This window comes from Benincasa hispida, chromosome 1 (assembly GCF_027475165.1).
Source record: "Benincasa hispida cultivar pf3 chromosome 1, pf3_genome.v1.1, whole genome shotgun sequence".
NCBI classification, from domain to species: Eukaryota; Viridiplantae; Streptophyta; class Magnoliopsida; order Cucurbitales; family Cucurbitaceae; genus Benincasa; species Benincasa hispida.
Window position 1 is genome coordinate 95,671,684 of NC_143478.1, and position 72,089 is coordinate 95,743,772.

At 33.4% G+C, this 72,089-nt stretch overlaps 1 protein-coding gene and 2 long non-coding RNA genes across 4 annotated transcripts; all 3 read left to right on the forward strand.

Moving 5' to 3' along the window:
* The first annotated feature begins 3,232 nt into the window (after positions 1 to 3,232).
* Positions 3,233 to 6,284, forward strand: LOC120069971 (uncharacterized). 2 transcript variants are annotated; one of them, XR_005479733.2, is made up of 3 exons: positions 3,233 to 3,326; positions 5,407 to 5,633; positions 5,794 to 6,284. It is a non-coding gene; the product is annotated as an uncharacterized LOC120069971 (long non-coding RNA). The 2 variants fall into 2 exon arrangements; XR_005479732.2 differs by lacking the exon at positions 3,233 to 3,326 and having other exon boundaries at positions 3,780 to 5,633.
* A 40,376-nt stretch (positions 6,285 to 46,660) lies between these two features.
* LOC150038874 (uncharacterized) lies at positions 46,661 to 47,362 on the forward strand. Its single transcript, XR_016527400.1, has 2 exons — positions 46,661 to 46,905; positions 47,120 to 47,362. It is a non-coding gene; the product is annotated as an uncharacterized LOC150038874 (long non-coding RNA).
* A 2,057-nt stretch (positions 47,363 to 49,419) lies between these two features.
* Positions 49,420 to 50,754, forward strand: LOC120092923 (ethylene-responsive transcription factor ERF003-like). Its single transcript, XM_090310761.1, has 2 exons — positions 49,420 to 49,571; positions 50,261 to 50,754. Exons 1-2 carry the CDS (start codon positions 49,489 to 49,491, stop codon positions 50,706 to 50,708), a joined length of 531 nt encoding a protein of 176 aa, XP_090166887.1. The 5' UTR covers positions 49,420 to 49,488; the 3' UTR covers positions 50,709 to 50,754.
* Positions 50,755 to 72,089: the final 21,335 nt, after the last annotated feature.

Here is a 72,089-nt window from a genome sequence, read left to right on the forward strand (position 1 = left end):
ATTATATAAACAATCGTGGCATATTTTTAAAGGAAAACAGAGTTAGAGTTGATAGTAAAATTCAGAAATTGAACTCTAATTTAAATAATTGTTAATTATTTGTAGTTATTAAATATTAGTTGGAAATAAATTATTATTAATTTATTTATAAAGAACATGTTTTATATTAAAAAAAAGTATAATTATTGTTTTGTAATATTTTGTAATATATAGGAAAGATTGAAATTTTAGTCTCAATGGTTTGGAGTAAGTTAAAATTTAGGTCTTATGGTTTATGATTAGAATTTATCCTTATGGTTTAATAAAAGGTTCATAATAGACAATTTCTGTGGTAGGGATATTTAAGAGGATAATGTTATATCAAACAATAGGAACTAAATTCTAAATTTTAAAATGACTAATTTTATCCAAATCATAAGGATCAAATTTGGAATTTAACCTAATTTAATTTATAATATATTACATGATACATATTTTAATTAAAAAATGTAATTAGGTTTGTAACATGATATACTATTTTTCTAAATGTTTTTATCTTTATTTAATATAATTTTGTATTTTAAATTTTAAAATTCAAATTTGGATTAAAAAAAATATAAAAATGTTGTTTTTAGATTTTGATTATTTGGATCATAGAATCCTAAAACAGTTTTTAGAAACAGTATCGGGTTGTTGTCAAACATATATTTTTGAAAACATAAAATAGAATCCAAATTGTGTACCAACCAGACACTTACCTATTTGTTATGATTTCTGTATAGGTTGGCCAGTGAAACAGAAGTGTTTTAAATTTCATTTCAAGACTCAAAAGAGGGAAACCTTGATTCAGAAATAACTAGAAACATTGCTTCTATTATTCTTTTCATAAATTCTCCAAGAGTTGTTCCCAGATACTTCACATAAATTGTTGACTGTAGTAAGCTTTTAAAGTAATCATGTTCTAGATTTCGAGTTTAAAGACTACGGGAACATCGTTAATATTTTTCAATCTTGCTTCTAGATCTTTGATCGAGAGGTAATCTAATTCTAACATTTTTTCGAAGTTGAACTGAATGGTATAAGGGGGAGGGGTTATTAATTTCTTAGATTCAAAGGTTCTTGCTACATAATAGCTTGAGTGTTTGGACTGAGGGTTAGGGTTGCCTTATCATTTGGTATCATAGGTTGCATCTTTGTGGCCTACTTTAGAATATATTCTATCTTTCTGTGTTGTTTTTGCATTTTCATTCAAATTTCCAATTCTATCCATTTAGTTCTTTGTTGATTGTCCTTTCATCAATTGTTCTTCATCTTTTTATCTTATTTCAATCTTATTGATCAAATTTAAATCTTCGAAAGAAAAAATAGCAAAAAATGAAAATAAAAATAAAAATAAAAAGCAAAAAATGAAAAAAAAAATAAGAATTTGTTCATGCAATTATTTATGCAAATTGTGTGTTTAATTTTGGATATTTGAACCAATTTGGCATAATTAAGTTATTACATTAACTCTTTCTGTTTTCTGTCATTTCCCAGATCAATTGCATGTTCATTTGAGTGTCTTTACTGCTTTCTTAACTAAAACTTTTAAACTTCCTTTTTATCTCTCATTTTCTTTCTTAATGCAAACAGTCGAATTTGACTATGTGTCCATCAACAAAGTTTTAGATCGGTCTTGTATCTTGAATTGTTAAGAAGAGCATTTTGTCAAATTCATTGCTTAAGACCTTTTTATTTTGCAATTCCATTTCTGTATTCAATTTTATCCGAAAACTGTATTGTGCTTTCCTTTATTTGTTTCTCTTTTCATTGTCTTTCTTATTCTATTTTGTTGATATTTCTATAATTATCTTGTCTTGCTTATATTGAATAGCTTTCTATTTTAAGAATTGCTTGCATAAGCCTACCCAATATCATAATTTAGCTACTTTTCCAAATAGCCTATCTTTTATGTGCGTGAGTGTTCTTGAGTAAAAAATCTATGAGTTAAGTGTTTTGAGATCTTCCTTTTCATTTAACAGCATGTTTCATTAAGGAAGAAATCCCATAAGAGGCACAATAGCAATGAAATTTTTCGGAAGACTTTTCGTAATAGTTTGGCTAAGTTACATCAAGCGGTTGATTACCTATCTAAATTGACTCAAGAGTTGAACCTGCGAAACCAAATTTGAAAAAGGTTAGTCCATCTACTAAAAGTATGCCCATTGTTGTGGTAGAGAGTGATAAAGTTCAAGATGAATACCTTGTCAAAAATTAGTTGATTGTATTATAACATCTAATATTGAAGTTCATGTTGATGTATTTGAGTTAGAGGAAAAGATAGACAAGGTCAAAACAAAAGCATGTATATTGATTAAAAAAGAATCTTGTGACAAAAAGAGTGAGAAAGAAAAGCATGGGGTTAGTTTATGGTCTAGAGAGGAAAATGAGAGAAAAGTAAAAAAAGAGGAGCTCATGTGAGATCAAATATATTTTGTTCTCAAAACAAAATATTTTTGATCTTCTATACAAAAAAACTTGTTTTCTAACGAGTGAGCTCAAACCATGTTTTTCTAGTGTTTCTTCTGAGTTTTTATCGGAGGCCAACACACTTATAAAGATGCTTGATTTGAAGATTGCTTCAAATGTCAACAAAGAAGTATTGATATAGACTTCAAGTCCAAATAATTTATTGAGAGACACACCTCCAAATTTGCTTCAAAATTCAATCATGACAGCAAGCGTAAGGTGTTCAAAATGAGGAATTGGGCGTGAATACACTTTTGGAAGGATCGTTGTTTCCCGAAAAAACCCAAGTGGAGTTCCATCCATGACTTGCATATGAAATCCCAAGACTACAAGATTACTCTACAAGGTGAGGGATATGTGAATTTCTTTTTCAATGCCGCTGAATTTTGCTCATTTGATGTAGGAGATACTTTCATATTCGAGGACGAATCATTTTGAGAAGGGAGAAGATGATATGGATCGGGACCTATGAAAAACATTAATAAACTTTAGTTGATTTTAATTAATTTCCACCATTTTAATTTTAGAGGTATTTGTTGTCTTTAATTAATTTCTAGCTTTTAAGTGTTAAATTTTATGTCTAGTCAATGTTTCTAAAATAAATGCATTAAATATGGTGGATGGAAGATGGTGGTTGGAAGATGGTGGTTGGAAGATGGAGAGCTCTTTTAATGTTTTATTTTAACTTTTTCTACTTTACATTAAGTAGGTTTAGAATCTCTATAAGGGTATATAGAATGCATGTGAGCCATTCAATCTAACCTTGATCAAGTTGATTGTGGAGTGACTCAGTCTAAAACAAGATATTCCAATATTGTTTCTAGATCTTCGATCAAGAGGTAATCTAATTCTAGCATTTTCTCGGGGTTGAGCTAAATTGTATAAGGAGGTATTAATTTCTTAGATTCAAAGGTTCTTGCTACATAATAGCTTGGGTCTTTGGGCTGAAGGTTAGGGTTGCCTTATTAGAGAGTGGGAGAGATGACATACGACTTACCCACATGGTCAGTGGTCACCTGCGTGTAGTGGTTGATGGCAAGCGATAGTCGTTGGCGCATAGTAGCTAAAAAATGTTGGTTGTAGGTTGGAGTTGATGAGTCTTAAACGAAAAAGAAAAAGATGGGACTTGCATTTTAGGCAGTGGTTTTTGTGAAGGAGAAAATGTGTGCGGTGCTTTTAGGCTTAAAAAATGTCGAAAATAACTCCTAATTTTAGGATTTTGATATGGTGATGTACTATAGTCATTTAATAAATTTGATGTTATAGGAAAACATTATAATGTTTTGCTTTTTTTTTTTTTTTTTTTTTTTTTTTTTTTTGAGGGGGAGTGGGAGTGGGAGGTTTCGACATAAAAGACCTTAAAATAGGGGCTATATTAAATTAATATATTGAACATTTCATTTTTACCAAAAAAAAGCCTATTGGATTTTGTTTTTCCACTAATGTCAGTGACTATTTACAATTTAGCCCCTAGTCCCACACACAGATATATATATTGTTGGGTTTTATGTCCTAAAACTCGTGGTTTGTAAATATTAGAACTTATTATGAGAATTCGATAAAGTTGTTGAATATATTGTTTTTTAGAAATCCAATAGACCTAAGTCCCTTAACTATTATATGAGTACTTGAACTTTATGTGGAGACATACAAGTGGATCAAGTTCGAGTAAATAGTCAAAATGATCTATAGTATATGAATAAGGTTAGGTACCTTTGGTAATACTATTGGATGCGACCTACTCTGTAGTTGTTACAAAATGTTGTAAAGTGCTACATACAAAGTGATCCTAATTCGTGCATGTTGAGACATGAGGAGTGGGGGTGTCCTGTGCAAATGAGTTTTGTGCAAGATCGGACCACAAAACCTATCACTCTTACTTTATAATGTTGTTTACTGTTTAAGACTGAATATTTCAAAGCAATGACCTAGGTAACTTAACCTTAATCCTGGGTTAACTATGAACTCTTGTTTGTTCGAGATTATCCTTTGATTTGCAAATGATGAGAGTAGATCAATTGCCTCTGTTCATTAAGCTTACCATTTTGGGGATAAGACCGGATGAATAGCTGTTCATTAAGCTTACCATTTCAAGTGTTAATTCTGGGTCTTGAACAAGAGGCCTCATTCTCTCATTGGCTTGAGAGGGATTCGATTTGTTGATTGGATCACAAATCAATTGTTCATTAGGAGATCAGCGAAACTTAAGGAACAAGAGATAATTTCGGGGGTAAAACAGAGATTTGACCCAGCCGTTATTATGAACAACCTAGTTAACTTACTAATCATGGTTATATCGAGTGGATATAATACATCTACAGTGAGGGGAGTTCAACTATGGGCTTTAGTGGAATCACCCATTAGTTAACAAATGGGGATTAGATCGGTCTAATGAGTTTAGCTGATAAATCTCGGATCGTTGGAGCCTATGATCTGTAGGTCTGCAAGGTCCCCCTACTAGCTCGTAAATGGATAAGCTATAGAATAGCGTGATAAGTTAATTTGAAGTGTTCAAATTAGAATTAAATGAATTTGGAGAAATAATATTTAAATATGATTTAAATATTTGAAGATGGAATTATGTTAAAAAAATAATTTATTATTTGATATTAAATTAATTAGAATTATTTAAATTGTTTAAATAATTATTTATTAATTTTATTAAAAAAAATTAATTTTGTAAAATTAATAGTATTTTTAGTTTTATTAAATAAAATTGATTTTTGAAATCAATTTTGATAAAATAGAAACAGAAAAGAAAAACATAAAGTTGGAAAAATTGATTTTCCATTTACTTTATGAACTAGCTCACCAACAACCTACTTTAACTCTTCATTAACTCCAAGCATGAGGTGTCATGTAGCAAACTTCTTTGCATGAATGTCTGCAATATATAAAAGATTTTGGAGTGTTTTGAAGGGAGAGCAACTGAACAAAATTCTGAGAAAAAGTTGAGAGGAGAAGGATGGTCTTCTACATAGTTGCTGCTGTGAGCTTCTCCAAATTCCCTTAATTCCAGCTTATTTTGAGTCCCACTACTCAATTTTAAGCTCTAAGAGTATAGTAGAGAAGATCTTGGGGTGGTTTACAACAAGATCCTGTGGAGATTTGCAGCTGAATCGAAGCTTAGAGGAAGTTCTTCAAAGGTATGTCATGCAACCCATTTTTTCTGTTGAAGCATGTTTTCTGCCAAATTAATGAATTAGAATTCTTATGGATCCTTGATACTTCCATTGCATGTTGTTTAACTCTTGCATATATATATATATATATATAAAATTGTGATTCTCTCTCCTCCATGCACAGGCTTAAGGCTTCACACCTATTAATATTTCTTTTTAAAGAAGAAAAATCATCGACTCCTCCACTTCCCCTTTCTTCCTCCTCCATCTCTTTTCTCCATCCAGCAATTTCACACCCTTCGCTGTTGCCATTCGCCCGTCGGATTCGACTGACCCATGCCGTCGTTGTTCACCAGTCCGTTGTTTTTCAGTCGGATTCGACCGCCATTCGCCAATCCTTCGTGCGCTATTCATTCTTATTCATCAGTCATTCACCACTACAAGAAATAATGGATACAACAGCTAACGAAAAAGGCTATAAAAGACCTTGTATAGCCTTTTTCGAAGGTCCTGACAGCCCATGTTATTAAAAGTCTAGGACTTTTTATAGCTTTTTTGTAGAGCTATAATAGATGTATAATAGAGTATGGAGATATAGCATGTATACATGGCTATGAAACATTCAATAGCATTAGTCATTAAAGCTATCTTTAATATATAATAGCTTGCTCTTAATGCTATCTTTATTATATAATAGCTTTTTCTGAATGCTCTATTTGACACATAATAATCTTTTTTTAAGGCTACTATATCATCTATATAGCTTTAATCTTATGTTATGACAAACAACATTGAAATTATGTCCATTTACATTTCAAACACTTGTTTTAAGTTAAATAGACATATGAAATAATTCATAATGTATGCATTAAATACAATGACTTCCTTTCATTATTGAAATTTAGTAATCAATTTACGTTAGAAACTAAAAAAATTATCCAATAATACAAAAAATACATCAAATGTAATTTTTAACCATACAACAAAATTCATCAAATTTTAAGGATTATAGCATCACGAAATTGAGCTTCCATCTTTGATCTTCATCTACCTACATAAAAAGTGAACTAACATCAGATTGGTTCCCAAAACCACAATTGAATATCAAAACTATATAAAAAGTATATAATTGTCATTTTGACTCTCAAAACAACCTAAAATTACGTGGTTCATTAATAATCAACAAAGTTACATAACACAATTATTAAACTTTTAATTACTTATAAATTCATGAGCTTGTCATTCATTTTAGCTATTCTCAATGTAACAAATATATATAAGCATTGGTTAGTAAGGGTAAGTTGACATTAAACTTCATAGATCATTGAAATAATAAATGCCACTAATTAGGCAATAATAATAATAATAATACAAGCAATGGTCATTAACTCTAAACATATGAAAATAGTAGTGAAATAGAAACAAAGGCACAATGAATAAATATTTTAAAAAAAATTCAGAACAATATGTAAAATATGGAGATGTTTTACAATTCCAATAATAGATTGAAATCAACAATGATTAAAGTGTAACTTGTTTTACCCACTAAGAAAAAAGCAAAAAATAAGCATGACAAACATGCTAAAACAATACTTTTTTGCTTGCGGTTCATTGAAAAAAAGATTCCAATCTTATCTCTAGTCACGAACCTACAAATAATACTCATGGTAAAAACAGAGCAATAAACAATTGAAGGCGAGAAGAGAAATAGTGTAGAACAAGAGAGAAAAAAAGGTAATTGTTATCAAAAGAATAAGAAAGCGATAATTCAAAATATTCTAAAAGATGTTTTAAACTGAAATTTGAGCATTTGTATGTTATTACCCGCTTTAAAAGTCTCTCCTGTTTGAATTGGACGAACATCGAGTTCTTCATAGTGGGGGAGTTCTAGACCGGATCGAGGACCGAATCAAGACTTGGATCGAGTCCAATCGAGGATTGAGTTCTAGACCGGATCGAGTTCTTCACAATGGGAATCGAGGATCGAGTTATGAATCAGATCAAGTTCTTCGCAGTGAGGACGAGTTCTTCACAATGGGGATCGAGGATCGAGCTTTGGACTGGATTGAGGATCGAGTTCTAGCATAAAATTTTTAGACTAGGATCACAGAATCATCAACCATAAAAAAAAACAAAACCCAATACATAATTGCATTCCATTTAGCTAGTTCGATCTCCTTCAAGTGCAGAAACTATAATCGAACAACAACCAAACACAAATAGTAATTAATTGCCAATGGAAAAAGTGTAAAAAGGAAAATCTAAAATAAAATAAAAAAGAAAATGAAAATGGATCTAAGAATGAGTAAAGAAAGGAAAATCACACTCACCAACGTTGCTGCAACTGATGGAGACGATGAAAAATCAATCGTCGACGATGGTATGTGGGCACACATTTTAGGACATCATTCGGAGTTGAGAGTGATAAAGAGAGGAATGAGAATGATATGGGTTTCAAATGCTGAAAGTTGTGATTTAAGAAAATAAGGGTTGAGATTTGAGAGAAAGAAAATTGAGATTTTGTGTGGAGAGACGAAGAAAGGAAAGAAGAGAAATAAAGAAAAAGAAAATATGGGTTTTGTGTGTTTGAAGAAGGGGTGAAGCGTGCGGCCTCCAAAATTTTATGTGTTCGGGTAGGAAACTACAAAATTTTGAGTGCACCCCCAAAATTTGATTTTTAACATTTTTTTTAAAAAAAATTTCCTATAGCCTATTTTTAAAAAGGCTATGTCCAAGAACTATAATAAGTCATATTTGTTGTAGTGCCCGTCGAAATCGGCTGTTTTTCCTCGTTTATCAACTATTTTCCATCATCAAATCGACTTCTGGTCATCGATCGCGGGTCGCCTAGGTAAGCCGTCGTCTTCTCGTTGATTCTCTCTCCATTCGAGTTTTGCTCCCTTCGGTTGTGCCACACACCAAGATCCATTTGCCTATATAGATCCGTGGTGGCCATGGCTGAAGAAGAATAAAAGATGAAGATGGAGGGTTATGTGTTATAAACCCCCATATGAAGATGGACTTTGTTCATGCCATCTATATAGACCCGCCACACCAAGATCGAGGAGAACTTTTTTTTTTAAAAAAAAAACACTAAATATATATTTTATAAACCTCCAAGGGAATATGCATTTCTTTACTTGATGTATGTGAATTATATATTGTTATATATGCCACTATTTATTTGATATATACTGTTATTATATTGAATATTAAGTCAATATGTGATTTATATACTGTGATAAATGATAAAAAAATTTGATTAAACAATATATAATCTTAATTTTGTATATTATAATATCTATTGATCTTAATTTTGTATATGTTCCAAAGTATATTGACAATATTTCAAGGTATTTGTTAGAATATAAAAATTAATTGACAGTTTTTTATTTAGATTTTATGTGTATTGTGATATATACAAATTTTGATGTATTGGGATTTCTGATTACTTAAATGGATATATATTGTAAATGAAATTTATGATCTATACTGCTATTTATGTCGAACATTAAGCCAATATTATTTATATATCGTGGTATATTTTATGTATTAGATTATAATGGTGATTTATGTCGAACATTGAATCAATCTGTAATTTTATATACTATGATATATTTCATATATTGGTTAGAATATTTTCAAATACCTAACCAAATGTTATGAGATATATCTTAAATAACCACGAATTCGCAAAAAAAAAAAAAAAAAAAGTGAAACCAACGAAAATAAAAAATAAAATTTCATTAAATGCATTTTCTCTCTCCAATTAAATTAAATAAATGAAAAAAACTCAACAAGTAAATGAATTTTCTCTCTCCATTTGAAAATATGAAAAAAATCATATTAAATACATCTCATCTCTCCATAATAAATGCAGTTTCTTTCTCCATCATTAAAAAAGTTCTGAAAATAGGAAAATATATATAAAAATTGGGAATAAAAATAATAAAAATGGTAAATTTGTCAAAAAAAAAAAAAAATACTAAAAAGCTTTTTTTTTTTTTTTTTTTTTTTTTTTTTTTTTTTTTTTTTTAAGAATTCTAATTTAAAGACATTTTTGAAATATATAACAAGAATGTTTTATGTAATTTTTTTTTTCAATAATAGTGACAGGAAGGTAACCCCATTCTTAACCCCATAATATCATGCATGCTTTGCCAGACAGGAAGGTAACATGTACAAATATAAAGTCAAAATTGGAAGCTAAAAGGTATATATAAATGTGTGTTTGGAATTTAGAATTGAATTTGAACCAATGTCCTCATCAATTCCCTATTCATGTTTTTATTTTCATATATATAATTATGTAAGATGATGATTGTCTATATATATCTTTATAAAATAAGAAATACGTGTAAATGTTATAAACATTAAGATTTGATTTTTTAAAATTAAATTTAAACATTACCTACACCACTATGTTTTTATGTTTTTACTATTAACTTTAAATAAGCCAAAATTTGACAAATAAAAAAATAGTTCTAAAAAACTGTCTTTTATATTTAGAATTTAACTACGAATTTGAATGTTTCTTTTTTAATAAAGATGAGAACCTCAATTGAGGGAGAAAAAAACAAATATAAATTTCAAGCTCAATAAAACTATTTTGACTGAAACAGAAAATTCCAAACAGATGAAAAACAACCTTTTTAGTTTCTAATTTTTTAAGCAAGTTGAGAAGGGACATTGAATTCCCTCTCACCCTGTGAAACAAAATTTAGGGAATTTGCAATGGGCGGCAATTTCAAATTGCAATTTTGTGGGCGTGCCATCAGTATATGTCATTTTGCAGATATGGCAAATTTTTCAAATATAAAATTATGTTTAATTCCTGAATTTTCCTTGTATCAATTCTACCATTTTTTTTCCTCTCGTGTTCTTTTTCAGCATCTTTGTCTTCGATTTTTCATTGATTTCCTCTTCGCCTTCAATTTCTTCATCGTCTTCATCTCTACAGCAACGATCGTCGATTTCTCCGACGATCACAAGATTCTCTTCGTTCCGACCAAATTCGAGTGTCGAGCCATAATCGCCTAGTGCTTTCTCGTTGGAGACGATGACGATTTCGGCTTCGGAATGGAGTTCGAGATGCAATCTGAAATCAATCGACGAATTCTCACTTCGATTTACGTGCTATCTCATCAATATTCTTGTTCCTTGTTGATCTGCACCATCTTCTTCTTCATCGAGCACCTGTGAGCGCAAGAGAAGAATTTCTTAGATCTATCTTTTTGCATCTAAACTGATGGCAGAGACAAAAACCCAAAGGAAATTAGCTTCAAAGTGGGATTACGTGTGTGGAATTAAGAATAGCTACGTGGAGGCATTACAATCACAAAAATATTCTCACCCATAAACTCATACCAATAAATATTATATAATAATCAAACAACAATCACATAATAATTGATATCACTAATAATTATCGTCAAATAATAATCAGATAATAATTAAATAGAAATCAGTATTACTTTTGGACTTATGTAGGCCATACTGTTTTGATATTTTTTACAAATTTGAAAATAGAGACATATGGGCCTAAATTTTGTACTTAATGCTGCAGTTGCCCCTAAAATTTATATTCTGAAACCAAACTAAAATTATAGTTATAGTTGGTCGGGTTGATCTACGAGGAGCACTTGTGTTTCTCTTTAATTGTGATTCAAATATCTTGAGGTAGCCAATGGGGAGTTTAGTTGTTATTTCAATGAAAATTAAAATGCATGAATATAAATAGCAAGAATGTAAGCCGAATATCAATGGAGAAAAGACTAGTTTAGGGAATCGGATTCTATCCATTTAATTGGTTGATCATAGAATGCGGAAGATAATTAATTTATAAACCCAGCCTACTTGTTCGGATAGCCTAGACCAGTGCCTTAATTGATTAATTAATTTCTTAATTAAACTAGATGCTCGATTGATTGAATTCGATAGCGTCCATATAAAATTAGTCTTTGCATAATGCATAGGGGATTCACTAACACGATTAGTGCCTTGGATAGCCTAAGTTACTCATCGATTCATTCTTGAATTAAATCAAGCATGCAATGTTGTAAAAGCGTTATTCTAAACAACCTACCAATATAAACACAATCATGCTTTGACCTTCTCCAGTACTTCAAGGTTAACATATAATTATATATCATAAATCATATGTTATTCTCTAGCCTAACAATAAAAATACGAAGATTGGCCAAATCATCCGTGAGTTCAATGCATAGTAGTTAAACCTCATTCAAGAACAACAGAATTTCAGCAAGCAAAATTTGATAAAAAAACAAGATCTCATAACCAATTTAAATGGGTTTCTAACCTAACCCTAAACTTAAAAGACTTACCTTAGCCACACAAAATGTTGAATAATCTTCTCATGGCAAAGATTAAACCCAAAATATGAAATACAAAATGAAAGTGATGAAAAACAGCGGAAATGTTCAAAATGGAGGGTGGGGCTCGAGGTATAATTTAACCTAAAAACTTCCTATTTATAGATTTTATCCCAATGCTATCGTGATATAGACAGCGTCGCGACGTTATGTCTTTAGTGTGCATAGGAATTTCTGTTGGCACTGTGACGCTTCATCCATTTGCTGCTACTATAAGTAGTATCATGTCGCAGTACTGGTTGACGTTGCAGCAGTCTCGCCTGGGTATGCCACTGTCTTTGGCGCCCTGCAGCAGCGCTATATGATGCTCTACCCTTAAGGGAACTTGTGTAATTTTGTCTATCTCTGTCCGATTGATGCTTTTGGACTCCGTTTTGGTCCATTTTAGCCTAATTTTCGATTTTGACGGTCAATTCTACTTCTTAAATGCTCAAGACCTATAAACTCATGAAACAAACAAGTAAAAATCATATAAAATGAGACCAAATTAAGTGGAGCGAGATAGTACCTTTTGGATGCTGTCACAAGTAATAATTTAGTTCTCAAACTTTAAGGGCCTGTTTGTTTCATAAGTATTATCATCATATAGATATTTAATATCTGTGTTTGTTTTACAGAATTTCACTTTTTAAAATCTAGAATATTATTATCTAAGAAACTTTAAAGTCAATTTGGAATGAGCTTTTTAATACCCTCCATACTTGTGGGATTTTTAATACTTAGGAGATGAATAAAGCCTGATTATTTAACAAATTAGTATCAATTAGTTATTACTATTAAATTTAATTAATTATTAAATATAAATAAATTAGACTTAATAAAGTTCAACTAATATATGTTATCTTAACTATTTAATATAAATTTTATTATTAATTATTAGTATTCTAATTAATTAATATTTATTTAATTATTTTTATTAAATAAGTAAAATAATTAAAAAAATTTAATTAAAAATATTCATTTATTAGTATTATAAGTGATTAAATAATTAATCAATATAAAAAATATATTAAATAATCAAATTTAATTATGACTACATTACTTGTTCTCTTACATTTGATTAAAAAATTCTTTAGTTTTAGTTTCTGTATACAATCAAACACATTCATTTAACTTTTAAACATTAATTATTCTGTAAATTCAAACGTAGACATTAATTATCTCATACATTTAAAATTCAGAAATTTAATATCTATACCCATAAAACAATATCGACGGTCCAAAGGACCCCTAATAGGTAATGATTTATAGTCCATCTACTTCAACATTTTTTGAAAAATTTTAGACTCTAACAGAAGACATTGTTAACATTTTTTTTTTTTTTTTTGAAAAAACATTGTTAGGATTCAATATGATTAATTATATATGTAGATTGATAAATTGATTATGGACAAAATATATTTATAATTAAAAAAATAAATATTAGGTCATTATATTATCAGCTGGATACTTTGACAAAAAAAAAAAATTACGACGATAGAAACTAAAATAGTTATAAATTTTAAGATACAAAAAGAACTAAATTATTACATGTACTAAAGGTCGGAAATTAAATTGTTATACACTTTAAAATACATAGATAAAATTGTGCCATCTAGTTTATTTGTTTACTGCATTTTGACTGTTAAGACATCCGACAATATTTTGGGCTCCTTTTAATAAAACACTAATGAGGCCAAAGTTCTTTTGTAGATTTAAGCTGGAGTAATCTTGGCTACTAGCCTGGCTTTATACTTCACTTCTTGATTGTTTATCCTAAAAATTTCTTCTGATAAACCCACTTACAAGGTATGTTACCTTTGTTAAGTGGTTTATCACTGAGCTCCCATGTCTCATTTTTGTAGAGTAAATCTATTTCACGCTTCATAGTTATAAATCATTCATTCCTCTCTTCATTGTTCAAGGCTTCCTCAAAGCTGTTAGGTTCTGTTAGAATTGGTGTCCTAAATCTCTTGTATTATTGTAGTTTGTAAACATTGTATAAACAAAATTTTGTTAATCAAATAATTGTTATTTTATGGACATACACTCAATCAATTAAACTAAGATCATAGGTTATTTTATGTAATTTAAACAAGTATGTAGAGACATACATGCAGATCTTGTTTAAATAATAATCTAAATAGTCTGTAGTAGATGAATAAGACTGAGTACCTTATCCTGGTAATACTACGGATACAACCCACTTTGTAGATGTTACAAGCATTGTAAAGTCCTACAAATGACCTGATCCTAATCATTCATGTAGAGACATGTGAGCCGGGATATCCAATACAACGGGTTTGTATAAGATCGAACCACGAAATGGTAAGTCTCATTATATAACACCGTTAATAATAGAGACTTACATTTCACTAGAATGATCATAGGTGACATGACCTGAATCCTGAGTGAGTTATAAACTCTTGCTCATGAAGGCAGTCCTTTGATTTGTATGGGTGAGAGTGGCCAGATTGCCAACTCAATAAGTGTACCATTTTGGGGATTCGTTTGATTGGGGAGCTTGGAACACAGCTACACAAGACGGAATTCACTCATTCCCTAATGTTGGGATAAGTAGATAAATTTCCCCCTTAAGGGTTGATTTCGAGGCTTGAACAATGTGACCACACCCTCTCTTGACCCGAGAGGGACTTGGTCATAGTTGGACTATGACTTATTGTTCATTAGAGAAATCAGTGTTACTTAAGAAGTTAAATATAACTATAGGGGCAAAACGGTAATTTTGGCCCAACTGTATTTATGAGCAATTTTTGAAGGGTCATCGCACTGTTGACTGGTTATATTCAATGGACACAAAAATATATTTGTAGTGCGAAGAGTGTAGCTGTCAGTCTTTAGTGAAATGATTGATAGTTATTGGATATTAGGTAATTTAATTAAAGAGTTTAATTAATTATCCAAGTTCCATTGGAGCTTCAATCTATAGGTCCACAGGGATTTATTTGAGAATTAATTTTGAATTAATTTGAATTGTTCAAATTAATTGAGAAAAATTAATTATATATGATATAATTAATTATATGTGATATGATTAATATAATGTATTAAATACATTATAATATAAAGTATTTGAGGTTTTTGAACATGATTCAAATACTAATTATATGAATGAGATTCATATAATTATATTTCATATAAATATGATTTATGTTAAATACCATAAATGGTTGAGAGGAATTAAATATTTGAATATAATTTGAATATTAATTATATGGATGAGATTCATATAATTAAATTTTAGTATAAATGTGATTTATATTAAATGCTATGCATAGTTGAGAGAAAATAAAACTATAGGTTATATTGTATTTGATCAATATAAATCTATACGTTACATGTTATATTTGATATAACATATAGTGTATATATATAATAAGGTAGTTATTAAATATATAAATTAATTTTAATTAAATTAAATTAAATTTATATTTTAATTTAATTTAAGGGAGGGAGTGACAACTCCCTTCCCCTAATTCTCTGAGGCAAAACATGCAAGGGAACGACTATACGACTAATTCTATTTTTCTCTTCTTCCTCTAGATCACAGAGAAGAGCATTTTAGAAAAATCTCCTCCTCCCTCTCAATATCTCTTCTTCCTTCTTCCAAGAATTCAAGCAAAATATACAACTCTTGCTTGAATTCTAAATCCCAAGAGAATACAGAGGGTTATCCAGTGGTTGTGCCCAACTGGGATTTCGGTTTGGAAATAAAGATCAAGATCGAAACGTTCGTGATCGTGGATCGAGGGATTTACCTGAAGAAAGTGTTCTTGAAGGGTAAGTGTAATTCTTTTTCCTTAATTCCTATGTAAAAGCATACTGTAAAGTTTGTTTGATAATGCACAATTTGTTTTTGAATATGTAATTTAAGAATTCTGTGAAAAGTTAAATTAGGAACGATCCCCGCTTCCGCACAGGGACCTTCGATGGTTTCCCTTCAATTGGTATCATAGCGAGATTTCGTTCCCAATTATTTTTAATTCCAGATTTTAATCACAGTTTTGTGGGTGCATTCTGTGATATTTTATATGATAAATTGTTGATGAATTCTTTGTAATTTTGGAAGTTCCGTGATTAGGCTTTTTGTGTTTACTGCTTTGGTTTTACAAATTCGATTTGTAAGGATCCGTTGTTTTGGGCGTTAAATGTTATTGAATATGTATTTTTATTGTCTTGAGTCAATCGTGCTGTTTTGGTGACTTTCTGACAAAAACAGGGCTCAAATAAGACGAGATTCAAAGAAGATTGAATCTATACAGTAGGTGACTGTACAGTAGCGTAGTGACGCTACGATGCGGCGGACAGAGTTCTTCTCCATAACATCGGGACACTAGGGCACGACATCACGACGTTCCGAGATGGAGAAGAAGAGCTGGTTCATGTGCGGTTCGGTTCGATTTGTAGTTAGCTCAGGTCTGGTTTGCTTGATTCGAGCAGTTGAAGGGCGGTTCAATTGCTTGAGGTCCGGTACGTGCTGTTTTAAGACCTAGTTCACCTGTTTAGAACCGGTTGGATCTTTTATTTTTAAAATAGGTATTTTTGATCAATTAAATTAATATAAACATTATATTAATTTAGTTAATGCTTTAGATGTCCAACCCCAGTCCATAATTGTTATTTAAATTATGCATATGATGTATGGTTTAATTTTGTTATATATGTCATAATGTATATCATATAGTAAAATTCCACCATAGGTCATACATTATTCATGCATCTTTCTATTATAAATGTTATAATATCTAGTTGCAAGATTTAATTTTATAGCATGCTAATGCATCATTTTATTGGGTTTTTTATGTCCTAAAACTCACAGTTTGTAAAATAATAAACATTTTCTATTATCAATATACTTGTTATTGATCTCATAAATTGTATGAAAGTCTAAATCTAATAAATTAAGACCCATGACTATTGGATGAGTACTTGAACTTTATGTGGAGACATAAGAGTGGATCAGGTTCGAGTAAATAATCAAAATGATCTGTGGTACATGAATGAGGTTGGGTACCTTATTCTGGTAACACCATTGGATGCGGCCTACTCTGCAGTTGTTACAAAGAGTTGTAAAGTGCTACATACGATGTGATCCTAATTCGTACATGTTATGACATGAGAAGTAGAGGCGTCCTATGCAATAAGTTTGCATAAGATCAGGACCAAGAAATAATTCACTCTTACTTTATAACATTGTTTACTGTTTAAGACTGACTATTTCACCTAGATGACCTAGGTAACTCGATTTAAATCCTGAGCTAACGATGAACTTTTGTTTATTCGGGATTGCCCTTAGATTTGCATAGTTGAGAGTAGGCTCAACAGTGTCGACTCAATAAGACTCCCATTTTAGGGGTAAGACTGGATAGATAGCTAGGGACATAGAGTGCAAGACGGAGTTCACGCCTACCCGATTAAGGGATATGTTAAATGTTGTCTCTCAAGTACTGAATCCAGGTCTTGAATAATGGACCCCACACTCTCACTAGGCTGAGAGAGTTTGGTTTAGTGATTGGATCACAAAACAGTTGTTCATTAAAGGATCAGTAGGGACTTGAGAAATAAGACGTAATCTCGAGGGTAAAATAGATATTTGACCCAGTCGTTATTACGAACAACCTGTGAAGGGTCGACTTATTGATTATGGTTAAATCATGTGGACATAATATATCTACAGTGCGGGGAGTGCAACTATGGGCTTTAGTGGAATGACCCATTAGTTAACGAATGGGGATTAATTTGGTCTAATGAGTTTCGCCAATTAATCTCGAATCGTTGGAGCCCATGATCTGTAGGTTTGTGGGTTCCCCTATTAGCTCGTAACAGACTAGCTCTAGAATAGCGTGATAAGTTAATTTGAAACGTTCAAATTAGAATTAAGAAAATTAAAAATTATATGAGATATAATTATATGTTTAATTTTAGAATTAAACAGAATAGGAGAATTTATATATTTAAATATGATTTAAATATATAAAGATTAATATGTATTAAAATTAATTTAATATTTGATATTAAATTAATTAAGTTTTATTTAATAATTAATTTATGAAATTAATTAAATTTTCATTTTTAAAAATCAAAATTGATTTTATAAAATCAAAATTTGATTTTGGATAAAATTGGAAAAGTACAAACCAAAAACACACAAAATGGAAAAAAGGGTTTTTTCCATTATCCATCACCTAAGTAGCTCACACATGAAGCAATATCTTGGCCTTGTCTTCTCCAAGCATGAGCTGCAACTCATGCAACTCTTCTCTTTGCATGTTGATCTGCAATATAATGAAGACATTGGAGTGAAAATCGGGCATACAATCAATAGAGATTTTGAGAGAAATTGGGTTTGAAGAAAGAGTTCTTCAGCTAGTTTTCTGCGGTGAGCATTTCTCCTTCTACCCTTGATTTAAGCTTGTTTTGAGTCCCGTAACTCAATCTAGAGCACCAAGAGAATAGTGGGGAAGATCTTGAGGTGGTCTACTACAAGATTTGGAGAAGATAACAGCTGATGAAGGAGCTTTAAAGAAGTTCTACAAGAGATATGCCTTGAAACTCACTTATTTCTGTAAAAGCATGCTTTATATTTTGCCAAAATTAGTGAATTTGAATGCTTAGATAATCTTTGTGCTTCCGCTGCTGTTGATACAATCTTATACATATAAAATAAGTGTTATACTATATGCTTGCATGCATTAATAACATAGCCATGCATCATTTATATTATAATAGTTATAATATATAGTTTGGATGTATGAATGCATTGTATGTTATTTATTTCATTACCTTATCATATAAATATTATATATGGTTTGTAATGAAATGGGAATTGAATGTTGCATGACATTACTTTGATAATTCTATAATTGTTACAATTTTATAAAGTATGTCATACGATGCAATGAATGATTTTAATTTGTTTCATTTTGTTTATAATCGTTATAATTAAATGGAATTAGAAATTAAAATCAATAATTCAAAATTGCATGCTAATTTAGTTAAAATCATTTTCTTTTTTAAATAGTTTTAAAATTTGATTCACATAGACCTAAGATCACAAATTTCTAATGAGATTAGAAATTAGATTAATTCTTTTAATCAGTTTAATAGGATTAAAGTGGTTCTAATAAAAGATTAAAATTGTAGTAAACGTATCTATAAGAGACCTTTTGTCTAAGGCTAGTTCTGTTTAGGTTGAGGTATTTAAGTTGACGAAAACGTAACACCCCTACCTGGAAACTAACCTGGAAAGGTGAATTAGATAGATTTGTTACAAGCATGCAATTGTTTATTAAGGTTTGTTAAAGAGTTTAACGAACATTAATCAAAATTGTTTAACTATCTAAAGTAAGTGTTACTTTTGGGCAAACTTAAACAATCACCTAATAAAAAATAATTAGCCGTATTTTTCCAAAGTAAAGTAAACCCTAGGTTATAATTAAAATACTTAGTGGGAGGAAAAAGATGTATACATCAATTTTCACTCACGTTTCTCCCTTTATGTTTACATCGTGAGGCTCATGCTTGGCCTCGAGGCGCCCTGGGAGCGTCCCCCTTCGGATGGTGTTTGCAAGGGTCAATATCAAGGTGAATGGAGAGAGTATTTATAGTAAGTGGGAGAGGGATGTGTGTCAACATGTCCTGCGGTCTCCTTCATTAGTTTGCACCGTGAGATCTTCTTGCACGACCTCGAGCGTCCTGGGAGTGTCCGCCTTCAGATGGTTTTGCAGTAGGTCAATATCAAGGCGAACTCCAGAAATGGATAAGATAACTTTAGTTTTTTCTCCAATCAATTTTTCCCTTCGGTTGGCTCATTGGGGTAGAACTCTGGAGTCTAAAATGAAGGGTCACACTTATGAAAAATTTTTAAACTAGTTAATAATTTCTTGACCAAAGAAATGATGATTGATTATTATAGGAATAAGAGTTATTCTGGTGTAATAATTGGTTGAGAGTGTCTCAATTCAGTGAAGGGACAATTGACTACCCTTCGGTTACTTTTGTCCTAAATCACTGAAGCATCATTGAAAAATTAGATGTTAAATGGGGTTCATTTAGTTTTTGCTAAATTTGATTGGATATCTTAGATTTATACTAAAATCTAATGTAGATCAATTTGTTCCTTTTTCAGCAAAAATGTCAAACTGTAATTATCCGTTAGTTACCTCTAATTTGACTGGTTTAAATTATACGATGTGGAAAGATTCAATTAAAATGTTTTTTGTGGTTAACAACCTTAATATTATCATGACTGAGGATTGTCCTCAAGTTCCAACCCTTGATGCAACACGAAATGTTCGTGATGCATAGAAAATGTGGACAAAGACTAATTCTAAGGCTAGGGTTCACATTTTGGCAAGCATACCTGATGAATTAGCCAAAAGATTTGAGAGCATCGTCACTGCACATCAAATCATGCAACCAATGCAAGAATTGTTTGAGCGAAAGTTCTCACAGTTCAAGCAAAATAGGGTTGATGATAATGAAACCAATAATATCAGCTCCTTAGATAAACTTCAGTCCATATTGAATGTCAAGGGACAAACAGAGAAAGTAATTGTTGCTTAATCTAATGAAGTTAATCAACGAGGATCATCCTCTAAGATGAAACTTGGAGTTTATGATATGAGTTGTGGAGCTGATTCCACTACTCTCCAAAAAATGAAGAACTCCAAAGAAAATAAATCTGATTTATTTGTCTTAGAGACGTGCTTAATAGAGAATGATAATTCTGCCTGGATAGTTGATTCAAGAGCTACTAATCATGTATGTTCTTCTTATCAAGGATTTAATTCTAGTTGGTAGCTTGAGAGATGACTCTTAAATTCGGTACTAGTGAGGTCATTTCAACTGTTGTCATAGGTAGGCTTCAGTTATTTTTGGAAAAGAAATGGTATATGTTATTGGATGATGTATATGTAGTACCTCAAATTAAGAGGAACTTAATTTCAATTTCTTGTCTGATTGAACAAAAGTATTCCTTATCCTTCTCTAAAAATAAAGTGTTTATTTTCAAGAATGGAATGGAATTAGGCTTTGATTCAATGAAAAATAACTTATATGTTTTGTACTGGGCCTTAATGCTTAAGTTTATTGTTTTGTACTTGTTGTATTATACACCCCACTCGCTTTAGGACAAGTGGGACATTGTTGGGGTTGATGCCCTAAACTCTCATTAGGTCCTGTAGTTTGTGAACACCTGTATTGAACAAACGCTTGTGATGTAATAATATATGATATTTTCTTCATTGTTGTCTATGAAACATGGGATGTTTTAATTGCTTTACCACAGACCAATAAAATAAGATCCTTGGTTGATGGTGTAACTTAAGCATGTATGTGGAGACATACAAGTGGATCATGCCTTATGTGATAACCAAAATGGTCTGTAGTATATGGATCCAGGAGGGAAACCTTATCCTAGTGACACTATGGATGCGGCCCGCTTTGTAGAAAGTTACAAGTGTTGTGACGTGCTACAAATGGTTTGATCCTAATAATTCATATGAAGACATGCGAGCGGGGGCGTCCTATAAAAATGAGTTTGTATAAGACCGGACCATGAAGTGTTATAGTCTTGTTATATAACGCCGTTCATGACAAAGACTTCACTTCACTAGGATGACCATAGGTAACATGACCTCAATCCCGAGTGAGTTGGGAACTCCTACCATTGAGGGCAGTCCTTTGATTTGCATGGGTGCAAGTGGCCAGGTCACCAACTCAAACCTACCACTTTGAGGATTTGTTTGATTTGAGAGCTGGGAACTCAGCTACACAAGATGGAATTCACTCTTTCCCCAAAGAAGGGGTAAGTAGATAGATTACTCCCTTAAGGACTGATTCTGAGGCTTGAACGATGTGGCGCCACACACCTTCTCATAGCCCGAGAGGTGTCCACTCATAGCAGGACTATGAGATATTGTTCATTAGAGGGATCAGTGATACTTAAAGAATTAGATGTAACTATAAGGGAAAAATGGTAAATTGGCCCAATTGTACTTACGAGCATCTATGAAGGGTTATCGTACTATTGATTGGTTATATCTAAGGGACACAAAAATATATCAGTGATGAGAAGAGTGCAGCTCTCGATCTTTAATGGAGTGCCTAGCAGTTAACGGATGGTGGATCTCGTGGCTAAAGAGTTTAATCAGCTATTCACGTACCGTTAGAGCTTCAAGCTATAGGTCTATAAGGTCCCCTTGGTAGCTCAATAGATTTAAGTTGAGAATTAGTTTTTGGGTCAGTTTGAAGTGTTCAAATTAACAAGAGGGAGTTTGATTATTTATGATATGATTAAACCGGTCAATTATATATGATATAGTTGACATGATGTATAAGATACATTAATTAGAGGAAAAGGATATAAACATGATTTATATTTAGTAGAGGAAAAGACTATAGTTTAAATGTTGCATATGATGTGATATTAAAACTATAGGTTATAAATATAATATGATAAGTTAGTTATTATATTTATTTATAATTAAACAATTATGAGATAATTATTGGTGGTTTTCTCCATAACCGTACGTGAAAGTGGGATGTTGCATTCAGTTTTCATAACTGAAGGATAAAATGAAAATAGTTTTTATTTTGCTAATGTATTGAATAATCACATCTTGGTTGTACACTATCTATCGTTTACCTAACCAGAGCCTACATGACAGCTTAAGTGTTTTTCATAAACGATCATGTACACACGTATCTACCTAAATGATCATATAACTTTTACTAAACGATCATGTGCGAGAGCGAGATTTACCTAAACGATTGTCTAAATGATCATCTTATTTTACTAAACGATCATGCACCCTTTACTAAACGATCAAGCACAGTCTATACGATAGACTCCAAACCTTTCCCACTTGCTTGGTCGTTGATTATGATCGTGTTTCCTCCTTTCCTCTACTAAATCCAACATAGCCCACACCTCCTAGATTATCACTCCGAGAATACCAAGGTCACTGAATAGTGGTGTCCAAGTTGCTGCTTGTTCGTGTAGAAGACCGTTTGGTTGCTAAGCGATAGCGAGTTTTGATAAATGATTGGCTTTGTGTTGCAGCGACAGCGAGAGGTGCTGTTCTAGACGAGAATTAGAGAAAGACAGAAGAAGAGTTCTTCAAAGGTGAGTCTTTCGGTCTTTTGTATTTATTTGTTCAAAGCATGCTGTAATTTGGTAGTAGATGCATAACTTGTATGTATGTTTGTGAATCGGTATTTCTATCACAATGAATTTGGAACGATCTCACTTCTGCTCATAGGTACTCTTTGATAAGAGTTCCTTTAATATGTACTAAGACCGTTAATTATAAAAGCCATGCTAAATACTAAAATGTTTAAAACGGAAATAGCTATTAAAAGACGGAGAGTTTCTCTTAAATAAAATGCCCATCTTTGACATCTAAGGTTAGATTACATCCATGTCAATAGGATTAAGAGATTGGAAAAAGTGGACTTCTAAATGGTTTAGAAGAAAACTCTTTACTTGTATGTGAGTCATGCCTTGAAGGTAAAATAACAAAAGGACATTTTACTGGAAAAATTTATAGAGACCTTAAATCTTATATAATCAGACTTTTGTGGTCCGATGAATGTAAGAGCACGAGGAGGGTATGAATATTTTATCTCTTCATAGATGATTATTCTAGATATGGGTATCTATACCTAATGTAACATAAGTATGAAGCACTTAAAAAGTTTAGGGAGTACAAGAATGGGGTTGAAAACTTGTTAGGTTAAAAAATAAAAACACTACGATCTGATCTTGGTCGAGAGGATATGGACTTATTATTCCAAAACCATATGATAGAATATGGACTTACGTCCCAACTCTCAGCCCCCGGTAAACCTCAATAGAATGGTGTATCAAAAAGGAGAAACATAACTCTATTGGACATGGTTTGGTTGATAATGAGTTATGCTCAACTTCCTGACTCATTTTGGGGATATGCAGTAGAGACTGCAGTTTACATTTTGAACAAAATTCCATCAAAGAGTGTTTTTAAAACACCTTTTGAGTTATAAAGAGGTTGTAAAGGTAGTTTACGTCACTTCAGAATTTTGGGATGTCTAGCCCATATGCTAATGACAAACCTCAAATAGTTAGAACCTTATTCAAAAGTATGCCTATTTGTAGGCTACCCTAAGGATACGAGATGTGGGCACTTCTTCAATCCAAGTGAGAATAAAGTGTTTGTGTTGAAAAACATTACCTTCTTGAAAGAAGACCACATGCGGGATCATATGGCACGAAGGAAAATTTTTTTAAGTGAAATTTCTAATAAATCTACTGTGACTCCAACAAGGGTTGTTGAAGAGCCTGATACATCAACAAAAGTTGTTGATGTTGGTTCGTCTACTCATACACATCCATCTCAAAAGTTGAGATTGTCTCGATGTAGTTGGAAGGTTATGAACCCATCTGTACATTACATGAGTTTAACAAAAACCCAAGACATCATGAAGTTGAGGATCCATTGTCTTATAAATAAGCAATGGAAGATGTTGACAAGGATGAATGGATTAAATCCATGAATCAAGAAATGGAGTCCATGTACTTCAAATCTATCTGGGAGCTTGTAGATCAACCTAATGGGGTAAAATATATATATTGTAAATGGATCTACAAGAGAAAAAGAGGGGTAGATGGAAAGGTACAGACCTTTAAAGCTAGACTTGTGGCAAAAGAGTTATATCAGGTTGAAGGAGTGGACTATGAAGAAACTTTCTCACCTATTGTCATGTTAAAGTCTATCGAAATTCTCTTGTCCATAGCCAAATATTATGACTATGAAATATGGCAAATGGACGTTAAGACTACCTTTTTGAACAGTAATCTTAAAGAGATCATCTACATGAATCAACTAGAAGAATTCATTAAACAAGACCAAGAGCAAAAGTTTTGCAAGCTTAATCAATCCATTTATGGATTAAAATAAGCATCTCGATCTTGGAATATAAGATTTGATGTTATGATCAAATCTTACAGTTTTGATCATAATGTTGATAAGCCTCGTGTTTACAAGAAAATCATCAACAACTCAATAGCTTTCCTCGTGCTGTATGTGGATGATATCCTACTCATTGAGAATGATGTAGGTTATTTGATTGATGTAAAGAAATGACTGGCCGCCCAATTCCAAATGAAAGATTTGGGAGAAGTGCAGTTTGTTCTAGGGATCCAGATCATCAGGGATCGTAAGAATAAAAGGTTAGTCTTGTCTCAGGCGTCGTATATTGATAAGATACTTATTATATATTCGATGTACAATTCAAAGAACGGTTTATTACCTTTCAGGCATAGAAATGTATTATCTAAGTAACAGTGTCTTAAGACTCCTCAAGAGGTTAAGAAAATGAGACGAATTCTCTATGCATTAGTTGTTGGTAGCCTTATGTATACAATGTTATGTACCAGACCAAACATTTGCTATGCAGTAGGGATTGTCAGTCGACATCATCCAATCTAGGATTACATCACTGAACAATGGTCAAACAATCCTTAAGTATCTTCAGAGAACGAGGGATTATATACTTGTGTATGGAGATAAAAATTTGATCCTTATAGGATACACGAATTTTAACTTTCAGACTGATCGAGATTCTTGAAAATTCACATCAAGGTCTGTGTTCACTCTGAATGGAGGAGCTATAGTTTGGTGAAGCATCAAGCAAGGATGCAGCGCAGACTCCACTATGGAAGCCGAATATGTAGCTGCTTATGAAGCTGCTAAAGAAGATGTTTGGCTTAAGAAGTTCCTTACTGATTTGGAAGTTGTTCCAAATATGTCTTTGCCCATCACACTTTATTGTGATAATAGTGGTGTTGTGGCAAATTCTAAGTAAGCTAGGAGTCATCGCAAAGGTAAACACATTGAACGGAAATATCACTTGATTCGGGAGATTGTGCATTGAGGTGACGTGATTGTCATGAAGATTGCTACGGAGCACAACGTTGCTGATCTATTTACAAAGGCTCTCACGACTAAAGTGTTTGAGGGTCATCTAAAATGTCTGGGTCTATGGGATATGCAACATATTGTCTAGGGCAAGTGGGAGATGTTACTGGGGTATAGTGTATGCTCTAGTTTATTATATTTTGTACTTTATTTGTATTGTACATTAGGCTCCCTAAGCTTTAGGACAAGTGAGAGATTGTTGGGGTTTGTGTCCTAAATCTCTTGTATTCTTGTAGTTTGTAAACATTTTATAAACAAATTGTTATTAATAAAATAATTGTTACTTTATGAGCATACACTCAATCTAATAAACTAAGATCCTAAGTTACTTTATGTAATTTAAACAAGTATGTAGAGACATACAAGTGATATTGTTTAAATAATAACCTAAATGGTCTGTAGTAGATGGATAAGGCTGGGTACTTTATCCTTGTGACATATGGATACATCCCACTTTGTAGATGTTATATGTGTTGTAAAGTCCTATAAATGATCTTATCTTAATCATTCATGTGGAGACATGTGAGCTGGGGTATCCTATACAAAGGGTTTGTATAAGATCGGACCACGAAATGGTAAGTCACATTATATAACACCGTTAATAATAGAGACTTACATTTCATCAGAATGACCATAGTTGACATGACCTGAATCCTGAGTGAATTGTGAACTCTTGCTCATGAAGGCGGTTCTTTGATTTGTATGGGTGAGAGTGGCCAGATTGCCAATTCAATAAGCCTACCATTTTGAGGATTCGTCTAGTTGGGAAGCTAGGAACGTAGCTACACAAGACAGAATTCACTCCTTCCCTAATGTCAGGGTAAGTAGATAAATTGCTCCTTTAAAGGCTGATTCCGAGGCTTGAAAAATATGGTGGCCCGAGAGAGATTTGGTCATAGTTGAACTATGAGTTATTGTTCATTAGAGCAATCAGTGGTACTTAAGAAGTTAGATGTAACTATAGGGGAAAAATGGTAATTTTGGCCCAACTGCACTTACGAGCAATTTGTGAAGGGTCATTGCACTGTTGACTGGTTATATCCAATGGACACAAAAATATATCTGTAGTGTGAAGAATGTAGCTGTTGGTATGGAGTGACTGATAGTTAATGGATGTTGGGTAATTTAATTAAAGAGCTAGTGCGAAGAGTGTAGTTATCGGTCTTTAATGGAGTGATCGATAGTTAATGGATATTGGGTAATTTAATTAAAGAGATAGTGCGAAGAGTGTAGCTGTCGGTCTTTAATGGAGTGACCGATAGTTAATGGATGTTGGGTAATTTAATTAAAGAGTTTAATTAATTATCCATGTACCATTGGAGCTTCAATCTACAGGTCCATTATAACGCCTTGAGTCTAGGATTCGAACCAGGATTCAGAATCCAGATTCGGCCCCTGGTGGCCCCGACATTCTCCTGCGACCTGGCTACGTCATCCTCCCTTTCCTTGAATGCTTTTTAGAAGTGAAAGTTGTCCCCACAAACCATTACGAGTCATTTCAGCATGCTTTGTCCTTACTCACATGCATCTTAGGAAAATTCTCAGGAGGTCACCAACATAGGATTGCTCCAAGCTAAGTACGCAACTTTGGAGTTCCTATGATTGAACTACCGAAAAGGAAGGTGCACCTTGTTGTTATAGGTAGTAACTTTCAATTTTTTTAAGCCTTTCTTAACCATACTTTCATGTCCTTAAGATCCCCTCTCATTCGGATGTGATACTGGTTCATTCACGTACCCCTTCTAAACTCGGGTCGTTACATGCCCACCAACTTTCGCTTGGTTTGTTTCCGTACCACATCTTACTGGGAGAGGTTCCGCTCTGATACCATCTGTAATGTCCCAGGTCGCAGGGGAATGCTGGGGTCATCAGATTCCGAATCTTGGTTCGAATCCTAGGCCTAGGGCATTACATCCATAAGGTTCTCTCTATAACTCAACAGGGATTTAATTGAAAATTAATTTTGGATTAATTTGCATTGTTCAAATTAATTAAGAGAAATTAATTATATGTGATATCATTAAATTAAATTAAATTAATTATAGGTGATATAATTAATATAATGTATTTAATACATTATAATATAAATTATTTTGAGTGGTTTTTGAATATGATTCAAATACTAATTATATGAATGATATTCATATAATTAAATTTAATATAAATATGATTTATGTTAAATGCCATAAATGGTTGAGAGAAATTAAATATTTGAATATAATTCAAATATTAATTATATGGATGAGTTTCATATAATTAAATTTTAGTATAAATGTGATTTATATTAAATGTCATGCATAGTTAAGAGAAAATAAAACTATAGGTTGTATTGTATTTGATACAATATAAAAGTATAGATTATATGTTATATTTGATATAACATAGACTGTATATATATAATAAGGTAGTTATTATACACACACACACACACACACACACACACACACACACATATATATATAAAATTTAATTAAATTATATTTTATTTATATTTTAATTTAATTAAAGGGAGTGAGTGACAACCCCCTCCCCCTAATTCTCTCAGCCAAAACATGTAGGGGAATGGTTGTACGACTAATTCCATTTTCCTTTTTTTTTTTCCTCTGGATCACAGAGAAAAGCACTTTGGAAAATCTCCTCCTCCCTTTCAATCTCTCTTCTTCCCTCTTCCAGGAATTCAAGCAAAGCACACAACTCTTGCTTGAATTCTTAATCCCAAGAAAATACAGAGGATTCTTAAGTGGTTATGTCCAATTGGGATTTCGGTTTGGAGATCAAGATCAAGATCAAATCGTTCATGATCGTGGATCGAGGGATTTACCCGAAGAAAGTGTTCTCCAAGAGTAAACGTAATTCTTCTTCCTTAATTCCTATGTAAAAGTATGCTGTAACTTTTGTTTGATAATGCATAATTTGTTTTTGAATCTGTTGTTTCAGAATTCTGTGAAAAGTTTGGGAACGATCCCCGCTTCTGCACAGGGACCTTTGATGGTTTTCCTTTAGGTTCTTCATCATTATCATCTACAAAATGATTGGAAATGTAATAAGCTTTTGCAAATCTAGAGGGAGGTCTGGTAGCTCTTCTTTTGTTGTCTCTTGAAAGAAGATCGTCTTCTAGATTCTCAGGTTGCCTTTCTGTTTTGTCTTCAGAAGTGCTAGGGGCATCTGAGGGCAGTAAAGTATAATTGTAATTGAGTTCTCAAATCTAGGGTGAACTTCAATGTGTGAGGTAGTGAAGGGCTCAGATTGATTCTTTAGGGTTGGTTTGTTCACAGTTTCAGAGTCCATATTGGACTCATCTTTTTTGAAAGTCACATATTCGTTGATTAGACTTTTATTAGAGGTGAAATCCCAAAACTTATAACCTTTTACTCCTTTAGGATATCCTATGAACATACATTTCAAGGCTCTAGACTCCACCTTGCTCTGCTTAGTATGAACATAGGTTGTACAACCAAAAGTCTTTAAGTTTGATAAGTTGAGGGGTGTTCCTCTCCATATTTCTTTAGGAGTTTTCATGTTAATAAAAACACTAGGGCTTCTATTAATTGTGTAAGTTGTTGTAGCTAGTACTTCTGCCAAAAAATATTTAGGAATTATGGCTTTTGATAACATACATCTAACCCTTTCCATTAATGTTCTATTCATCCTTTCTGCAACTCCATTTTGTTGAGGGGTGTAGGCTACTTTCTTGTGTCTAGTTATTCCATACTCATTATAAAGAGAATTAAAGTTATTCCCTAGAAACTCAAGGCCATTATCAATACTAAGAAATTCGATTTTTCTTTCAATTTGAGTCTCAACTCTAGTCTTCCAGATTTTAAAGCATTCAAAGGTTTGATCTTTAGACTTAAGCAAGTATGTCCACACCTTTCTAGAATAATCATCTATAAAGGATAGAAAATATCTGGAACCACCCCATGAAGAAGTTTTAACGGGGCCCCATAGATCTCCATGCATATAGTCAAGGATGGCCTTGGTAGTGTGGACTTCTTTTGTGAACTTCATTCTCTTAGATTTTCCATACACACAATGCTCATAAAAACTTAGTCTTGTATTACCCCTAAACTGAATCAAGCCTTTCTCCATGAGTTCATTCAAGCATATTTCATTAGTATGTGAAAATATTTGATGCCACATTGATAACGGACAGAAATGCACATTATTACAGTGCAAAGATATAAAACAATGCAGGATTGCGACGGTAAAAATATATAATATTGCGTCCAAAAGTATTAAGTTTGCAACATTGTGATCGCATGTGTCCATCGCATTAAAACAACTAACTTATGTATTTTATGCAGGAAAATGCATTGACGCAAGGTGAAATTGCGATCCAAAGAAATTAGTGTCCGAGCGCGTAAGAGATTGCGACTGCAAGGCTATGCGATCGTTTGCGTTCATGAAAATCTGCTCAAGAAGGTGGCCGCATAAAGCCGGCGCATCAAGGTGGGGGCATCTGGGTGAAAGCTTAAAAAATCACGATGGGACAAAAAGCTGATGATGGTCGATTCCGAATTAAGTTGACAAGCCGTTAACGACATACTGTAGCAAGTACACTCAACTTTTGGGGGACAAATATTCGACACATCAGACAGAGAATTAATGACATCCCATTAGTGCAATCATTTGAGCGAAAAAGTTCTTCACCCCGAAGCTCTATAAATACCGAAGGCCACCTTCGTTTCAGGAGTTCAGATAGTTGGGTTCTGCTCCTCAAACTTTAAAGTTCTTCTTCACCTTATACTTAGATATTACATACTTAGAAGGCGGAAGCGAGTGAAGAGAGATTACGTCGAGAGGTCGTCCTGGTGAACTCAGAAGAGTGCCTGGAAGTATAGAAAACAGAGAGAGGGCCAACTCTTGCGGAAGCAAGAACATCTTTTGGGAAAAAATAGAGATAACTTAGTGTAAAAGCCTTGGGAAGCAAGATATTGCTACCAGGCTTTCTACCCTTATTTTCCATTGTCATTTTCTATTCTGAACCTATTTATAAAATGGAAATGACATCTTTATATCTATCCATTCTCTTTACACTACGCATGAGTAGCTAAATCTGTCGAATGGATTGAGAAGCACTTAGCTAGCATAACCTGAGATCTTCATTCTATGTGATCATCTTGTATTATGTATGTATCATTCGTCCATTAGAGATACTAGAGAGAGTAGTCTAAGGATAGAATCTAGGCTTGAAAAATTCAGATTAGAATCTAGGCTCGGGAGAGTCAGATTAGAATCGCATAATCAAGAGATAGAAGCTTAGGAATAAGTTCTATTTGCTATTAATGCATCGCATGCACCCTAGAGATAGGACATGATTGTATGCGATCACCTTGTACCTGTGTGCATCTTTCATCATCGCATAGGCAAGAAGTAGAGACTTAGGAATAAGCTCTATAGACATCATCACATACATCGTATGCGTCCTAAAATTAGGAGCTATCGCATTTGCATTGGAAAATGAATTGCTGTCGCATGAGTGTAGCATGATCGCATAGCTTGAACGCATTCTCAAGAAACGCCAGCTAAAGACCTTCTCAACCCATTCCTCCGTATACTCATTGTATCGTTCGCATAATTAACTCTTTTCTTAAATCCGCCGCATAACCTTTATACCTTCAACAATAAACTAACCAACACTTTGATTTATTTGTTATCGCAAAGTAATCGAAATTTACCATCGCATACTGTTCTCCTTAGTCCCTGTGTTCGATCTTGTGCTTACCAGACAACTTAGTAGGATTTATACTTGGATCTTGCTGAGAAAACTTGCTTGTACAACGTATATTCCACCATCGCATTCTACACCATTATTTCATCGCATTAAAAACGCATCACACATCTCAACCTCACTGTTTTTTTTTGTTTCTGACAGGAGAGAATAGTTAGGTTGATTGAACTTTTTCACTGTTGGAGATGATGCCCTAAAGTCTCGTGTCCTGTAGTTTGTAAACACAGTTTGTACAAATGCTTGTGATGTATAATATATGATATTTTCTTCACTACTTGACTTTGCACATTGGATGTTTTATTTGCTTTACCACAAACCAATAAACTGAAATCCCTGGTTGTCATTATGTAACTTAAGCATGTATGTGGTGAGATACAAGTGGATCAAGTTTTAAGTGATAACCAAAATAGTCTGTAGTATATGGATATAGGAGAGAAACCTTATCCTGGTAATGCTACAGATGTGGCCCACTTTGTGGAATAGTTACAAGTGTTGTGACTTGCTACAGATGGTCTGATCCTGATCATTCGTGTGGGGATATGCGAGCGAGACGTCCTATACAAAGAGTTTGTATAAGACCTGACCATGAAGTGTTAATGTCTCGTTATATAACGTCGTTCATGACAGAGACTTCACTTCACTAGAATGACCATAGGTAACATGACCTCAATCCCGAGTGAGTTGGGAACTCCTACCATTGAGGGTAGTCCTTTGATTTGCATGGGTGCAAGTGGCCAGGTCGCCAACTCAAACCTACCACTTTGAGGATTTGTTTGATTTGGGAGTTGGGAACTCAGCTACACAAGTTGGAATTCACTCTTTCCCCGAAGAAGAGATAAGTAGATAGATTACTCCCTTAAGGGCTGATCCCGGGGCTTGAGCGATGTGGCGCCATACACCTTCTCATGGCCCGAGAGGTGCTAGACATAGTAGAACTATGTTGTTTTGTTCATTAGAGGGATCGGTAGTACTTAAGGAGCCAGATGTAACTACAGGGGCAAAACGATAAATTGGCCCAGCTGTACTTACGAGCATCTATGAAGGGTTATCGTATGGATGATTGGTTATATTTGATGGACATATAAATATATCTATGGTAAGAAGAGTTCAACTGTCGGTCTTTAGTAGAATGCTTGGCAGTTAACGGATGGTGGTTTCTCGTGGCTAAATAGTTTAGTCAGCTATTCACGTACCGTTGGAGCTTCGAGCCATAGGTCCATAAGGTCCCCTTGGTAGCTTGGATTTAAGTTGAGCATCAGTTTTTGGGTCAGTTTAAAATGTTCAAATTGACAAGAGGGAGTTCGATTATATATGATACGAGGGAACTGGTTAATTATATATGATATGATTGACTTTATGTATGAGATACATTAATTGGAGGAAATTGGATATAAATATGATTTATATCTAGTGGAGGAAAAAAAACTGGTTGATATATATGATATTAAACTACAGGTTAATGAATATAATATGATTATATTTAATATTTTATTAATTGGACAGTTATGGGATAATTGGCTGCCATTTTCTCTGTAACCATATATTAGTGGGAAGTTCCATTCGGTTTTCGTAACTAAAGAATAAAATGAAATTTCTTTTCATTTTTCAACGAACACAGTTAATTTCTCACGAGGTGTTTGCATCCTATCGCTTAGTGAATTGAGAGACTATACGATAGCTCACTTTTTACTACACGATCGCTTACACACACGCGCGCTTCTTTCTAAACGACTGCCTACCTTTTGCTAAATGATCGTCTAGCGTCCGAGCTTTACTAAACAATCATATAGACGATTGCCTACCTTTGCCTACATGATCGTGTACTTCACCTAAATGATCAAGCATTTTGTCTATACAATAGACTTGCCTTTCTCCCACTTGCTTGATCGTTGTATATGATCTCTTTTCCTCCTCTCCTCTACCAAACCCGAACAGAGCCCACTCTTTGGATTCTCACTTCGAGAATACTAAGAGTTCCAAGTGGTGGTGTCGTCTCCATTGTTCATCTGTTCATATGGTGGCCGCTCATGGTAGACGATCAGTGTTTTGGTGAACGATAGCCTTCCGTTCGTAGAGAGAGCGAGTTTTTTTACTATGAAGAGAGTCTTCAACTGGTAAGTTTTCTTGATCTTTTGTTGGTTTATCTCTAATTTAGTGGTTTGATGAATATCTGTTTGTGTGAATAAATGTGGTAATTCTGTCACAATGCTTTCGGAAAGACCCACTTCTACTCAGAGGTACTCTTGTATAAGAGTTCCTTCAATTGGTATCAAAGCCAAATTTCTTATATTCCAAATTCATTGTTGCAAAGAATTGCGTTTACATTTTTGGTGGGTAAAAGCATGTCTACTCACTAATTTAAGCATTAATTTTTTTTGTGGATGTGTGGATTAATCGAGTTTCTGGGATGAAACCTCAGTTTGTTAATTTCTTTTACATTTCGAGTTAATTGTAAAGGCCCCTGCGTTTTAGGGCATTATTAACTGCTATCGAGTTTGTAATTTCAAAGTTGTTTGAGTCCGTGAGTCGTTCTTGAAGAAGCTTCGTAGCAAGGGTTGTTGTTCTTCAAGGAAGAAGACGACTAAGCATTGGTCGGGTCGTGTAGATGATGAGGTAGACGATCGTTGAGTATCGGATACTCAGGAATTGTTTAACGCGCGCGCACTAGACGATCGTATAGCTCAGCAAGCTTCATCGCTTATTTACTAACTATATGATCATGGAGTAAATCGCGTAGTAGATCGTTTACCTATCCCATGTTAAGCAATCGTCTAGACAATCGAGCTTCGTAGCTTCGTTGTCATTTAAGCGATCGTTTAACATCTGCGTGTTTTCGTCTTGTGCGCTACACGATCGTTTGCCTGGAGGCATTTACTAAATGATGGGAGCTTCGCCTGACTGTTCAAGACCTGGTTCGCCTATGAACCGGTTTGCTCGGTGGAAAAATGTAATAGATAGAATTTTTCATTCTGATTGTTAGAGGTGGTGCATGCCGGTCCATTAATATGTGTTATTATACATGAGATGTATGTTTTATTTATATGTCATATGGTATGCCATATACAAAAATTCCACCTTAGGTTATGCACTAGTCATGCGTCATCTCTTTATTATAAGTGTTATGATTTAGAGAAGCATGATTTAAATTACGTAAGAGCATGCTCATGCATCATATAATATAAGAGTTATATTTATGCATGCATAAAGCATTGACATGCATCATCTTTATATTATAATTGTTATAGTATAAGGGTGTAGGAAAGTATGTGTGCTTGGTTGTTACTTGTATAGAAAAATTATGTATAGTAATGACCGGATATTGCATGAAGCATGACACATAGGTTAAATTTATAAGCGTTATAAATACCTAGTTGTGTGGCAGTGTATGTTAGTTGTTTCTTTTATAATGGTTATAAAAAGAAATTAGAACTAAAATCAATAAGAAAGACATGCATGGCAACTTAGGTTTAAATCATGGTTTTAAAATGTTTAAAACTTGGTTGACATAGACTTAAGTTCACGGTTCTACTTTGATTTGTAACCTTAGTCTTTAATCTTTTAATCAGTTTAATAGGATTAAATTGACTAATAAAAGGTTAAAGTGTAGAAAATCTATCTATAAGGAACCTTTTGTCTAAGGCGGGTTCTATCTAGGCTGGGTATTTAAGGTGACGAAAACTAAACACCCTTACCTGGGAACCTACCTGAAAAGGTGAATTAGATAGATTTAATGCATGTATGCAAGCTTAAGGACAGTCCATTAAAGAGTTTAATGTGATTACTTGAATTGTTTTATTTCGAAGACAAAAGTTATTTTTGAGCGGATTAAAAAAAAAGACTTAGACTAAAATCAATAGTCGGATTGTCTAGGTTAATGAACCCCTAGGTATAACATTCAGTGGGAGGTACTTGGGGTATTTGATGCTTCATTTAAACCTCTCATGTTTCTCCCTATAGTCCATATCGTGAGATCCACCCTTGGCCTCGTGGCACTCTGGGAGTGTCCCCCTAAAAGGATGGTGTTTGGGTAGGTCAATATCAAGGTGGATGGAGAGAATGTTCATAGTAAGTGGGAGTGGAAAATGTGACAGCATATCCCACAGTCTCTCTCGTTAGGTTGAATAAAGTTTCTACGCATCGCCTCAAGGCACCTTGGGAGTGTCCCCCTATAGGATGGCAGTTTTGTGCATTTCTTTATTTGATCTCCTATAAGAGGATAAGGTTACTTAGTCTCTTGTCCTAATCTACTTCTTCCATAAGATGAGCTCATTAGGGCGGGACTCTTGGGTCGATAACGAGGGGTCACACTTACGCGGAATTGTTAAGGATTAACAGTTCTGGACCAAATAAATGGTAGTTGTTAGGTTTAGTTCCAAGAGTTGGTTCTGCCTAATGGTTGATAATGTCTCATCCCAATGAAGGGGCATTTGATCACCCCATCGGTGACATTTGTCCTACCTTGCTGGGGCATCATTGCAAAATAGAAGTCTTAATCTCTTAAGGTACTTGGAAGCTGTTTTGCTAAAACTAATTGGTTAAAATGTGGTTTAGCAAAGTCTTGTAAAAGTTTGTTCATTTTTCAGCAATGGTTTTAAAATGGCTATAGCCACGATTTCTTTGTTAAGCACCAAAAAACTTACTGGCGACAACTATTCGAGTTGGAAACATGATCACGATGATATTCATCATCGAGGATCTCTTTGCCCTTACGGAGGTCTGTCCTTCTATTCCAGCTCCAAACGTTGCTCAAAATGTTCGAGAGGCGTACAAGCGATGGACACGGGCAAACGAAAAGGCTCGAGCCTATATCTTGGTCAGTCTGAGTGTCGTATTGGCCAAGAATCATGAGCCCATGGTCTCAGTGCGTGAGATCATGAAGTCCCTGCAGGGATGTTTGGACAACCGTCTGCACAACTCAAGCACGAGGCTCTGAAATACATCTTCAACTCCGAAATGGAGGAAGGCACCTCTGGTCGTGAACATATGCTTAACATGATGGTCCACTTTAATGTGGCGGAGATGAATGCATCTAGAATTGATGAGGGTAGTCAGGTTAGCGTAATCTTTCATTCATTGTCGGAGAGCTTCCTCCACTTTGTTAGCAATGCGATTCTTAACAAAGTGGAATATACCCTTACAACTCTCCTCAACGAGTTGCAAATATACTAATCTTTACTGAAAAGTAAGGGGAGAAAAAGGGGTGAGGCAAATGTTGCCTCGTCTTCTAGAACGTTCCATCGAGGTTCGATCTTAAGGACGAAGTCTACACATTTTACTTCTAACTCTAGAAAAGGGAAGAAGAAGAAAGGTGCTAAGGGGAAAGGGAAAGCACCTGCTAACCCGCCACCTATCGCCCCGAGGAGGCATATGCCGCCGGTTGAAAAGGAAAAATGTTTCCATTGCAACTAGGACAAACACTGGAAGAGGAATTGTCCTTGCTGGCTAAAGGAAAGGAAGGCATCCAAGGCTAAGGCCAAGGCAGACAATGATGATTCTGCCTGGATAATTAAGTCGGACGCCACTAATCATGTTTGTTCTTCTTTTTAGGGGATTAGTTCCTAGCGACAGCTGGAGGCTAGTGAGATGATGATGCAAGTAGGCACCAGGCACTCGTCTAAGCTGCGGCAGTGGGAGGCACCCAGTTAACTTTACAGAATAGATTTCTTGTTTTAAAAGATATTTTTGTAGTTCTTGAATTAAAAAGGAACTTAATTTCTGTAAAGTGTCTGTTACAATGTAAATACACTCTTTCTTTTAATATGGATAAAGTATTTATTCATAAGGATGGTGTTGAGATTTGTACAGCTAAACTGGAAAATAACTTGTATGTGCTAAGACCGTTAGCCTTAAGTTTCCTCTATAATATAGAGATGTTTAAATCTATCGTAACTCAATCTAAACGTCAACGAATTTCTCCTAAAGAAAATGCTCAACTTTTGCACCTTCGATTAGGGTACATCAATCTCAATAGGATTGAGAGATTGGTGAAGAATGGCCTTTTAAGTGAGTTAAAAGAAAATTCTTTACTAGTGTACGAATCTTGCCTTGAGGGTAAGATGACTAAAAGACCTTTTACTGGAAAAGGTTATCGAGCCAAAGAGCCTTTAGAGTTAGTACATTCTGACTTCGTTGATCCTATGAATGTTCGAGCCCGAGGAGGCCATGAGTATTTTATCAGTTTTACTGATGATTACTCTAGGTATGGGTATGTTTATCTGATGCAACGGAAGTTTGAATTCTTTGAAAAGTTCAAAGAGTTCAAGGCTGAAGTTGAAAAAGCATGGGATAGACGGATTAAAACACTTCAATTAGATCGAGGTGGAGAGTTTTTGGATTAAGGATTCCAAGACTATTTGATAGAACATGGAATCATTTCCCAACTCTCAGCGCTAGGTACACCTCAGCAGAATGGTGTAGCGGAAAGGAAAAACAGAACTTTATTGGACATAGTTCGTTTAATGATGAGTTACGCTTTCTTACCGGACTCGTTTTGGGGTTTCGCAGTGGAAACTGTAGTATACATACTCAACTGTGTACTAGTTTTTGTAAACCCCACTCGTTTTAAGAAAAGTGGGAGATTGTTGGGGATGATGCCCTAAAGTAACGTGTCTTGTAGTTTGTAAACACAGTTTGTACAAACGCTTGTGATGTATAATATATGATATTTTCTTCACTACTTGACTTTGCACATTGGATGTTTTATTTGCTTTACCACAAACTAATGAACTAAAATCCCTGGTTGTCATTATGTAACTTAAGCATGCATGTTGTGACATGCAAGTGGATCATGTCTTAAGTGATAATTAAAATGGTCTGTAGTATATGGATATAGGAGGGAAACCTTATCCTGGTAATGCTATGGATGAGGCCCGCTTTGTGGAATAGTTACAAGTGTTGTGACTTGCTATAGATGGTCTGATTCTGATCATTCATGTAAGGACATGCAAGCGGAGGCGTCCTATACAATGAGTTTGTATAAGACCTGACCACGAAGTGTTAACGTCTCGTTATATAACATCGTTCATGACAGAGACTTCACTTCACTAGAATGACCATAGGTAACATGACCTTAATCCTGAGTGAGTTGGGAACTCCTGCCATTGAGGGCAGTCCTTTGATTTACATGGATGCGAGTGGCCAGGTCGCCAACTCAAACCTATCACTTTGAGGATTCGTTTGATTTGAGAGCTGGGAACTCAGCTACACAAGATGGAATTCACTCTTTCCCTGAAGAAGGGGTAAGTAGATAGATTACTCCCTTAAGGGCAGATCTCGGGGCTTGAACGATGTGGCACCACACACCTTCTCATGATCCGAGAGGTGTCTAGACATAGTAGGGCTATGTTGTTTTGTTCATTAGAGGGATCAATGATACTTAAGAAGTGAGATGTAACTACAGGGGCAAAACAGTAAATTGGTCCAGCTGTACTTACGAGCATCTATGAAGGGTTATCGTATGGATGATTGGTTATATTTGATGGACATATAAATATATCTATGGTAAGAAGAGTTCAATTGTCGGTTTTTAGTAGAATGCCTGGCAGTTAACGGATGGTGGTTTCTCGTGGCTAAATAGTTTAGTCAGCTATTCACGTACCGTTGGAGCTTCGAGCCATAGGTTCATAAGGTCCCCTTGGTAGCTTGGATTTAAGTTGAGCATCAGTTTTTGGGTCAGTTTAAAATGTTCAAATTGACAAAAGGGAGTTCGATTATATATGATACGATGGAACTAGTTAATTATATATGATATGATTGACTTTATGTATGAGGTACATTAATTGGAGGAAATTGGATATAAATATGATTTATATCTAGTGGAGGAGAAAACACTATGGTTGATATATGATATTAAACTATTGGTTAATGAATATCAGATGATTATATTTATTAGATTTTAATTGGACAATTATAGGATAATTGGCAGCCGTTTTCTCCGTAACTGTGCGTTAGTGGGAAGTTCCATTCGGTTTTCGTAACTGAAGAATAAAATAAAAATTGTTTTCATTTTGCAAAGAACACAGTTAATTGCTCACGAGGTGTTTGCATCCTATCGCTTAGTGAATTGAGAGACAATACGATAGCTCACCTTTTACTACATGATTGCCTACACACATGCACACTTCTTTCTAAACGATCGCCTGCCTTTTGCTAAATGATCACCTAGCACCCGAACTTTACTAAATAATCGTATAGATAATTGCCTACCATTGCCTACACAATCATGTACTTCACCTAAACGATCAAGCACTTTGTCTATACGATAGTGTAACGACCGGATCCTTACATATTATGGTCTGACCGCTACGACATGCATGCTTAGACTTTTCTATTATGAGATGAGTTTTGGTAAAAATCTGAAAAGAACATTTCTAAGATTTTATTAATTAGGTAGAAATCTATATAAAAAGTTTATTTTACAAACACCAGGATCCATGAAACACTAGCGTAGTGATACAAAAATGCATATGCCTATAATAGTGAGTTTGATGGTTGGCCATTTGAGCGACATCCAGTTCTGCCACCTACGCTGTGTCCTTACCTACAAAGTCTGTAAAAATAGGATGAGTATATAATATAACCAGTAAATAGTTCTCACATAGGGTAGTGACCAAATGCACAATCACATGCAACATGTTCTGAAAACATATGATTGGGATCGAAAACATATAATAACATGTGGTGGTCGGTTATGCTTCTAACATGAATTTCTCCGCCCTGATAGGAAGATGAGGACATAGACGGAAACTAACCCATCTGATGACTAGCGGGTCATGCAGTCAGTAGGGCCAGAGTCGCATCCAACATCTATCATTAACATAAACGTAAGATTGGACTAGAGGGGTGCAACCATACATACCCTGTTAGTCCCTAGCATAAACTTGACATAGAATTGGATCTAGAGGGGTGCAACCATACATGCCCTGCTAGCCTTAGAAGCATAACCTTTATCTAATTAAAATTTAATCTTATGAACAAACATAATGCATGAGGTCCCTTGTCGATAAACATATTTTAAACATGTAATGCAACATAACAATCACATAATTATGCAACATATTAAAGGTACACTTCCATGAAACACTTAAAGAGAGGGTGAGATAAACTACTTACCTTGACTGCGATCCTAGTTATTCCTTATTATTCCTTATGGTTTAATCAGTAGAGCTTTCTCTCTTAAATCAGAAGGAAATTTGAGCAGCACTTCCCTCGCGTTTCCTCTTTCAAACTAACAGAATTACTTCACCCTTTTCACACGAATTTTACTACTGAGTTTTGTTTGAGAATCAGTTTAACTTCTAACCCAAAGTCTCCTATTTATAGCCGTTTCCAGCTCTTCTCTATGTGACAACCCATCTTACAAATGGCTTCTTTAAAATTACTTAGGTTTAAGAATTTCTCTTAATAAGACACCTAATTTTGGCTAACGTTTTCCCTTACGTTATCAACCTTTGTTTGTATTCAATTTTAGGGTTCTCCATGTATAATTTATAAGACTGTTGCCAAATTCAACGCATAATCCACGCTTCTGTCCAAATCTCGCTCCTTCTGTTCTCAGAATCTCGCTCTCTCAAGTTTTCTCGCTGGTTTGGCTCTCGTAACTCTCGCTCTCGCTCTCGCTGAGAATCTCGCTCTCTCCAAATTTCTCTTCAATCTCGCTCTCTCCAATTTTCTCTCCAATCTCACTAGTTTTCACTCGTGGATTGCCTTCACTGCTTGTAGATTCCACTTCCCCCTTTTTAACTCTTTCAAATTTTAAGAGTATATGGGCAATTAATTCACCTCTAATTCTTCCAATGAGCAGTGCCCAAACAAAAAGTTATCTACTGCCCTTTGTCTTCTGAATTAGCTAGCATCCAACTTCTAATTAATTCTCCTTGATTCTGCCCCCTTATTCATTATTTTTGGATAATTAATAAATTTCTTATTTTTTTCCAATTCTAAATTTCCACCCAATTTTCCTATTAAGTTTATATATTTTTCATTCTTAATTATATATTTTATTTGTTTTCCTACTTTCTAAATTAAGGTTAGGGTATTACATTTACCACCCCTTTAAATAAAATTTTGTTCTGCTTAACATTTGACATTTAATTTCTTGTAGTGTATGCGTACAAATTTGCCGTTGTGAACGTTGGAAGCCTTGTTGGGTGAATTTCCTCTTTTGATTTGGCATGAATCCTCGTTCAGAAGTTAAGGTTTTGGCAGCAAGATCTACTTCCATGAGTAAGGCCGACTCGAGGGCAAGGGCATACTCTTTGTAACGGAAAGCAGTAACAATGCCTCGAATACCTTCTCCTAATCCCTAAATAAACCTTTCCACCTTCTTATCTTCTGTGTTCACTGGTCGAGGGACAAAGTGGGACAAGCGATCAATCTCCGTTCATACTCTGCCACCGACATGTTCTCTTGACGAAGATTAAGAAATTTCATTTCCTTTTGATATCTCACTGTCAAAGGGAAATACTTGTTGTAAAAAGCCTGATTGAATTGCTACCATAAGATTGTACCTTTGATTATTCTTTGTGTGGATTCTCACCAGAACTTTGCATCGCCTCTCAACATGAAGGTGGCACAATTTACTTTCTGTTCTTCTGGGATGTTCATATGGCGGAAAATAGTTTCTATTTCTGTTATCCAATTCTCTGCTATAATTGGATCCACAGATGATCCATCAAATGTTGAAGGATTGAACTTCCTGAATTCTCGAATGATCTTCGAGTCATTTGTATCGTTGGTTATTGGTGTGGTGGACGAGGTTGTGTTTCCATTACTCTTATTTGGTATTAGTATTTGTAGTGCCTCTGGTGTAAGTAACACGTAAGGCGTCTGTTCATGTCCTTGATTTTGATCCCTTGTGGATTCACTTCGAGGTCTACTTCATCGTGTTGGAGCCCTTTGTGGTGGCATCTTGTTCACACATTTTATTTTCATAGTAAGGAAGCAATCTAATTTTAATTTTTAATTTTTTAATATATATATATATATATATATATATATATATATTTTAAACTCATACCTATGTTTACTAAATTATTTACTAAATTACTTGTTTGAAAATTCCACTTACCAGCGTATTTGGCACAACTATGGGCATCACTTAACAGGCCGAACCATCAAACACCACGACTCAGATTAGTACAGCCTAATTGGCTCAAATGCTCTGATACAAACCTGTAACGATCAGATCCTTACATATTATGGTCCGACCTATATGACATGCATGCTTAGATTTTTTTATTATGAGATGGTAAAAATCTTAAAAGAACATATCTAAGATTTTATTAATTAGGTAGAAACTATATAAAAAGTTTATTTTACAAATACCAGGATCCATACAACACTAGCGTAGTGATACAAAAATGCATATGCCTATAATAGTGAGTTTGATGGTTGGCCATTTGAGCGACGTTCAGTTCTGCCACCTACGTTATGTCCTTACCTACAAAGTCTTTTAAAATAGGATGAGTATATAATATAACCAGTAAGTAGTTCTCACATAGGGTAGTGACCAAATGCACAATCACATGCAACATGTTCTGAAAACATATGATTGAGACCGAAAACATATAATAACATGTGGTGGTCGATTATGCTTCTAACGTGAATTTCTCCGCCCTGATAGGAAGATGAGGACTTAGGCGGAAACTAACCCATCTGATGACTAGCTGTTCATGCAGTCAATAGAGCCAGAGTCGCATCCAACATCTACCATTAATATAAACGTAAGATTGGACTAGAGGGGTGCAACCATACATACCCTGTTAGTTCCTACCATAAACTTGACATAGAATTGGGACTAGAGGGGTGCAACCATACATGCCCTGCTAGCCCTAGAAACATAACCTTTATCTAATTAAAATTTAATCTTAAAAACAAACATAATGCATGAGGTCCCTTGTCGATAAACATATTTTAAACATGTAATGCAACATAACAATCACATAATTATGCAACATATTATAGGTACACTTCCATGAAACACTTAAAGAGAGGGTGAGATAAACTACTTACCTTGACTGCGATCCTAGTTATTCCTTATTATTCCTTATGGTTTAATCAGTAGAGCTTTCTCTCTTAAATCAAAAGGAAATTTGAGCAGCACTTCCCTCGCGTTTCCTCTTTCAAACTAACAGAATTACTTCACCCTTTTCACACGATTTTTACTAATGAGTTTTGTTTGAGAATCAGTTTAACTTCTAACCCAAAGCCTCCTATTTCCAGCTTTTCTCTGTGTGACAACTCATCCTACAAATGACTTCTTTAAAATTACTTAGGTTTAAGAATTTCTCTTAATAAAACACCTAATTTTGGCTAACGTTTGCCCTTACGTTATCAACCTTTGTTTTATTCAATTTTAGGGTTCTCCATGTATAATCTATAAGACCGTGGCCAAATTCAACGCATAATCCACGCTTCTGTCCAAATCTCGCTCTTTCTGTTCTCAGAATCTCGCTCTCTCCAGCTTTCTCGCTGGTTTGGCTCTCGTGACTCTCGCTCTCGCTCCCACTCTCGTTGAGAATCTCGCTCTCTCCAATTTTCTCTCCAATCTCGCTCACTCCACTCTCGCTCTCTCCAATTTTCTCTTCAATCTCGCTCTCTCCAATTTTCTCTCCAATCTCGCTAGTTTTCACGCGTGGGTTGCCTTCACTGCTTGTGGATTCCACTTCCCCCTTTTTAACTCTTTCAAATTTTAAGAGTATATGGGCAATTAATTCACCTCCAATTCTTCCAATGAGCAGCGCCCAAACAAAAAGTTATCTATTGCCCTTTGTCTCCTGAATTAGCTAGCGTCCAACTTCTAATTAATCCTCCCTGATTCTGCCCCCTTATTCATTATTTTTGGATGATTAATAAATTTCTCATTTTTTTCCAATTCTAAATTTTCACCCGATTTTCCTATTAAGTTTCTATATTTTTCATTCTTAATTATATATTTTATTTGTTTTCCTGCTTTTTAAATTAAGGTTAGGGTATTACATTTACCACCCCTTTAAATAAAATTTTGTCCTGCTTAACATTTGACATTTAATTTCCTGTAGTGTATGTGTACAAATTTGGGTTGTTACAAATAGAATCGCCTTTCTCCCACTTGCTTGATCGTTGTATACGATATTTTTTCCTCCTCCCCTCTACCAAATTCAAAAAGTGCCTAGTCTTTGGATTCTCATTCCGAGAATACTACGGGTTCTAAGTGGTGGTGTTATCCCCATTTCTTGTCTGTTCATATGGTGGCCGTTTGTGGTAGACGATCGGTGTTTTGGTGAACGATAACCTTCCGTTCGTGGAGAGAGTGAGTTTCTTGCTTTGGAGAGAGTCTTAAATTGGTATGTTTTCTTGGTCTCCTATTGGTTTATCTCTAAGAATGTCGGTAATTTAATGGTTTGATGCATATTTGTTTGTGTGAATGTAAATGTAGTAATTATGTCACAATGCTTTTGGAAAAATTCGCTTCTGCTCAGAGGTACTCTTGTATAAGAGTTCCTTCATTCACAACATATTGGCCATCAATTTTCTTCCCAACAAGGACTTTCCTCCGTTGTTTTTCAATCTTCAAAGTACTTCTTTCACTAGTGAATTTGTAACCCTAGTCATCAAGCATGTCTAAGGAGACAAGATTTCTTTTGAGGTTTGGAACATGCCTAACATCCTTCAGTAGGACTTCCATGCTGTTTGCAAGCTTTAGTAATATTAAGCCTCTTCCCATGATTTCACACTCATTGTTATTATCTATGTAAATTGAGTTCCTTTCCTCTAATTTGTAATCAACAAACTAGCTCTTCTTAGAAGTCATACGATAGGTACATCCTAGCTCTAAGACCCAGTCTCTCTCCTCAGTTTCAAAATCCACAGCCCTTTTATTTTTAGCAACAAAAACTTTAATGTACTTATAAGCTTCTTCACTAGCAGGCCCTTGAAATCTCCCATGTTCCTTTGATCTCCTTGGCTCATCTCTTCTGAAATCTCTATTTCTGTTTGAGTCTTCTCTGCCATAAGATTTAAAAATTCTATTATCATCTCTTCTGTGATGTTTCCCCCTCTCAGGGCAGTTTCTTTTGACAGATAAAGAATTTCAAAGTTGGCCTCTCTCTATACATTATCTCATTTTTGTTAGAGTGATTCTTCTTTGACTGGTTCTTTCTCTTAAAATAAAGAGATTCAACTTCCCTAACATTTTTTTCTAGTTGTAGCTCTAATTCCTTGCTTTTTAAGGCTGTAATGACAACATTGACTGTCACTGATTCTCTCTCATACTTCAAGGCTGATTTTACCTCTTTAAAGGTGTCATGAAGTGAGTTGATCAAGATAGCCGCTTTACTTTTTGCCCCAAGCTTTTCTCCAAGTTGGTTGAACTCATTTGTGAGCTTCTTAAATTCATCCAAATTTTCATTTAAGGACTTAGAGTGTTTAATCTTGAAAGAGAATAATCTTTAACGAATGTAAAGCTTGTTAGGCAAGCCTCTCTTGTCAAAGAGAACGTTCAATTTCTCCCAAACCTCATAAGTTGTGTTCTCATTGATCACTTGCCTCAAGACACTGCCTGTGATGTTGAGAATCAAAGTTCTATAAGAAATCACCTCCATGTTTTGTCTATCTTCAACACTAATTGTGGTAGGCAAGGTCTGGGGACCATCAAAAGCCTTCAAGACCTTTTGTGAATTCAAGAAAACCTTGACCCTCTTTGTCCATAGAATAAAATCTTCCATGCCATTGAACTTTTTAATTTCAAACTTGGCAGTAGCCGTTTCAAGAATTTAAAAAAATCTAATCTATAGTCTGATACCACTTGATAATATTTTGGGCCACTTTTAATAAAACACTAACGACGCGCAAGTTCTTTTGTAGATTTGAGCTGATACAAGAATGCTAGAAAATGGAGTAGATGTCACGTGTGGACTTTAGACTGCCACGTTGCTTCAACAGGTGGTAAGATATCTTCTTTCTCTTACCTCTTCAGTTTATCATTTTGACAGAAAAACAATCAAGAAATTTTGGGCAAAACTTGGATCTCTCTCTCTTTTGTTCTTCTTCCATCAGATGAATTTGAGTGGAAATCTTGAACTCAAACGTTAGAATCAAGCATGCAAGACAAGAAATGAAAGGAGAAGAGAAAAATGAACACATAGAGGTATACTGGTCAGATACATCCACTCTTCAAAAGATCTTCAGGCTTTATTAATTCTTCAAGATTACAAGCTTCAGAATCATTTGAGGTCAGCACTTTTTTACAACTCCCTTTCAAGCCTTATTTTAATTATTATTAACTCTCGATATACATGCTCACTTATCAAGAAGTGAAGTTATATCAATTCATTTCTATTTATGCTTTTGCTTTTATTATAGATAACATAAACGAAAAAACAGCTAAATTAGTTGCAACTCTTTAACAGCTACTAACTGATTTTCTATATAATTTGTTCTTGATAGGAGCTGGAAATGGAACTGAATAGGAGTTGAAATTTTTTATTCAGCTTCAACAACATTCTCGGCAACATCTCAATTCGCAATGTTCTCTTCTTAAGTTCTTTGGTTGCAACACCTCTTCTTATGACTTGGACTTTTTCAACTGTGTTCAAATTAGCCCGTGTTTGCCTTCAATATCCTTCGCTTTGCTTTAAATACCTTGAAATCGCCACATCATTTGAATATACACATGAAATAATCAACTATAAAGGCCTCAAAACTAGCATCAATAAGTCTAAAAAGAGAGTGTATATTTGTGCACTATCACACTCACACACAAAAAATCTTAGTTATTCACGTTCCACCTTTAAAAAAAAAACTTTACTACTCTTATTTGTTAGCTATATCAATATCGTTTTAGAAATGATGTAGAGTCTAAATAACAGTATTAAAATATCATTTACAAGCAAGATTTAGTGTAGGGAGTATATGATGTTGGGGTAATGAAAAATTTTCCAACACGCATAGGTTGTAGGAGTAGGTAATCTCTGGTGCAACTACATGCATCCCTTTTCAATCACAAAAAGATAGAAATATATAAAATAAATATCGCCTTTTCTTAATTAAAGTTTTTCACATTGACAACTTGTAATTATGCCCTTGAGTGGGGTGCACAAAAATGAATGTAGTCTTGTGATAATTTTTTTTTTCATTTTAAAATATTATATTTTTTTAATATCTTTTTCTTTGTGATGGAAGATAAATATGCGTGAAGATGAGCGTATTTGGTTTAACTTTTCAATTGTTTGTTGATAGATCTATGAAAAGGCTAGAGGATAAGTGCCTCCCTCAAGATAGAGAACCTCGGACTAAGAATTCTTAAGGTATGGGTAGGATGAAGAAAGTCACATTAACTGGAATGTATCTTGCTATAGGCACGATAGAGGTGATCTTTTTTTCTTTTAGGGCACGGACAACTTGAACTCTTCCATGTTCGATAGAATTTTTCATAAAAAAAATAGGAGGTAGAACCAATAAATATTAATCATTTTTTGGTTCAAAATTTTTTAATTGTTTCAAACGTTACTAGAAGATAATCAAGTTGATCGCCTTGGATGAGTCAGTACACATTTCACTCCTAAAGAGTTCAATTTGCTCTTCTTTATCGGATAGGAGAGGTAGCCTATAGACTCAAGCGATCAGCTCGAAAGTTATACGTTTTTTTACCTTTTTATTACCAAAAAATTATTAATTCCCTATGAGATGAATGGGATCCTTCTAGGTGGGGGGGGGGGGGGGGGGGGGGGGAAGGGGGGAGTTTGAACACCTAGAACACATTCTTTTTCCATTTTTATTTTAACAAATTTTTGTTGCTTAAAATTTTAAATATGTATAACGGGTAGAAAAACTAAATCCATTTTCTAATTTTATCTCACATATGTATTAATGTTTAACAGAAATATTTGTTAAATTTTAGACTCATAATTATTTGGTCATTTATTTTTAGTTTTTTAAAAGTAAGATATATAAACACCAATTTCGTATATAAATTTTTTGCTTTTTTTTAAAATTTATTTTACTATTATTTTAAAATTACATTCAAATTCGTACAAGTTTAATTCTTTTTTAAGTTATGATTAATAAATATCTACATTTTCAATTTTAAATCTAACAAGTTCCTTAAAATATCTAATAGATATATATTTCAATTTATTATCTAAGATTCTCAAAAACTATAAGAAAATGCTTAAAAATTGACCGACGTATTGGAAAAAAAAAATATTTTTGTTACAAATTGAACCTCAAAATTCCAACTTTGTAGCCCAATAGTTACATTATTTAAAAAAAAATATATATGATACTACTTATTAGACACACAATCGAGATGTCACTAATCTAGTATATACTTTTTAAAGTTCAAGAATTATATATGGCACAGATTGAGATATTAATGGACTAAAATCAACTAACATAAAATTACGGATCTGTCATTGTTCGTACAATTAGTTATACTCGTTTTGACGATATTATATGTCTTACATAAAATCTTGGACATATCACTGTTTGACGACAATTCAAAATAACTTTGGAAACAATTTCAAAATATATAATAAAAATGAATTTTGCGAATAGGAACATGTACTAAATAGGTGCCCCACGAGTATATTAATTAACGAAAAAGAAAGAAAGAAAGAAAGAAAGAAAGAAAAAGCAAAAAGAAGAGAAGAAGAGAGAGAGAGTGGTAATCGATCATTTGGTAGGGTAGGCGCATGAAAAGGCAAAAACAAAGATTGCTATAAATTTCCATTATTATCTCTTCTCCTATAATAGTCTCACTTTTCTTTAACCTCCTCTCTCTCACACTTATTCTTTAAAATTTATCTGTGTCTAAAATGGGAAGACCTCAACAACGCTATCGAGGAGTCCGTCAAAGACATTGGGGCTCTTGGGTCTCTGAGATTCGTCACCCTTTACTGTAAAAATTCTCTCTCTCTCAAACACTTCCTCCAAAATCACTTCTCTTCTCTCTTCTATTAACTCCATATTTCAAACAGCTTCAACAATATGCTTTCTTCTCCAGGCCCATAGTACAAATTTTAAGCGTTTGATTTTACGGAAAGAATTCATTTTTTTTTAAAAAAGAGGGAGAGTGAGAGTTTGCTACATGGCAAAATGTATTTGTTGGATGTTTGAGCAAGTTGAAAAAAGATGGGACATTTTTCTAGTATTAGGGGAGTATCGTATTTTTCTTGTTCACACTATAAATTTGTTATCATAAATATTAAGGAATTCAAGATTAACATCAACGAATTCGACCATACTTTTAAAAGCATGTTGATGGGACTCATTTAGTATGAATTTTTTTTTATACTATCATATTATAGGAAAATTTTCCGAAAAGATGGGTGCAACACGGATAGAACCAAATATATTTTTCTATTTTTTTCAAAAGAAATAAACTCTAGTACAAAGATATAAAATTATTATGATGTTCTAGTACACGATGTTGAAAATTTTTGTGGATATATATTTTAAAAAATTCCATGATTAAAAATAGCTACAAAATTGAAATAAATACAACCATTTTTTTTTAATAAAGTAAAATTGAATCTGTTTAAGGAAAAATTAATGTTAAAATTTATTGTTAAATTCTTAATCAATCAGGAAGACAAGGATATGGCTGGGCACTTTCGAAACCGCGGAAGACGCCGCCAGAGCATACGATGAAGCAGCTACAATTATGTGTTGCCCTAACAATCTCTCAACCAATCAAAATGCACCACCTCAGCCCTCGTCAGCGCCGCCGTCTTCTAAGCTTCTAACTCCGACATTGATCGAGAAGTTACAAAGATGTCGAATGGCTTCCCTCCAAATGACAAAAACCCACTTCGCCGTCCGGAAATCCGCCGACCCATCTCACCGTCCGGCCACCAAACTCGACGACGGTAACTGGCCGGAGAAAGAGGTCAAGTGGGTCGCCGCCGAGGAGGCTGAGGAGGTCCGCCAGCTTGAAGATGACCACGTGGAGCAAATGATTCAAGAGTTGCTTGATCTTGGGTCCTTTGAATTTTGCCCTAATGATAATCATAATTTTGGTTCTACAAATAATTAGAATAGATTATTTAAGAAATAAATTTGGTGCTCTTTTTTCTTTTTAATTTGAGTTTAATCACGTCAAAAGTTTGAATCTTTAACCTCTAGTTTAGCTCATAGTGATAATTTATAGTCAATCAGAATATATATATATAGTTTTAGTTTACTATATATTCATATTAAGTAAGAAAATTAGTAATATGCTACATAAAAAATTAATAATTTTTTTTAGATAAAAAAGATAGTCATTTAAGCTTCGATTTGTTGATCTAAATGAATATCATAAGAATATATACAAGTGAAAGTGAACATAAGCAGTGGTTATATCACCTCATTTTTCTTAAAGTTGAAGGTTTAAATCTCCACCACCTCACGTTTGTTATACTAAGAAATGTTACATATATAATTTATTAAAATAGTATTTTATTTTGATATCTTTATTACTTAATTGTTATTTTTATAACAATAGCTACACCTAAATTCCATGTTGGTTCACATCCAAAAAAAATAATTTTTTAAAAACCAAATTGACACATGACAATTTTTAAAAATAATTTTTTCAAATAATAATTCCTCCTCTGAGATAAATTAACATCCAAGATTTTTTTCTTATTATAATATTAAAATGGCATGAACAAATCAATAGTTGATTCAATAGAGGATTTACCTCAATTTTAGGAAATCTCAATACAATATGTCAAATATCACTCCACACCATGTGTAATAACCGTTTAGTAGGAAATTCTTAGTTCATACATTTATTTAAAAAAAAACATCAACAAAAAAAAAAATTCAAAAGAATTGTTTCTTTGGCAAATACATGATGTAACTACAACCTTGGATCATGTGAAGGGAAAAAAAGTAAGATAAGGAAAACTATGAAAAGAAGTTGAAGAGAATAGAGAAAAAGAGATTAAAAAAAGAAAAAGAAAAGAAAAGAAAAGAAAAGAAAAGAAGAGAAAGAAAGAAAAAAAAAATCAATAAAGTAAAAGTGAGACTAATGAAGCTTGATTTAGACTAGACAATATGTTTGTTTCTCTAGAAGAATATGACAAATAAACTTTGATATCATTTTTTTTTAAAAAAAAAACCTAACAAATTAATGGATCAAAAGTTTCATGTTCAATAATAAAATAGATAATTAACTTCCTAAAAATAAATATTTGAACTTTGAAAAATTAAAATTATGTTTTTGATAAATTTATTATTTTTGTTCTTTAGATATGTTTTGATAAAGTTGCGTAAAAAAGATATCTCACATTGTTCATATATTGCACTTTTTCTTGGAAAATATTACTAGGCACTTATTCTTACTATTTATGGGGTATTATTTGAATATCGATTTGTTTCGAATTATTTAAAGAGTTTCTGTTTATGTTACTTCATAAGAATACTTGATTAAAACTATGTGACATTTTATAAATAAAATTGTAGCATTTTAACAATAATATTGCCAAAATATGTTTTAAAAAAATTAGTAATTGAAGTCGTGCTAAAATTTGAAAGAATGAAAACTCAAATAAAAAATTTATTTGATATATAAAATATTTACATGCAAAATAGAAAGTTTTGTTATTGATTTCAACTACCCATTTGGATCCGCTTATAAAAAAAATGTTTTTCAAATAATTTATTTTTATTTAAACACTTCTGATAAAAATTTATTAAAATATATTTGAAAAACTGAAATTTCTTCTAAAATAATTTATTTTAAAATTAAATACTTGAAAATGTATTCCAAACACATCTTAAATATGAAAAATTACTCCTAAAATTTTCTAATTAGGCTTTTCATCAACGTTTTCTAAATTTCAATTTTATAAATTCAAGTGTGGGTTTTGAATTTGATTGTTACTTCAAAAGTATTTTTAGTGACAAAAAGGTTATGGTTTTTTAATTCAACATACATTTGAACCTTAAATTTTTTTGAAAAGAAACACAATTTTTTTTGACAAAAGAAACATAGATTTTTTTTTTTTTTAATTAATACACAGAGTTGAGCTATGGTAAAGTCAAAATTTTTTTCCTTCTTTGCAATTGCAAAGTATTGAATTAATGTATGAAGTGGAGAGTTCGAACCTATGATTTTGAAGTTGATAATATAAATACCTATTTTAGTGAAATTGTTGGGAAAGAAAATATAACTTTCAAGATATATATATATATATATATATATATATATATATATATATAAATAAAAGTACTCGATTTTTTTTAAAAAATGTGTTGTAAAAATAAAATTTTATGAAGCACTTATGGCAAACCCACATTTAGAAAAGAAAAATCAAGTGGAAATAATAGAGAGAGAATGAGTATGTGGGTCAAAAGTGATGTTAAAAATGGAAAATATATATGAGATGAAAGGGATAATAAAATAAAGCTGTGAAGTCCCTTATCAAGATGAGAAGAAAAAAAAAAGGAAAAAGAAAAAGAAAAAAGCAAGTGTGAAAACAAAATGAGAATGTTTTGAAAGTGAAACGATAATCATTATGATTTTTCGCGAACCATATTCATATTTGACAAAAAAAAAAAAAAAAAAAAATTCTTTTTTAGTGTTTCTTAAATATATATATATATGTATGTATGTATGTATATTAATTAAAAAATATTATCATATTTAAGCTTATATAAGAAAAAAAATCCATTTCTTGGTCTCTTTAGAGTCCTTATTTGAGAAAAAATTTTGAAATCTTATAGATATCTTTTATTTTTTATTGATCCCATTAAGAAAAGTTAATTTATATATATGATTTAATTGGTTAGAACATTATATATTTATCTAAAAGGATGATATTTTATTCTTGATTAGATTGTTGGATATATATATATATAGAATATTAGTTCAATTAAATTAGCATGAAAGATTTTATTAGCCTTTGTCATAACATTATTCTAAGTATTATTCGTGATAACAATCAAGTTTTGTTAATTAATTTTATTGAATAGCACTTTGGTAAATCTTGTGTTCAGGGGAATGGTATCTTACGTTGGTTGGATCACTGTTTGTCTATTGAGGCATGGAAAATAGCTTTTCTGTATTCGAAGATTAGGGTTGGTCAGTGGGGAATTTCTGATCATAGCCCTCTTCTGGTTTTTACAGGAGAGACGAGGAGTAGGCCGCCTCTTACTTTCTCTATTTTTCTCATTGAGCAGAGGCTGATGATTTTATTAATACTATTAGTGTCACACCCTGCCCCGAGCCCGCCTCCTGAGCTCGAGGAGAGGCGTGAGGGACCGCAAATACCACCCTTTTGTGATACCTACTGTCCATCTTTACCTTACTATATTCAGTAAACCTTAAGTCAAGGAGATAAACAACAACTAATTTAATTAGGCTAATTTTATTACAACAATGTAATGTTTATACAACTCCAAGACTTAGCTACAAAGTTTACATCAACAACTCTAAAACCCCGGAAGTATAACTATGGCTGTAGAAGACCTTGACCTTAGCAGCACCCCGGAAACTCCTCACCTTTCGCTACTTGGAAAGAAAACATGAAAGAAAAGAATGAACTTCACAAAGCTCAATGAGTGGTAAGCAAATTCTAGAGTCTATTTCAACTCATACATGACAAGCATATCATATATACGAGGTTAATACTCAAACCTCAGCTTTGAATGAGTCTGTCTCAACTCTACTTGCACGGTAGATAGTTAATTGTTATAAATCATAAACGCTTACTCTTTTGCATTCCCCTTTGTTCCTAATGTCTCCTATGTGCACATAGCTCCCCGCTTATGGGCTCAGAAGCTTGGCCTGTCGGCCCTTTGACCATCCCAAACGAGGTTCATCCCATAGATTCAAGAAATAGACTTCTCGATCCCCTGACCATCCCGTGAGGTTCCATTTGGGGCTCAGGAACTAGGTCTATTGACCCTTTAACCCTCTCGATCATATATTCTCATTTTCATGCTATTTACTCATTCATATCATAAGCATATACAATTTACTCTAAAGTATATGTTTAAGACTTAAAGGAAAGTATCACTCACCTTGGTAAGGATAGGAATCTTCCTCTTTAGAAGTTCCTTGATCACCTGGGGCTCCCTTTTGAACCCTAAGATCCAGATTCAAATTAAAACTCAGATTACTCATAATTCTATGCCTTATTCCGAGATACTTTATAAACATGCTCTAAAATGTCTCAGGAAGTTTACCTTCTTAGCTCATAACTCCTCGTGGTTTGGCCAGAATCATCAAAACATCAAGACTGGCCCAAGCTTACCCGACAGCTCGACCCTTCTGCCATTTCCTCCCTCTCTAGCTCGATTCCTTAGAGCTTCTTCTCCGGCAGCCCTACCTTGAAAACTAGACTCTCAGAGCTTTTAGATAGCTTTGAAATCACTCAAAACGCACGAGTGTTCTGGGAGAATTCCTCGTCCCAAATTGATGCTACTTTTAGACTTCACTGTCCGACAGTAAGTCCTTCTCTTGGAACTTTAGGACCGACACATGCCCTTCATTATCAACACATGGTCTTCTTCAAATCCACTTTCTAACACTTTTTCTTACGCTCTTTGAAGAGGATTTGGCTTATGAATTGAAGAGACATCTTATGGTTGTATTTATAGGCCAAAGGAAATGATCCTTTTGGAATGTTTGCATCATGTTTTGCCACCACCTACTTCCTTTGCCATTTACTTAATTTCATGCCATTCACCTACTTAAGTTATCTTCTTCATGCATAAGACTTTCTTTGCATGAATCTTAATTTGTCCAACTCCTACTAACTCAAGTCTAACCACCTCTCGGTATAGCTATTTGTTCGAATGAGCTCATTAGCATTGTGTAACGCAAGTCTCAGAACCGCTCCATCCGCTCCATCGCTTAGTCCATCGTGTAGCTTTTGCATTTTATCGCTTAGATCCATCATCTAATAAATCTCTCGCTGTCTCTTGCTGTAATCATTTAGTGCCTGCGTCTATTGCATAGTACCAACGCCCCATCATGTAGCTCAATCGTTTAGTAAACCATCTTACTCTCAATAATCTCGTTCTCAACGATCTCACGCATAGCCTATTGCTTAGCTGCTGCACCCATCGTTTAGCTCTATCGTGTATCGCTGACACTTTATCGTCTAACACATTCGCTCATCGCATAGTGTCATCGTCTAGCGCTTGCATCTATCGTGCAACGGCCATCGCATAGCATTCTGTCTATCATGTAGCGCATCTGCTCATCGTGTAGTCTATTGTTTAGCGCCTGCACATTGTCTAGCATCTACGTTCATCGTCTAGCGCCTACTCAACGCTTAATGCTATCGTATAGTGTTATCATCTAGTGTTATCATCCAGCTTTTACGCTTATCGTCTAGTGCTTACATCGATCATGCAGTGCCATCGCCTATCATGTAACTTTATCGCCTAGTGCATCACTTCCCATCGTTTAGTGCCACCTATAGCTACACGATCGTCTAGCGTATTGCTCATAGCTATACGATCATTTACCCCAACGCCTTGTGCTCAATATCTCACTCTTTATGCTCTCGCTCACACAGCCTTAACATATGAGCAACTCTTGGTGATTCCTCTTGCCAACACCTTGGCCAACATACGTCCAACCTCACAAATGCATGGTGGCTTTTGGCTTAATCTCTTTTAGACCTCACCTCATGCATTAACACCAAACACATGGTTCCTTTTGACTTCAAACTAACCCAAATTCTACTAATAAAAGCTTATCTCTAAACTATTCAAGGAAAATCTATTCAACATTTAGAAATTTCCTTCTCTTCAACATAGGATTTAACTTACACTTAGTTAATTCCCTTAATTAACTGCTTAAGTAGGGAAAATGGAAATCTGGGTTTCACAATCAGGTCAGTATGGAGAAGGTCAAAGTGTGTCTCCTATGGTTAGCTTTGTGTGACATTTGAAGGCAATGAAGCGGGTTTTTCTCTTTGTTATCTGATGAGGTAGGGGTGACTAGGCAGATTATGGAGGCTGCTCAAGCTGAGGTGGAGAGAGATCCTCACTCAGAGTTGGTATGTGCGGAGGCGGCTTAGGCCACTGAGGTATTCTGGTTAGTGGCTAGATGCTCAGGCAGAAGGCTAGGGTGAAGTGGCTGGAGTTAGGTGATATGAACATCGCATTTTTTCATCATTGTACTCGCTCTCGCCGAATTTGTAATGGTTTATTTAGGATTGTGGATGTTGGGGGGGACTCGCTAGATGATGCATGACAGGGTGGCGGGGATGGCGGTAGATTTCTTTCGAAGTAGTTTGGGGTCTCAGCCTATGAGGTATAAGGATATTACTGCCCGGATTGAGGGTATTATGTAGTTCAGCTGGTTTGAGGAGGGGGTGAAGGCACTTGGTTGCTCAGTGAGTCGGGATGAGATTCAGAAGGCTTCATTCTCGATGAAGTCTGGGAAGGCTCCTGGGCTTGATGGATTTTCAGTGGATTTTTATAGAGCTGCTTGGAGTGTGGTTGGGGATGATTTCTATGATATTGTGCTGAACTTGTTTTAGTTCTATTACCTGCTTGGTGGAGTTAATTCTACTGCTATTACTCTTATCCTAAAGAGGTGGGGAGCTGAACGTATGGAGGAGTTTCGTCCTATTTCTTGTTGCAATGTTGTGTATAAGTGTATCTCGAAGATTTTAGTCGATTGATTGAAGTTGTGGTTGCCTTCTTTCATTAGTGGTAACCAATCTGTGTTTATTTCTGGTAGGTTGATTTTCAATAACATTTTATTGTGTCAGAAGCTTGAGGGGGGCTACAAGGAGGATAAAGGGAATCCGTGTTATGTGTTGAAGATAGACCTTCAGAAGGCATACGATTTGGTCGATTGGGATTTTTTGTTTAGTGTGTTGCTGGCTATAAGTACGCCCCTTCAGTTTGTTAGTTGGGTGTGGGCTTATGTTACTTCACCTATGTTCTCTGTGATGATTAATGGTTCCCTTAGGGATTTTTTCCTTGTAGGAAGGGGTTAAGGTAGGGGAATCTGTTGTCTTCTTTTTTGTTTGTGATGGTGATAGAGGTCTTGTCCAAGTTGTTAAATAAACCTCCTGTGTGGTTTAGGTTCCATGATCGGTGTGAGCGTGTCGGCCTGACTCATTTGGTTTTTGCAGACGATTTGATGATTTTCTATGTAGTTGAGAGAGATTCTTTGGAGTTTGTGAAGCAGGTCTTGGCAGATTTTGTAAGGCTGTCTGGGTTAGTTGCAAATGTTGGGAAGAGTTCCATGTTTGTTGTGGGTGTGGAGCCTGGTGAGGGGGAGGAACTAGCTGCGTTTATGTGATTCTCTCTTAGTTCGCTTCCTGTTAGGTATCTGGGGTTACCGTTATTAGCTGGTCAGTTAAGGACTGTGGATTGTGCGCCTTTGATATAGAGGATTACAACTTATATTAGAAGCTGGGCGGCACAGTCCTTCTTTTTTGCTAGAAGGCTGTAGCTTGTTAGGTTAGTTTTACAGTCCTTTCAAGTGTTTTGGTGTAACATCTTCATGTTGCCTGTGTGTGCAGCTTATGAGGTTGATCTTCTGTAACGTAGTTATTTATGGAAGGGCAATGCGGTGAGTCGGGGTGGTGCACGGATGGCGTGGGATGAGGTGTGCTTGCCGTTGAGAGAGAGGGGGTTGGGTGTGAAACACGTGGCTTCATGGAATCAGGTTACTATTATAAAGCTGCTCTGGCTTCTCTTAATTAAATCAGGATCATTATGGGTGGCGTGGGTGGAGACATATGTTTTGCATGAGTGGTCTTTGTGGGCTGTTCGGAGTGAGGTTGGGAAGTCTTGGTGCTTGAGGGCTATCTTGCGTTGTAGAAAAACTTGATGCGTGGTTAATGCGATGGAATAATGGTGTAAATTGCGGTGGTGGTGTATGCGTTGTGCATGCACGTTTTCTTAGCAAGATCCAAGTATAAACCCTACTAAGTTGCCTGGTAATCTCAGGGTCGAACAAGGGACTAAGGAGACAGTGTGCGACGGTGATTTCAGATCTCTTTGCGGTGACAAATAAAACAACGTGTTGACTGGTATGTTGTTTAAGGTATAAAGTCTATGCGGCAGAATTGAGAAAAGAGTTAATAATATGAAAGATACAATGAGTATGTGGGGGAACGGGTTGAGAAGGGGTTTAGCTAACACTTCATAAGATTGTGTTCACGTTATGTGATCATGCTACATACACATACAACAAGTCATTTCTCAATGCAAATGCTATAGCTCCTAGGTTTAGAACGCATGCGATATATGCGATGATGTCTATAGGACTTATGTCTAAGCCTCTACTCTTGTCTATGCGATGATGAATGACACACATACACAAGGCGACCGCATACTACCATAATCTATTTCTAAGGTGTATGCGATGCATGTTAGCAAACAGAGCTTATCTCTAAATCTCTATCTCTTGCTTATGCGGATCTAATATTACTTTCTCAAGTCTAGATTCTAGCCTAGCTCTCTCAAGTATAGGTTCTTTCTTTAGACTCTCTCTTTCGAGTAGCTCTAAAGGGGTGATGGATGCAACATAAGACAAGATGATCGCATGCAATGAAGATCTTAGGTCATGCTAGCTAAGTACTTCTCAACCCATTCAAAAGTTTAGTTATTCATGCATAATGTAAAGAGAGTGAACAGATGTAGAAATGCAGGTTTCATTCTATAAATGAAATCAAAATATATAATGACAATGGGAAATAAAGATAGGGAGCCTGGTAGCAATTTCTTGCTTCCCAAAGCTTTTACACTGTTTTTCTCTACTCTGCTCAAAGAATATTCTTGTTTTCGCAAGAGTCGACCCTCTTTCTGTTTTCCACGCTCCTTGGCATTCTCTCGAGCTGACAAGGACGATCTTCCAGCGTCTTCTCTCTTCTCTCGCCTCCGCCTTCTAAGTATAAGAAAACTATAAACAAAGGCTAACTATCTTCTATATGGCGAACTCTCTATATGGCTCAGCTGGAAGAAAAACTGAACCCCTTTAACGAAGGTGGCCTTTGGTATTTATAGAGCTTCGAGGTGAAGAGCTTTTTCTCTCAAATGATTACACTGATGGGATATCATTAATTCCTTGTCTGATGCGCCGAATAATTGTCACCAAAAAGTTGAGTGTACTTACTACGATATGTCGTTAACGGCTTGTCAACTAAATTTGGATTCGACCGTCATCAACTTTCTGTCCCATCGTGATTTATTAAGCTTTCACCTTGATGTGCCGGCTCTACATATACGATCGCATAGCCTTGCGGTCGCAATCTTTTAATGCGCTCGGACACTGAATTCCTTGGATCATAACTCTGTCGTGCGCCAACGTATTTTCTTGCACAAAATATATAAGCTAACTGCTTTAATGCGATGGACGCATGCGATCGCAATGTTATAAACTTAATGATTTTGGACACGATTTTATATATTTTTACTGTCACAATCCTTCATTGTTTTATATCTTTTTGCTGTAATAACGTGCATTTTTGCTCGTTATCAGTTGTAGAGATAGATTCAAGTATCTGGTTCGTTTGATGGTCGACGATGGACAATCTTATTTTGTTTGGTGGGATCCTTAGTTGCTGGGGGGGTATAATTTTGGATTCATATGGGTCTACGATGGTTTATGATGCAGGGAGTAGTTTGAAGGCACGATTGTCGGAGTTCTTGGATGGTGAGGGAGGTTGGAGGTGACCTACAGTGTCTTAAGAGTTGTTTGAGTCTGGGGTCTTATTAAGACAATGGAGCCTAGGGTGAGGGGGGGGGGGATTATTGGGTTTGGGAGTTGGGTGTTAGTGGTCGGTTTTCTATCGATAGTGCATAGGAGGGTTTGTGTCCTCGTCGTCTTAGGGTGTCTTGCGCTTGTATTTTATGGGCGGGGGTGGTATTTCGTGTCACTCCTTCTGTGTGTGGTTAGCTATGAGGGACAGGTTGGGTACGCGGGATTGGTTGAGGAGCTGGGGTGTGTTGTTAAAGAGGGGATGTTTTCTGTGTGGGAGAGGTGTGGAGTCACCAGATCATTTATTTTTTGAGTGTGGGTTTGGGAGAGAGGTGTGTTCTGATGTGTTGCGTCGGTTGGGTTTGTCGCATCGGGTGGCGGGTTGAGATGTCGAGTTGAGTTGAGTTGGTTGTGCCAAGTGGGGTCGGGTAAGGGGGTGTGTAGTAAGTTGTTCCGTGTGTTCTGGTGTGCTTCCATCTACTACATCTGGCAGGAGCGTAATCGACGGCTGGATGGAGGTCGACCGAGATCGGTGTCTGCTTTGTTTCACCTTATGGTCTCTACGATTTGTGCTCGAGCTGCTTCCTAGCGGGTTGATCTTCTTGGTCTTATCTAGTGTGTTTACGGATGCTTTTCTTCTTTTTGAACTTGTTGTTACTCTCTGTTTTGCTGTTGTCCATAGTTGTGGGGTTTTGGTTTCTTTTCTCTGGCTTTCTCCCTGGTGGTTTAGGGGTTTTTTGCATTTATGTTTGGTTATGTTCTGGTTTTATCTTGTTGGCTTTGTTTGCGTATTATTCCCCTGTCTTTGCTTGTGCTTTGTTGCTTTGATGTCTTGATCCGAGGCTGTGGGATCCCCCATATTGTTGTATAATAATTTCATCTATTCTAAAAAAAAAAACTTGTGTTCCCGATAGCAGAATCGTAAGACCGTTGGTAAGCTTAGTGTTCTAGTGTTGTAGAATTTTATCATCCTGATTATTCATCACAATAGATAATTAGAATCTTAATAAGATTTTGAGATTTAAATTTTTAATGTCTAAGTTAATTGGAAAAATACTCTCTAAAACCCATATTACAAAAAACTCAAATATAATTGAAGATTATACAAATGATTTTCAACTCTCCATACTCTAGTCAAGAGCTTCATATAGCAAAAATAGAAAAAAGCCTCAATAATTGTAATATACCAAAAGTAAATATTAAAACTATTTATCATATAGAAAAATTTGATTTTCTTCAAGACTATAGAATCAAGACCACAAAACAATTAGTCTCAAAACTCTCAGAAACTTTCATTTATTCTCAAGATAATCAATTCTTCAACACCAAGAAAAATATAAATTTTTTCATATAGGATTATTTCAATTGCCATAAAGCCTCTTTATATGATAAGATTAGATATTTCAATTCTATTACTATTACTTGATGAAAGACATAAAAACTTTTCAAATTCAGTACTCTCTATAGCTGAATCAAATCTAGAAAGATGACCAATTTACTTCAATTGTTATCCAAACTTTTCAACTTTATTAAGTGATCCAAATATACTTTAATATTTAATGCTTGATATTAAAATTATAAATATGGATTGCGAACAAAAAACTGAATCTAATATAGGAATATTTCAAATACATTACAAATTAATGCATACAAATTTATCCCTTAAAGCTCTTACGACTTCTCCTAAAAATCAAACCCTTCTAATGGAAGCTAACATTGAGTATTCAAATACTTTTACTCCAAAAATGTTACCTTTGAATTAAGTTACTCATAATCCCAGATAGAATTTAGAAGATGCGTTTAAACCATTGTTCGAAAATCTAAAATTAACCCAAGTTATTGAAAATGAAGATGGAAGTATAGAAATACAGTTTCAATCTTCAAGAATGAAACTTCCTAGATTTTCTACTACGTATGAACCTTCTCAACCAAGTACTTCTATAAATTCAAGGAGTACGGTTCGATAATACAATACTATAATCTTTTTATACAAAAGATAAGTATCCAACTTTATCTTTAACCATTCTGATATGCAAAATATTAATCAATTAAATGTTATTTCTAAACCCTTTATAATTAACAAAATAGCACTAGATAAAGAATTTTGGTCCGACAAAAATAAACTCTTAAGAGATACATTTTTTGAATCCTTTAACAAAACCGAACAAAGTGAGATTCATGATGAATATTACAAAACAAAGGAAAAACTAAAAATAAATATTTTCTTCCATTAGATGAAATATAGGACATATTATCAAAATATTACATCTCTTTCTTATCAAACTATTAATACAAATACCTCTTCTCCCACATGGGAGACTACAAATCCTAAAATATACATGACTTCTACATATCCTCTTTTAAAAGAAATTAAGTTTCAAAATAATAATGACAAGAAGTAATAGCTTCTCATTTCAAAATAATTGACGTACCTGAAATTGAAACAAAAGTACCAATATTAAAAAATATTAAAAATATACAATTACAAAATATTTATGCCAATAAAATTTTACATACAATATCCAACCAAGTGGAAAAAATAGAAGCTAAACCAATTGATAAAACAAAACCTTTATTTAGACATTTTAAAATTTTAGATTTAAAAATAATTAATTTTTAAAGTAAATAATCCAATAATATTTTAGACAAATTTAACCTTCAATTAAAAAACTTAAATCTAAATTCATCAAAAAGATTAAATACATAAACATCAAAAGTTAATACTATAAATAAAACTCCTGGTGAAAATCATTCAGACATACATGAACTAGAATAGAATTTTGATAATAACCTGGAAGAACAATTTCAGAATCTCACTCTTCAAAAGATAACAAATCCTAGATATCCAAAATTAAGAAATTATTATACCAGACTATCTCTCCCTGACATACAATATGATGAGAGACATCAATTAACCCAGAGCTCAATATACAAGAAATGACATCTACGAATAGAATATAGATGACATGGCTGAACATGAAATTCTAAATTTAATGCATGAGATAATCTAGTCGTCACTGCTTATAAGATACACAAAAAAATAGACCACCAAATTACTCAAATGTTAATTTTCGGATTCACTAAAAATTTAAAAGGATGGCGGGATAATTATGTATCCTCAAGTGATAAAACAAAAATAATAACTGGCATTAAAGTTGAACAAAGTGGCTGAAGAATAAATCAAACACAATATGCTGTTGCAACTTTGATTTACACCATTACCAACAACTTTATTGGAGAATCCGTTCAATTCCAAGAACGAAGTTTTGAAATTCTTTCGAACCTTACCTGTCGAAAACTTTGAGATTTCAGATGGTATAAAGATGTTTTCTTAAGTAAAGTTTACACCCGAAGAGACTGCAATAATCAATATTGGAAAGAAAAATTCCTTTCAGGATTACCAAAATTATTTGCTGAAAAGGTACGCCAAACAATAAGACAAACTTATCAAGGTACAATTCCTTTTGATAATCTAACCTACGGTGAACTAATTAATTATCAACAATGAAGGATTAGCCTAATGCACAGACCTTAAATTAAAGGCAAAAATAAAAAATGAATTTCATAAGAAAAAGCACAAACTTTGATCTTTTTGTGCTCAATATAGTTATGAGAAAGTATAGGCCCCATCAGCACGAAAACGTCCTAAGAAATTTAGAAGAAAATTTTACAGAAATCCCTATAGAACGCAAAGATATTTTCAAAATAACCAAAACAAAAAAAATTATAAATCAAAACCAAAAAGAATATGTAAAAATTATAAAACTATAAAGAAGAGAAAAGAAATTACTTGTTATTAATGTAGACAAAAAGGACACATAGCTCCCAACTATCTTATGAAAGGGAAAATTAATAACTTAGAAATAGAAGAAGACATAAAGACTCAATTATTAAATTTATTAACACCCTCACATCCTTCCTCTTCATCATACAACAATGAAGAATTTTCTTATGACCAAAATTTTAAAATCCAAGAAAATATTGATAATTCTTATTCTGAAACATCATTATCCTCTAGTGACAATCAAATAGAAATATGTACATGTAATAAAACTATAAATGTCATTTGAAGAGACCAAGAAATTCTTTTTGAAGTCATTTGTCAAATTGAAGATCCAAAAATTAAAAAATAATATTTTGATAAACTTAAAGACTTTGTTATAGAAGAACCTAAACAACAAAGTTTCCAATCTTACAATCTTAAATATATATATTTTCTCACTTCGAACCTAAAACAAAACCAATAACTATTTATGACCTTCAAAGAGAAATAAATACAATGAAAGAAGAAATGTCTAACATTGAAAAAGAAAACTCTCAAATTAAATTTGATCTCTTATTACTTCAAACTCAACAAATAATTGATCAATTTTCCATTTCTGAAAACATTGAAATTTATAACAAAGCCAATGAAATTTCTCATGAATCTTTCATCAATCTTATCAGTAAAGTTCAATGAAAAAATGATACTCTATGAATAATCTTGTCATAAATAAAAAATACCATTTAACTTCTAAGGTTTTAATCGACTCAGGAGCTAATCAAAACTGTATATAAGAAGATTTAATACCTACCAAATACTTTGAAAAAACCTCAGAAAAATTACATGGGGCCAATGGTCAATGATTAAAAATTCGTGACAAACTCTCAAATGTACATATTTCCAATTAAGGATATTGTTTTAAAAATACATTTATATCAGTTAAGGACTTAGATGAAGAAATAATATTAGGAATTCCATTCCTATCCCAACTTTATCCATTCTCAGTAAATGAGAAAGGAATAATTAAAAAAAAAATTAGATCAAAATATTACTTTTAAATTTGTAAATCTCATATCTACTAAGACAATACATTCTATTCAACATTCCTCAATATTTAAAACGGTTAATTCTACTCAAAGAAAGACACAACAAATATAATTTCTAAAAGAAGAAATAAATCATAAAAGAATTGAAAAACAACTAGATGATCCTTATATTCAAAACAAGTTAATCAATTCAAAGAATTAATTGAAAAAGAAATATGTGTTTCTATTCCTAATGCCTTATGGGAAAGAAAGTAGCACACTATTAGTCTACCATATATTAAAAGTTTTCATGAATAAAAAAATTCCTACCAAAGCAAGACCTGTACAGATGAATCCTGAACTATTAAAACATTGTCATAAAGAAATTCAAGAACTTTTAGAAAAATGATGCATACGACCTAGTAAATCACCCTGGAGCTGTGTAACTTTTTATGCTAATAATCAAACAGAAATTGTACGAGGAATGCTTCATCTTGTAATCAATTAAAAACCTTTAAATTCTCTTTTAGAATGGATATGTTATCCCGTACCAAACAAAAAGAACTTAAAAAATCAAATACAAAATGTCTTAGTCTTCTCAAAATTTGATATGAAATCTGGATTGTGGCAAATTCAAATTGTTGAAAAAGATAAGTCTAAAAAAATATTCAATATTTCATTTGGACAATACGTATGGAATGTAATGCCATTTGAACTAAAAAATACTCCTTCTGAATTTCAAAATATTATGAATGACATTTTAAACTCATATCAAGAATTCACAGTTGTTTATATTGATGATGTTTTAATCTTTTCAAAATCCATAGAACAACATTTTAAACATTAAAAATATTTTATAAAATAATTTTTTTAAAAAAGGCTTAGTTGTTTCTCTATCTAAAATAAAACTATTTCAACAAAAAATTAAGGTAATTAGGATACAATATTTTTCAAGGGAAGATAAAACCAATCCAAAAATCGATAGAATTTACTAACAAGTTTCCATATGAGATCATCAATAAAAATCTATTACAAAGATTTGGTTGTTTGAATTATATATAAGACTTTATTCCAAATTTGAAATAAACATGTGAACCTTTATATCAAAGAAGTAGGAAAACTCCCTCTCCATGGACTCATCAACGTACATGCATCATTAAAATCATCAAAGGTCTAGTCAAGAGTCTTCCATGTTTATCAATCATTAATTCACATGCATAATTCATTGTAGAAATAGATGCATCAGATATAGGATATAGTAGAATCTTCAAACAGTCCATCATGATTAAGAACAACTAGTTAGATATCATTCGGGTATCTGGCTAGGATCTCAAAAAAATTATTCAACCATAGAAAGGGAGATTTTATCAATTATTTTATGTAGAAACAAATTCTAAAGTGATTTAATCAACAAAAACTTTTCAATACACGTTGATTGCAAAGCAACTACAGTTGTTTTACAAAAGGATGTTAAAAATTTGGTCCCTCGACAAATTTTTGCCCGATGGCAAGTAATACTTTCTTGTTTTGACTTCAAAATTGACGCTATAAAAGGAAGTACAAACTCCCTTCTTGTTTACCTCACAAGAGAATTTCTTCAAGGAAAAGGTGAAAAAGAGAGTGAAAGAGAGAAAGAAAGAAAAAATGAATTATACTTGCAAGAAAGAAGAAAAGAATGATCGTGATCAAGAACAACAACAACGATCAACACCTCTACAAACCAAAGCCTCATACTCTCAAGCGTTTCAATTTCTCAAGAGAATCACCACAAGCAATGGAGGATCGAAAAGGTAAAATTCTCAAACAATATCGTGATCAAATAAATTTCAAATTTTGGGATCATCCATCATTTCAAGGCCTTCTTCCTTGACAATCAACTCTTCTCCTATCAAAACTCAGGAGTCATCCACTCCTCCAACTATTTATGTTCAAACCATTACAAATACAAACTCTCAAACTTCAGAAGTTATAACCTCAAACAAAACCTTCAATTATCGATCATCTTCATCTACCTCTTACCATAATAAAATCCAAACTTCACATATTACAACTCTTGAGCCAAAATTCCTGGGTAACTTTATTCCTGAAACAATCCAAAAAACATTTCCATCAAATTTACATTTTATTCCAAATCATCCACAAGAAAACTTGTTTATTCTATGAATTTATTCTTGTTGATACTGACTCAATTGAAATCACTCATAATAGAAACAAAGATGACCCCAATAGAATTGTCTTTCAAAAGTTAGGATTCTTCGTGTTCTAACTCCTACCAAATGGAATCAAAGTATTTATCAAAAAATAATTTTCTCATCAATTTCTTCCACAAACTTATTCATGCATCGATTATCAAAATGCTTGGTACAATATGTTTTAGTTAACAATATTAATCATTCCTAGTTCATAATGTTTGACATGTATTCAAAATTTTCGATTATAGTTTAATGATTGGTGGGATATATTTGGCCTTAATGAGGTTATCCTACCATACCAAATTCTTGAAAGTTTTAAATACTTTTCAAATAATATTTTCTCGAATTCTTTTGACTTAACCCTACATTTTTCAAATTATTTTCATTTGGCATATATCTTTTGCTAGAATTACTCAACCACAGGATCAAATGGAATCTTTTGTCTTTTTCAAACATACAGAATCAAGTGGCGGGACAAATTCAACACAGTTGTTGCTTACAAAAAATGGTGAAAAAATGGTTTTACGTCTATCCCCACAACATGAAGCCAAACCTACAAAAAAAAAAAGTCAACAATGCCTGACTAACAAATCAAGGCTAATGATTACAATGACAAAAGTATCAAATGAAAAAGAACTCAATGTATCCTTCAACAAATTTCGTCTCAATCCACTACTAACCAAGAAGAAAATACATCCAACATTCAAGAAGAAGAGGATGAAAACGAATTTGCAAACTTAACGTATCACATTTACACCAAAACTCAATCCACTAATCCAAATTAGTAGAAGACAAAATTCTCAAATTTCAAATGAAGACAAAGTGTTGTACGTATGCCAATTTAGGTTTTAATGTGTCAAAGTATGGTATTGTTGTAATCTTGAACTTCAAGTGTCATCTTTTGTAAAAATGTGTCCTACAACCCATGATGTTAAGAATAATATGTCATTATAAATTATATCGTATTCTATTAATGTAATGCATGAAAAGCTTCCCATCTGTGTATAAAGGAAGCTTAGTATAAGTCGAGAGATAGAAATCTTTTTCTAGTCTTTTGAGTGTTTTGCCTTGAGAGAAAAAATAACTTGTACTCTGTAAAAAATTCTAATAAAATTTCTTCATTTCTCCGTGTACTACTTTGTTATTCCAACTCTGGATTACATTTCCCAACATATTCATCATTTGCTAGGGATAGTCATTCAAACCGCAGAAATCGAACTGTTTCTAAAAACCGAACCGAAAACTTAGTGAAACTGAAAAATGCAGTTCGATTTAGTTTGAAGAAATTTTGAAACCGAATTAATTCAATCGGTTCAGTTTCAATTTCGAAAATAGAATTTGAAATCAAACCAAAACGTTTTTAACTAATATATATATATAAATAAATAAAGAGTAAAACTAAATTTAAAGTCGAATCGTTTTTAATTTAAAGAAAAAAAACCGAATCAAACGGAATTGTTTTTTAATTAAAAAAATATAACATAGATTTTTTAAAAATATCAAAATCAAATTCAAAACCAAACTGAATCGCATATATGCGGTTCGGCTTGGTTTGGTTTGGTTTGGTTTTACATATTAGAAAATTTGGTTTGATTCGGTTTGTTCTCCAGACCGAACTGAACCAAATCGTTTCCACCCCTATCATTCACATAATTCTCTATCCCATGCATTCATCATTTCCCACAATTGCCACGTGTCAAGCATGCAAACATCCACATATCCTATAATACCACTCATGCTACATGCATCCATCTCGCACTATCCACATGTCCACGTCAAAGATGAAGCGTGCAAACATCCACATATCTACGATGCTACCTCATGCTACATACATCCATCTCGCACTGTCCACGTCAAAGATGAAGCATGCAAACATCCACATATCCTACGATTCCACAAACCTATCTATATTTTGGTTGAAAAATGAATGATTTTCCTTTTTCTTTCCTTTATTATTATTATTATTATTATTATTTTGTAATGAACCAAACCTATGTTTTTTTAATGGGTAAAAATCATTTTTGGTTCTAAACTTTCATAAAAGTAACAATTTAGTTCTTGAACTTTGATTTGTAACAATTTAGTTTGTGTACTTTTAATTTTATAATAATTTAGTTATTCTACTTTAAAATTTGAAACGATTTAGTCTCTATCGTATAAATTAATTTTAATAGTCAATGAATTTTTTTTTGCATAAATAAACCAATAAACAAATTAAAGACTCAATGTTTTTGTAATATACAAAGTCTATCTCATAATATAATAAAGCTTGGTAGTCTACCTCATAATATAATAAAGCTTGGCATCTAACTTTAATAAAAAAAATTTTACGTTAAGGACTAAATTGTTATAATTTTAAAAGTACAAACACCATATTGTTACATACCAAATTTCAGAGATTAAATTGTTATAACAGTAAAAGTATAGGGGCTAAATCATTACAAACCAAAATTTCGGGGTTAAATTGTTAATTTCATGAAAGTGTGGAGACTAAAACTATTTTTTTAGCCTTTTTAAAAATAAAATGAACCAAACCTATTCTATTATCAAGCTAAAAGAAAAGCAAGAAATACTTAAAAATAAAAAACTAAGCATAGAGTCATTATCGAATCCGATCTTTTAATTATTGCTACATATAACTCCAAAATTAATCTCTAGATTAAATGGATGATCATTTTAATTAAGTAATAATCTTTGGGGGTAAAATTAAAGTTATGCATGTATAATGGAATCCATCAATTAGCATACAAATTCCAACAAAGTAAGACCCCTTTTTTTGGCTTCATGATTGGCTCCCCATTTTTATATTCGTGTAATAATATATGCTTTTTCTCTCATCAAAATTCCTTTTTTTTTTCTTCTCCTCCCTCTCTCTTTTAAGAAACTCATCAATAATGATGCTTTGTACATGTTGTGAAATTGATTGTGTTCCCCGTTACAAATTTTATACTTCAATTTTTTCTCTCTTCTTTAAATCATGATTTTTTTTAATCAATTTCTAGTTTTTTATTACTATTAATTTTCCAATACAACGAAAATTAATTATGTTAATATTTAGAGGAATTAGAGGGTGCACTGGAATATCTCAACTAGGTTCCCACATCCTTAGCATTCTCATCATACTCCAAGTTCAACAAAAAAGTGTTTATTTTAGTCTATACTATTAAAATTATGTTAACTTTAACAGAAATGTGAAAGAGTTTGTATTTTTAGATGACTAGACTATAGATGTATTGAGAAAGATGAAACCAACACATCAAAATACTGACTAACCAAAATTTTGAACTAAAAATGTCTTTTAATTCTCATGCTTTACCACCTTCATAATTCTAGATTTTTTTTAGCATAGCCAACTTATTTGGTAGCTTAGTCATCAAAAAATACAAGTCACCTTGTCATTTCATTACAGAGTTAATAAAATCCTAATATACTAGGGACCGAAATAAGCACTTTTTAAAAGTTCATGGACTAAAACTTTTAAAAGTTTAGGGACCAAAATGAAACATTCAAAGATTAGCTACTAAAACGAATATTTTTAAGAGTTTAGGAACCAAAATAGAATATTATTCAATGTTTTTGGACCAAAATAAGATTTAAACCTTTTATTTTTTTAGATTTTTAAAATTAAGCTTACTTTCTCTTATTTTCTTATTATGATTTGCATATTTTTTAAGTACAAGAATTAAATTTTTAGATAAATTTTAAAAAACAAAAATAATTTTTTAAAAACTATTCTTTTTACTTTTCAAATTTTTTTACTTGGTTTATAAAAACAATGATAAAAGCAATATAACAAATCAAGAAAAAAAGGTGAAAAGAGTGTTTACAGACTTAATTTTCAAAAACAAAAAATCAAGTGAAATGAGACTCAAATGACTATCAAACCGAACCTAAGTAATTATCAAACAAAAGCTTAAGGATTAAATTACAATGCAATATTGAGATGTAATTTTAATATCTCACAGTTGTTTGTAAAGTTAGAGGCTTAGAAACAAATGGTTATATATGCAAATTACTTTTAAATCCAACTCTTCCCCTATTTCATTCATTAAAAAGATCACCAACATAATAAGTTATGATATTATTTAATATAAAAACAAAGGAAAAAGAAAAAGAAAAAAGGAAGAGAGAATGACAAACAATACATGCTCTAATCCAACTTATTGATAATATAAACAAAAAAATAAAAAATAAAAAATAGGGTTTTGATTCAATCATGAGTTTGAAAATTGTGTTCATGTGAATCATATAGATAGACAGTGATAACTCATCATTTTGATCCTCTTTGCCTTTCTTTAAATTTCCATCTCCTGTTTACTTTCTTTCCACACCCTAAATATTGTAGTGATGATGATAGGGCTAAATTATTTTAGAATAACTTAAAAGTTTACCATCTATCAACATCAAAGTTCTATTTAATAAAAATATCATACTAAATTGAAGTATAAAGCTAGTTTGTTCTCTACGTCAAATCATAATATATACAAAGTTTGAATCAACTTTATTTGTACCGTTCATATTACTTTGCGTCTATTTCATCTATTAACTTTAATTTAGCAGTAAACTTATTTTTGTCTTTTAAATATGTATTTCGTCCTTTTAAATTTTTGGAAAACATAAAATCTCATTTTTGGCTCGACTTTTGTAAAATAGTTTATTTGGTCACCGTTATTTATTTTATTTTATTCTCACACTACGCTAACAATACCTGAACAATGTTTGTTAATTTTTATTATGTGAATACTCACTACAAAACAATTAGGCTTCC

Bases quoted from the DNA above. Each gene is read 5' to 3' on its own strand.
- LOC120092923 (XM_090310761.1), top strand. From the start codon at position 49,489: ATGGGAAGACCTCAACAACGCTATCGAGGAGTCCGTCAAAGACATTGG. The intron at 49,572-50,260 runs GTAAAAATTCTC...TTAATCAATCAG, and splicing joins GAGATTCGTCACCCTTTACT to GAAGACAAGGATATGGCTGG.